Below are 72,089 nucleotides of genomic sequence, written 5' to 3' on the forward strand. Positions count from 1 at the left end.
CACTTGGGACCATAATTTATTGTCTAAGTTTGAGTAGAATTTGTGACTCCAAGGACGGGGGCTTAAAAAAATTGTTTTTGGAGATAGTTAATTGTTGTGCTGATGAGAAGCAGCTTTTTCTTTCATTCCGATATTTCATACGAGGTGTATTCCTACGTCATTAAAAAGTCTTCACACACACACCTGCTTGGATGTGCCTCAGATGCACACACCACAACATGCTAAGCCAGTCTTCCCTCCCCTCCAGCTCCCTCCCCTCTGGCCAGCTGCTCCCCTTGCCCCTGCCCAGTTCGTTTTGATGGTTACAGAGATGCCTTTCACCCCTAGCAGTTTTGAATTCTTGTTATTTTTAATTAATCTTTGCTGCCTTTCTGTACAAAACATAAGCCAAACAATACAATTAAGTGACAGGTCCCTGCTTATCTCAGAGGGTGTGTGTGTGGTTCTTTGGAGTTGGCACTCAGTTTGAAGCATGAGAAAAACAAGAGGAAGCAGCAAGACTTTTCACATCCTGAACTGGCTTCCGCTCCCGTCATCCCTGGATTTTCTCTCTCTCTCTGTTTTGCCTTAGTATTTCCTCTGTCCTCATAAAGAAAAGGAAAGAACAAAACAACCCACAGATTATCAACTCTAAAAAGTCGTTCTCAAACAGACTGGATGGTTGTCTGAAATAGGCACGTATTGACTTTGCACAGGTGGTGAAACGAGTGATCTGTGGCTTGTTTTCAGGCTTCCACGTGGAACCCTTCTGTGAGGCAGCCCTCATGAAGAGTGCTGATCCCAAAAATGCACTCGCGTACGAGCAGAGCCAGCGGGGCTAAGAGTGGAGAATACCAGTGTGTAAACACATTACAGGGATGGTGCCAGGAGTTGTGCTCCTTTCTCTTAAAAAAAAAAAAAAAAAAAAAAAGTAAAATAAATTCTGATGCTTTTTCCACTTTGGAATCTTTTTAGGATGTAAGAAGTAGAAGCAGTGTGCATCCCCCGTATAATTCTGCCCACTAGTCCACAGACAGCATGCCTCTTAAGTAACCTCTTTAGGGATTTCACTTGTGCAAAGCTTGCAGATCTTTTAAAGATCTATAATAATCTTTAAAAATAAAGCAAAATGCGGCGAGAGGCGATGGCTCATGCCTGTAATCCCAGGACTTTGTTGGACCAAGATGGGAGGATCACTTGAGGGCAGGAATTCGAGACCATCCTGGGCAACATAGTGAGACCCCTATCTCTACCAAAAAAAATGTGAAGCACGATGGATAAACCTTGAAGACATTTTGCTAAGTGAAATAAACCAGTCACACAAAAGGGCAAATTATTTATGATTCCGCTTACAGGCGGTACTTAGAGTGGTCAATTTCATAGAGACAGGAAGTAGAAGGGTAGTTGCTGGAGCTGGGGAGTGGAGGGAGTTATAGCTTACTGTGTACAGAGTTTCAGTGTGGGAGGATGAAAAGGTTCTGGTGGTGGATGGTGGTGACGATTGCACAAAAATGTAACTGTACTTACTGCCCCTTAACTGTAGACTTGAAAATGGTAAATTTTATGTTATGCATGTTTTATCACAATAAAAAAATGAAGCAAAGTAGGTAAGGAAATAAATTGAGGTAAAGAGAGTAGGATGGATATCTTCTCCTATCTGTTGGGGTCAGAATAAAGAAAGTAATAGGATTTTGGATTTTGGTTTCTTTTTGCTACATAAACTATGATTACTGCCTCTCTCCCACTTTTTAAAATTGTTGTTTGTTTTTGAGACAGGGTCTCACTCTGTCACCCAGGCTGGAGTGCAGTGGTGCAATCTCGGCTCATTGCAACCTCCGCCTCCCAGGATCAATCATTCTGTATGATTCTGCATACAAGAGGTACTTAGAGTGGTCAGATTCATAGAGACAGGAAGTAGAATGGTGGTTGCTGGAACTGGGGGCAGCGATTCTCCCCCCTTAGCCTCTTGAGTGCTGGTACTACGGGTGTGAGACACCATGCAAGGCTAATTTTTAATTTTTTTTTTTAATAGACATGTGGTTTCACCGTGTTGGCCAGGCTGGTCTCAAACTCCGGACCTCAAGTGACCCGCCTGCCTAGGCTTCCCAAAGTGCTGGGATTATAGGCGTCAGCCACCGTGCCCAGCTTTCCTTCCTCATGTTCTCTGGAAATAATGATAAGGGAAAAGGATCTTTAGCTCCAACTACAAAAAGGGCGGCAGGAATAATCTTGTCTCATTCCAAATAGATTTTCTCCCCTGCGCAACAATGTTGCCTGCTTCTCTTCTCACTCCCCTCTAAACAGGATGGCTGGATCTGACTGGGAGTCGCAGCAGAGCCCAGCATCTTTCACATATAGAAGTACTCAATGAATAATACTTGTGAAAATTGAATTTCTGCCTTTTTACAAAATATATATTTCATAAAGAAGCTTCTTTGTACCTGCTAAATGAGAATCTTCTAAGAGGGGAGGATCCCTCCTGCAATGCAGGGGTTCCTCTGGACTGTCTTTACAGATCAGTGCAAAATAGGCAAGAAGGACAAAATAATATTTTGAGATTAAATTATGTTTCCTCCTTTGCTGCTGCTTTATTCAAGCACTTAGCTGAGAGTGTTCCTTGTTGAACCAGAGGAAATTTGGGGGCAGAACACTATAAACAGTCCTTTGGAGAACTTGTTACCTGTAAGCTAAAGAAGGCCTCAGATAAGCTGGAGTTTGCCCCTGAAAATATTGATTTGTACAGTGTTTTGCTGAAATTTACATTTGTAGATGTTTAAAAATGAGATGTCACATAAAAATCTGGGTTCCTGGGTTTTATTTCAAAATGTGAAGATAGCTCAAGCAACTTCATTTGCCTACTTGGCAACAACCAGCTGGATCTGAACTTCAGCTGTTGCATTTAGGATGGCATATTAATTAGGATAAAATGAGTGCCATAACAAATCGCCTCTCATATTTCAGTGACATAGCACAAAAGAAGTCGATTTCTCACTTACATATGACAAGTCTGGTGCAGGTGATTCAGGGACCTGGGGCTCCCTCTTTGCTGTGTCTCCACTGTCCTTAGGGGCCAGGGAGTTTTTTGTTTTCAGCCTGTGGAATGGGAAAAAGGAAGTGGAGAAGCACACCCATTTCTTAACCGCACTGGCCTGAAAGTGACACACATCCACTTAGCCCACATTCCACTGGGGGGACCCAGTCATGTGGCTCACCTAGATGCAAGGGGAGCTGGGAAACATGAAGCCGGTCTGAGCAGCCACTTCCTGCCACCAACCCTATCCCACGGATGGGGGAATCACAAATGTGCAGTGGCCGCGTGCACCTGTGCTGCAAATGGACAAATGAACTCAATTTGCCACAGTTCCCACTACTTGTTTCACATCCCTGAGTGGCCCCTGAAGGCATTTGAGTTTGTGGCTCTGGTTTAATTTGTGTTTGGGGGCACAGTGTGAGGAAAAAACATGGAAAAGACAGATTTTCCCTAGACTGAAAAGGAGATTGCCCCGGGGCAGGAGGAAGACAAACAGAGATCAGTGGGTCCTGAGGCTGAGGGTATGTGTGACTTGTGTCCCTGAAATACCATCTTGGAAACTGCAGGACCCCTGGGAGGAACAGCTGCAGGGACTGTCTTAGCACATGAGGCAATAGCCACCGCCACCCCACCCCAAATTCCTGTGCCCCTAGTGGGATACAGAAGTAGCAGGGAGCTCATCAGCCCAAGCAGCCACATGAGCCTGGGCAGTGGAAACAACTCAGCCATATTTTTTGGGAACAGAGGACCAAATGGATGTGCCATCCCTTCTCCCAACCCACTACATGGGACTGTGTAAATCCCTGGTGTTAGGAACTAACTCCAGGAAGGATGAAGGCTGACTCCCTTACTCCCCAGTAGATTAGCTGCTAGGGGCAGCTACTAATATATAATGTAAAAATATTTTCTAATATATAATGTAAAAATAACTGAGTTATTTACATAAAAGAATGGATATGTGACGCTTCTTGCATGCCTGAGTTTCTGGGCCGAGACTTATTCTCCCTTCACTGTTGCGGTTTTCTTAATGAAGTTGCTGAGAAACGCAGGGGCCTTGTTCATTTTGCCTTTTTCTGGAAACTTTGTGCTCCAATTCCAGATCCAGAGCAGTGCCTCTGCTCTCAGCCCCATACTGCCCACATTCTCATCAGGAAAAGCAAACAAAAGCCAAAGCCCTGACCAATTACAAGGCTTCTCTAAACGGGGCAGTTGCACTGTGTATATTCCTGGCGCATCAATTTTACTCAGACTGGGAAAATATTTTTACATTAGAAGAAACTAGGTTAAATTATGGCACAGAATGCAAAATTCATAGTTTAAAAATGATGAAATTCCAGACTTCAAAGGAACTTCTCTCTTGCAGGGTAGGGGGAGGGTTTTGTGTTTCTGAACCCCATGGGGTCTCCACTGGAGTTCTTTTGAGAAGGTCACTTCTGTGGAAAAGTTTGAGCAGCTCTGGCCGTGCGCCTGGCCTGGCTAGGGGCCACCTTCCTCTGGTTTGGGCTGCAGCGCCCTAGGGGTATCGCGTTCTTGTTGTTATCTCCTCACGTTTCTCAACTCACAGCTTGTCAGCGCGGGCGCAACCTGAGAGCTGTCGCAGGGTTCCAGCTCACTCGTTTCACAAAGGAGGAAATGGAGAATCAGCGACTTTAAAGGGCTTGCCTGGCGGACATCCACGCTTCCCAGGCTATCGCTCCTCCCTGCGTCCTTGGCCACCTCTGTTCTTTAATCCTGCAGGAACTCGGGACCCACGTGCAAATACAAAGAACCTTATCCACCCACCCCCGGCCCTTCTTCATCCTGCGCTTCCAACCTTGGGGGGTCCTCTCTCTTCACTAGGGTATCTGACGCCCGTGGGGGTGCTTAGAAAAGTTCGGTAGATTAGTGACTTCTGGTTCTGGAACAAATACATCACAGTCCAAACTGGGGGCTGGTGGTGGAGAGGTGGGTGGATGGGGGCGACAAATCTGCTCGGCCAAGAGAGAGGAGCTGGAGTCCTTTGGGGTTGGAGGACTGAACCCTTGAGGCCTGATTGAGGGCTCAAGGGGCGAAGGCAGGTTGGCAGGGGCAGCCTCTTCCCGCCGCCCACAATCCTCGGGCGGGCGCGCAGCCGAGCCGGCTCTGCTGGCTGGCGCAATCTCGCGCGCTCCTTGCATTGATCAAAAATGGGGGTTGAAACAGTAAACGCGAGGAGGAGCAACTGTCGGACTCGGTTCAGAAGCACGACCAATGGGGATGCGAGCTCCTTCGCGCGAACCAATCAGCGCAGGGCCTGCGACAGCGCGGGCCAATGGGGCGCCGACTCGGCCCTGGAACAGGGCAGGGGTGCGGAGCCGGCTGCAGACTCTCACCGCGGCGGTCGTGAACGCTAGCCGTTCACGCGTTCGGTCCTCCTTGGCTGACTCGCCGCCCTAGCCGCCGCACCATGGACGCCCCAAGGCAGGTGGTCAACTTTGGGCCTGGTCCTGCCAAGCTGCCGCACTCAGTAAGTCCCCGCGAGCGGGCGCCGTGAGTGAGGTTCAGGCGGGAGCACGCGCGCGGGTGGGTTTGCATCCCTGCGTGTGGCACTCGGATTCTCGCTCCCCGCCTTGAGTCGCCTAGGCGCTTTGCATCAGCATGCACGGCGGGATCAGCAGCTCTGGCAGGCGGGCTTCGGCAAGAATGCAGTTGGTGAGGAAGCTCGGCGAGGCGTGCCGGTGCAGCTGCCCCTGGCCGTGACTGCTGTTGCGAGGCAGTGCACGACTCAGCTGGCCGGGGCCTGCTGCCCCGCCGGTGCCGCGCACCTGCAGACTCCCGGGCTGTGCCATCTCCCGGGCAGGGCCGGGCCGGGGGCTGGGGCGGGGCGGAAGAGAAAAAGCTCTGATCTCTGCGTTCGCCTCGCGCAGCTGTGCGGCGAGCCCGGGCAGTGTGATGCCCGAGCGGATGCATGAATGGACATAGTGTGAATGAGTGATGAATGGGAATGAACCGATGACAGGTTTTGCGTATTGCAGTGGATCACCTTAGCTGAAAGGGATTGCAAACTTAAAGGTCCGCGTGTGGGTGCCCCCCTACCCCCTACACCAGTGTTTGCTTTAGCCAGCACTTAGGAGCACTGCTTTTCAGAAATGTAAATTTGAAAACCTTCAGTCCAACTTTCCCCTCCTTGTCCCCCATAGAACCTACCCTTTCCTAAAGCCTTTCTCCCCACCCCTCTCCTTTTTTTTAACATGCTTGTCCCCTAAAGGCGTTCGAGTATTCGAACTCTGGTGGGCTTTGGGCTGCTTAACCCAATTATCTGTTCATTTGGTTCTGGAGTAAACCGAATGATTGAATTCTCCCCCGGGCCACAATCAGATCTTGCTAGTGGAACTCACTCTCTGCCTTCCCAGGCCCCAGCCTGGCTCCTCCCCTCCCCCGCCAAACCCACCGTCCCCAGCTCCACCCGCAGTGAAGAAGGCAAAGTCTCTGATGTGCCTTGAGCTCATTGTCAGGCGGCTGCCGCTGCTGTTAGATTTTTATTTTGCTAACCAGGGTAGAGCTGATAATATGTTGGAGCAGCATGGGGCATAGCCAAGTATTTTACAATTATCAATTGTTGAGCAGAGTAGAAATCTCCCTGGGACAGAGCCTCCTCTGTGTTGTGGTAAGAACAGAGAATCCAATTTTAAAGGGGAAAGGACGTCTTGCTTTTCTAGGGGCAGCGCTCACAGTAGCTGAGAGGACAGGGCTTATTTTTTCTCAGTGATTACAGTTCATTTTAGGCGAGATTCCCTGCTCCAGCTGTAGAAATGTTTCCTGTAGCCTCCTCCTTCAACCCTCCCCCCCATGCTTTGGAGTGTTCCCAGTATTTGTTCCGTAGGTAATTCGTTATTAATTTATTGCTATAATTGTAATGGCAGTTGTCATCAGTAATACAATTATTTATTATTAATTTTTCTGGGAGGATTTTTGTCCTTGGATTGCATGTAACCTGGGAGGTAGGAGGGCCAAGGGCGGGCAGATGTTGCTTTTTATGTGTTTCCTTGATTTAGTTGAATTGCAAAGATTAGAGAAGCTTTCAAACTTTTTTGACTGTAAACTACAGTGAAAAACGTGCTTACAAAATGACAAAGTATACACAAAATTGAATTGTAACAAAAATAAATGCCTTATGAGATGATGAGTAGCCTAATTACCTGTGACATACACTATTTTGTATTCTATTCTGCTCTAGTCTGTTCTGTTTCATTAAAAAAGTTAGTCGTGAGCTGAGTGTGGTGGCACACGCCTGTAATCCAAGCAACTCAGGAGGCTAAGGTGGGAGGATCTCTTGAGCCCAGGAGTTTGAGGCTGTAGTGAACTGTGATTGTCCCACTGCATTCCAGGCTGGGTGACAGAGCAAAACCCTGTCTCTTAACAACAGCAAAAGAAAAATTGGTTGTGATCCACAAGAGCAATGCATTCTTCAACTGGGAAAAAAAAAAACAAAGCAACGATTGGATTAGGAAGGTGTAATTTTTGAGTAGGAGTCTTTAAAACTCTTTGTAATTATTTTGGTTATAAACTTTTATAGAACTATTGTCAACGAATGCTGTCTATAAGAAAGATACAGCCTCAGAGCAAGTTCAGAGATTATTCACAGATGAATGTTTCTCTTTACTAAGAGAAAAGATTCACTCTGATTTATTTGATCAGCTAGTGTTAACAAGCATCCAGCATTTCAGAAAACAATAACACATTCTTAGACCCAGTCGTCAAGGCAGTCTTTTTTTAAATCTAACTCTTTTTTTTTTTTTTTTGGAGACAGAGTCTCGCTGTGTCATGAGGCTGGAGTGCAGTGGCGTGATCTCAGCTCACTGAAACCTCCACCTCCCAGGTTCCAGCGATTCTTCTGCCTCAGTAGTAGCTGGGATTACATGCGCCCACCACCATGCCCAGCTAATTTTTGTATTTTTAGTAGAGACGGGGTTTCACCATGTTGGCCAGGATGGTCTCAATCTCTTGACCTCGTGATCTGCCCGCCTTGGCCTCCCAAAGGGCTAGGATTACAGGTGTGAGCCACCACGCCCGGCCTTGTCTAATTCTTTATTGTTAAAATACTGTTTTTTGAGTCAAGTTGCAATCCAGTTTAAGTTATAGCTGTGTTTTAATGATGCCCTCTTTAGCAAGCATCTTAAAAAAAAAGTGCCTCCTATTTGTAGACCTTCTCTGTCTGGTTGCTTTTGCACTTATTTTATGTTCATTTTTAAAGCTTTTCTTTTTCTCTTTATTTTTTATTATGGGATTCCTCACATACACAAAGATAAAAGTAGTGTAATGAACCTCCAAGGACTCATCTCTGAGACTCAATGACTATCAACATTGTGCCAGTCTTGTTGCAGCACCCTGGGACAAATCTTATTCACAGCAGGCTCTTCCTTCTTCCTGCCTACCCCACGCTTCCCAGTCTAGCACCTTAGACCAAAAGACATCGGAAAATTGAGTTACCTGTATAATCTGGACATAATTGTTTTTATTGTTGTCCCTTTAACCCAGAACTTTATGCATTCTGTACTTTAGCTTTAGGAGAGTGGTGAATGAGATTTGCGAAGGGGACATTATCTAGGGGATTGGTAAATTCAGGACTTTGGAAAAAGTGTATCAACATCAGTCACATTGCCTAATTTCATGCTTACCTTGTGTGTAAGTTGCATCATCGCTGGCTTTGTGGACATGGGGAGGAAGGGGACTGGCTGTGGGTGGGGATGGATGCCTGGGGACCTCCCTGTAGACCCTTCCTCGTCCCCTTCTCAAGTTTGTATGTGTGGAGGGAAAGCCGTGTAGAGCATATTGAAATAACCTTATTTTCCTTTTTTTTTTCTAGGTGTTGTTAGAGATGCAAAAGGAGTTATTAGACTACAAAGGAATTGGCATTAGTGTTCTTGGTAAGATTTACTTTTGAATTATGTGAATGTCCAGGTTTCAAAGGAAACTTTTTTTTTTTTTTTTAAGAGGCATAGTCCTCCTCTGTCACCCAGGCTGGAGTACAATGGCGTGATCATAGTTCACTGCAGCCTTCAACTCCTGGGCTCAAGTGACCCTCCTGCCTCAGCTTCCTGAGTAGCTAGGACTATAGGTACATGTCACCATACCGGGCTAATTTTTAAAAAATGTTTAAGATATTTTTTAAAGATCCCATGAGATGGGATCTCACTTTGTGGCCCAGGCTGATCTCAAACTCATGGCCTCAAGCAATTCTCCCACATTGGCCTCCCAAAGTTTTGAAATTACAGGCTTGAGCCACTGAGCCCTGGCCCAAAGGGAACTAATTTAAATGCATCAAATATAGAATTACAGGGCCTATAGAGTCTTCCTATAGGCCTTTATAGATACATTTTTAAACTTTAATAGCTTGGGTTGCATGTTTGATAGAAACCATTTTGAAAATAGCATAAATGCTGGTGAGAGGCTCTGACATCTCAGTTTACCCTGTCATAATTGGTTTTTGCTAAATCATAGGATCTAGGATCAGAAGATACTGTATATTTGCATAATATTGCCTCCAAACATTTATAATATTGCTTTACATTCAATTTACAGTTTTTATTGTACTTAAATACAACCTCATTAAAGTTTAAAAGTACACAAGCCTTTTATGAGGACCTCGCACATTGATAATCTTATTAAGTTTCCCCTATATTTTTGGGGAAGAGGACTTCCGCATTCCAAAACTTATTTTCTTTTATTTTTGGTAGTTCTGAAGACTGCATGGTATTAAGAGACCATAGGGTTAACTGTATTGCTTATTTCTGTTAAATTTTGTTCCTGTTGGTTTGGGACATATACTTAGATTTCTGTGAAGTGAGATCACAGCGTGGAGTTTTGTGCTCTAGACCTAAAGGGCAACTGTTGGACGTGGATTCCTGTTTGTGAGAAAGAGATTGTAAGAAGAATCACAGACAGCATCATGGAGTGATGAATTAACAAATAGCTTGCTCAATGAATGTACCACTTGAAAAATCCTTCTGCCATGACGATGAAGCTAAATGTTTGCAATTTGAAAATCAGTGTGGATGGTCCCCTAAACTAAGTGAGCCTTGGCCCACAATTTGAATGCAGAATAACTGAAATTTCCCGGTATTGTTGTTTACTTGCAAATATCATAGGTATTTCTGTTCACTTGGTTTTAAACTGGCATTTTTGTTGTTGTTTATCTTTCCTTTCACAGAAATGAGTCACAGGTCATCAGATTTTGCCAAGATTATTAACAATACAGAGACTCTTGTGCGGGAATTGCTGTAAGTTTAAAAAAGACCAAATTCTGTTACTTTTGTTAGATACTTCCTAAACCCGGATGTCTTCCATTATCTTCTACACTCTATTGTTTGTACAGAATATTTCACAATTTAAAATAATCCTTTTAAGATTCTCTCCAACTCACTATTAGTACATAATGCTTTTTACTTGTTCCCCATCCTGTGTTTGTATGTTTTTGTTTTTATTTTATGTGATATTTCCAAAGATTTGAAGTCACTGTATCTAGGAAAGATTTTTCAGCACTGTGGCAGTTAAACTGGCATGAAAGAGATAAAAATGACGAAGAAATGGTCATCTTTGTCAGCATAATTGACTATAAACTAGTTCAGTTGTTCTCAAAGTTTGAGTTTCATACCATCTGTCAGAGTCACCTGGTTAGGGTGGAGTATTAAAAAATTCAAGTGGGGCCAGGCACAGTGGCTCACGCCTGTAATCCCAGCACTTTGGGAGGCTGAGGCGGGTGGATCACGAGGTCAGGAGACCAAGACCATCCTGGCTACCACGGTGAAACCCCATCTACTAAAAAAAAAAAAAAAACTAGCTGGGCATGGTGGCACACACGTGTAATCCCAGCTATTCAGGAGGCTGAGGCAGGAGAATTGCTTGAACCAGGGAGGCGGAGGTTGCAGTGAGCTGAGACCGCGTCACTGCCCTCCAGCTTAGGTGACAAAACAAGACTCCATCTCAAAAAAATAAATAAATAAATAAATAAATAAATCAAGTGATGGGCACCACTTAGTCCTGCCGAATCAGAATCTCCGGAGAGACTTTCTTTTTAACTTTTATTTTTAACTTTAATTTTAATTGTAAGAGTTCTGAACTCTAGGAACTGCTGCTTAGACGAAATCTCCCTGGGTTAGCTGCACTGCCTTTCCTATCCAGAGGACACCTTATTCTTAAATAGATTGCTATTTAAAGGAGAGATTTTTATATATTATATAAACATGTTCACATAAACCCACAAATATAGCAAGTTTGAAAGCATACCATTTTTTTTTCCTGTTCACAAAAATAATGAAAGTTTAGGAAAAACATTGTAGCTCACAACTCAACTGGAATAACTTTAACCCCAGCTAATCAGGGATAATCACTAATATGTTAGGACCCATTCTTGCATTATTACATTAACAAAATTTGAATTATGCTGATTATTTCAAGTTTTCAAATTGCTTGATAAAGAGATTCAGATAGGGCAGGCTGGGTGGGATTTCTGTGAGGAGGAGCAGACGCTGATTGCAGTGTGAATGTTCAGAGCTGGTAGCCATCTGCTTGGCCTCTCCCATCTGTTGGCCTGCTGAGTATCATGTCACATTCATAGGACAATCCTGTCCTTCATGGAGTGGGTATTTGGAACATTAGCCTGAAGAGAGATGGCATTTGACCACATGGCTACGAACTTCCTCTGACTGGGGTCCCAGTTCAATTTAAGGGCCTATCTTTTCTTCTCCTAACCTGGTTCCTACCTTGTACACCTGTACCTAGACCTCGGCCTGGTTTCCTTCCATCTAATTCTTGGCCTTGTTAACCGCCCTGCATCTGAATAATGTGAACCTGGATCTCTGTCTTGGGTTATCAGTCTTCCCAGCTGCTGAGAACCTCGTGGCTAGACTCTCCTAAGACCTGCTGGTTGCTTGCTATCCTACTAAGCCCTGAATGTAGGTCATGCATCTTTCAGGACAAGATATTTACGCACCTACCACCCCATTCCCCAAGACCCTACCACGTTGCCTTGCCCTTTATTAATTTACCTCTATATCTTTGCTGGAGCTCTGTTCCCTGGCCATCTGGCTTCTGTACACCTATTCCCAGGCTCTGACCTTACTCAAAGGCTTGGGTCCAGTTTCCATGGCCTTGTCCTTTTGGAGCTGGGCTTGTTTCTACTGCCTGTAGCCATTCTCATCGTTATCTTAATTTTTCATCCTGGAGTCAAAGAATTTTGCTTTTTATTTTGATGTGTAATAGATACATGATTTCATGGCCAGGCCTAAAACATTATCAAAACCTCCTGCCCAACATCTACCTAGTTCATAGCACGGTGCATGGCACAGGATTATTGGTTGTAAGTTACAGGACCCCCAACTCACTGGCTTAAGTAAAAAAGCAATGTATTATCTCACCTAACAGATAAATGCAGGAGGATTTAGGTGCTTCTAAATGATTGCAGGAAGCTGATTTTCCCACATCTTCTGGCTCTGCTTTCTTATGTGTTCTCTTCACTGCGTGGCCACCACTGGTTGCAGGATCAGCTCCTACAAGTTTCTTCTTTCCCTCAGTAGAAACAGCTTTCCTTACCAAGAAGTTTGAGTAAAGGTCTCAGTACCAAATTCCATTGGCCAGCCTGGGGCAGGTGCTCATCCCCTTGAGCCAGGGTTGACCACAGTTGAACCATGTGGACTGAGAGTGGCAGAGGGGTAATTTCCTAAAGGAACATCAGGCTGTTGTCACTAGGAAGAGGAGGAAGACCTGCAGGTCCAACAGTCACCCTAGGCTTTCAACACAGTCTCCAGTAAATAGTTGTTCAAGGATTGCATAAATAAATGAGTGAATTAGGGAAGACACAGTAGTATTGGAACATTACCATATTTCTTGTAGTAAATCCACCCAAGGTAAAGCACTTGGTAGAGCATCACTTGTTCTTAATCTTTGACCACATGAGTTTATGTATTTACTGTTACCTGTGCTTCTGCCCAGAGCCGTTCCAGACAACTATAAGGTGATTTTTTTGCAAGGAGGTGGGTCTGGCCAGTTTGGTGCTGTCCCCTTAAACCTGATTGGCTTGAAAGCAGGAAGATGTGCGGACTATGTGGTGACGGGAGCTTGGTCAGCTAAGGCCGCAGAAGAAGCCAAGAAGTTTGGGACTATAAATATCGTTCACCCTAAACTTGGGAGTTATACAAGTAAGTTCTGGGAGCTGAGCTGGGTGGTGAAATGCTGACTGGTGGGTTACCCCAACCCAGGGCAATCTGTAGTTTTCAGTTCTTTTCTGCCCTTGTCAGTTGTTAGTTCATTCCCATTTAGATTGGGTGGCTGTACTAGCTAAAACTAGAGCCTATGCATACTCTTACTTTATTTTTTTTTCTAGACAGAGTTTTGCTCTGTCACCCAGGCTAGAGTGCAGTGGCATAATCTCAGCTCACTGCAACCTCTGCCTCCCAGGTTCAGGCAATTCTCCTGCCTCAGCCTCCCGAGTACCTGGAATTACAGGTGCCCGCCACCATGCCTGGCTAATTTTTGTATTTTTAGTATAGACGGAGTTTAACCATGTTGGCCAGGCTGCTCTTGAACTCCTGACCTCAGGTGATCCGCCTGCCTCAGCCTCCCAAAGTGCTGGGATTACAGGCGTGAGCCACTGCGCCTGGCCTATGCATACTCTTATTGCAGAAGCCAGTGAGTAGTTAGTAGTAGCTTTTCAGCTAATTAGCTGAAAAAGTCCAGGGGCTGGTTTGGCTTTAGATGTGGCCTGATCAGGGGCCCCAACAATGTCTCCAGGACCTGGTGGCTCCACAGGCAGAAAAAGCTGTCACTTTCTTGAAAGGTGGCTGCAGCTGCTCCTGACCTTATATTCTCCCAAGTTTCAATGCCTTTGCAGAGCATTGCCAGTAACAGTCTCATGTCTCCTGTGCCCCATTCTGAATCAGTCCCTGTGGCCGTGCCTGAGTTGTATTCTACCTCTGGGCTGTGGGTTTCACTGGCTCCCCTGGAACTACATGGGCTGAGAGCGGGTGAGGGCTGGGGTCCCGATAAGAAGCTACTAGTCCATCAATGGATGTAGGGTAGATGGATACTGGGTGACAAGTAAAAACTCAGATATCTCCCAGGCCTTTTGAAAAAATTTACTTTATTTTGCTGAGACACAGTCTTTGTATGTTGCCCAGGTTGGAGTATAGTGGCTCTTCACAGGCATGGTCATAGCACACTGTAGCCTGCAGCTCCTGGGCTCAAGTGATCCTCCTGCCTTAGCCTCCTAAGTAGCCGGGACTATAGGCACATACTACCATGCCCACCCTTCCATGCCATTTTTGAAGATGATTTGTTCCCAGTAAAAGTCAAAAGGTTGGATCGCTCGTCCTCTCAGGATGTTGGTGACGATGGTAACAAAAGATGAGGCTGGGAGGGTGCTTTCACTTGTGCAGTGCTTTGAAGTCAGTTGATCTTTCCCTGCTAGGGGAGGCCTGTCAGTCTCCCGGTTGACTCCCATCTGTGTAAGAAAAGAGGAGAGTGAAAAGTGCAAAGTCTCAAACTTGTCTTCTATGATAGAAATTCCAGATCCAAGCACCTGGAACCTCAACCCGGATGCCTCCTATGTGTATTATTGTGCAAATGAGACAGTGCATGGTGTGGAGTTTGACTTTATACCCGATGTCAAGGGAGCAGTACTGGTTTGTGACATGTCCTCAAACTTCCTGTCCAAGCCAGTGGATGTTTCCAAGGTAGAGTATAAAAGGCAGGGTCGGGGGAACGCACTGACTCGGTTTCTGCAGGGACATTTTAATATACACAACAGCGGGAAGAACCATGGGTGTTTGGGGCCTGCAGAACCCCTGAGCTAGGGGCAGCTGCCAGTGAGCAGGCTGCCAGGTGTGAATCCCCAGCTGTTGCAGTGCCTGAGGCCTGCTGTTCCCAGCCTCATGATGATGATTGCCTCACAGGATCCCACTTGAGTCCTTGGGGAACTACCTGCTTTTGAGAGTGGTTCTTAGAAACTTGTTTGGTCAACAGACGGGGAGTGACTTGTCTTCAAGAGCAGATGCAGATTATCCCGAGCCCAGGGGACCTGTGTGAGAGAGCTTCCCCTTGCCCGGTACCCACCTCCAGAAGCGTCAACAGGATACCGTTTTCTGAGTGGCTCACCAAGGCAGGGCAGTGGGACCCGTGCTCTAGGTACATGCCCGAGGGGGCGATGCGGGTAAAGAATCTAAGAACAACCGTTGAACTGACTGAGTGGTATTCTGCCTTTTTACTTGGGAAAATATATACTTATAATAAATTTTACCATTTAATATAAAATGTACCATCTTAACCATTTTTAAGTGTACGGTTCAGTGGCAGTAAGAGCATTCACATTGTTGTGCAGACATCACCACCATCCGTCTCCAGAACTTTCATATCTTACCAAATGAAAGTCTATACGTTAAACACTAACCCCCTCTCTCCCTGCCCTCCAGCCCCTGGCAGCCTCCATTCTAGTTTCTGTCTCTGTAAATTTGACTACTGTAGGTACCTCCTAGAAGTGAATCATGTACTATTTGTCCTTTTGTGTCTGGCTTATTGCACTTAGCAGAATGTCTTCAAGGTTCATCCATGTTGTAGTGTGTGTCAGAACTTCCTTTCTTTTTTAAGGCTGAATAATAATTGTTTAGATATACTATATTTGGTTTATGGTCTGCTTTTCATTATCGCCAGGCACTGGCAATTTTAAATAACTATAAATTACTTTCCCCCACCCCCAACTTCCTGCCGACGCTCATTTTTCCTAAAGGTTTCATGGAGAGAGTCATGGGAGTGGGTTTTGTATCTTGCACAACAGAATGACCTAAAGTACCTTTAAACATCTGTTTTCTATAATTTCTTCTCCCTCAGGCAGCTTGTCCCATCCCTTCTCTTTGTCATAGCAGTCCCTTGTCCCTTTCTCAGCACCTTCTGACTGTCCTTTTATACAGATGTAAATAGATTAAAAAATCTGTTTCAGCCAGGCGCGGTGGCTCACGCCTGTAATCCCAACAATTTGAGAGACAGAGGAGGGTGGATCACGAGATCAGGAGTTCAAGACCACCCTGACCAATGTGGTAAAACCCTGTCTCTACTAAAAATACAAAAATTCGCTGGGCATGGTGGCACATGCTGTAATCCCAGCTACTTGGCAGGCTGAGGCAGGAGAATCGCTTGAACCCGGGAGGTGGAGGTTGCAGTGAGCTGAGATCGTGCCACTGCACTCCAGCCTGGGTGCCAGAGCAAGACTCTGTCTCAAAAAAAAAAAAAAAATCTGTTTCTTCTCTTGGTTACTAGGGAGGGTTAGAGGCCCCACTTTAAAGACTGATTTGGGGGTAGAAAGGAGGTATGCAGAGCAAATGTGAGTATGTGCCAGGACCTTGCAGTGGTGGGCTTGGGTTAGCCCCATCCAGGGGAGGACCAGACCGACAGATCATCCTCAGGCTTTGGAACCCTGAGTATGGGTTTGCCACCCAGATGGAGATTGCTTTAGAGCATCAACTCCTCCCTACACAGCATACAGTCATTTCCTTAAAGAAATTGTGCTTTGGGAAGAGTTGGGAGGTTTGCATACATGTATGAAAAATGGCCAAATCCTTCTTAAACAGCATGTCTTTCTCTTTTTAAGTTTGGTGTGATTTTTGCTGGTGCCCAGAAGAATGTTGGCTCTGCTGGGGTCACCGTGGTGATTGTCCGTGATGACCTGCTGGGGTTTGCCCTCCGAGAGTGCCCTTCGGTCCTGGAATACAAGGTGCAGGCTGGAAACAGCTCCTTGTACAACACGCCTCCATGTTTCAGGTAACTCTGGGAGTCAGTCTTGTGGACCCGGGGAGGGTCTCACTATTTTTCATCAAAGCAGAGGTTGTATTTTAAAGTAAAGCATGTAAGGCTGGGCGGGGTGGCTCACGCCTGTAATCCTAGCAATTTGGGAGGCCGAGACGGGTGGACCACTTGAGGTCAGGAGCTAGAGACCAGCCTGACCAACATGGTGAAACCCTGTTTCTACCAAAAATACAAAATTATCCAGGCGTGGTAGCACACACCTATAATCCCAGCTACTCAGGAGGCTGAGGCAGGAGAATCGCTTGAGCTGGGGAGGCACAGGTTGCGGTGAGCCGACATGGCACCATTGCACTCCAGCCTGGGTGACAGAGGGAGACTCCATCTCTAAATAAATAAGTAAAATAAAGTAAAGCATGATTCCAGGAGCCGGTGACCAAATGCCCCAGATATCTTATCAGATTCTCTGCCCAGCTCACCTCTCCCTCTGTACCCCCTCTTTACTATTTGATCAGCTTTTCCTCTTGCTCTTTTTTGGGGATGTTGGTTTTTGTTTGGTCTTGGTAATCCAGGACCTGGTGGTTCACCGTTAACCCAAAAGCTCTCTATACATGAGGTGCTGTGGCCTGCATCTCAAACAGCCAGTGCAGCTTTGGAGAAGAATTTTCAAAGGCTGTGCCTCCCCTGCTTTCATTTCTTTCTCTGCTGGGCCTGCGGGAAGCTGGCTGCCTGACAGAGAACATACTGGCTTAAATACCTTTCAGGGATTTTTGTTTTTGTTTTTTTTTGAGATGGAGTCTCGCTCTGTCGCCAGGCTGGAGTGCAGTGGCGTGATCTCGGCTCACTGCAACCTCTGCCTCCCAGGTTCAAGCGATTCTCCTGCCTCAGCCTCCCGAGTAGCTGGGATTACAGGTGCATGCCACCACGCCAAGCTAATTTTTGTACTTTTAGTAGAGACGGGGTTTCACCATGTTGGCCAGGCTGCTCTTGAACTCCTGACCTCAGGTGATCCGCTGGCTTTGACCTCCTAAACCATTGGGATTACAGGCGTGCACCACCGTGCCTGGCCAACATCTTTCTATTTTTCAGCCTAATCTGGAGGGATCCTCTTAGCCTGGCTCTCATTCGCTGAGTGGGGGCTGCGTTGCGGCACTTCAGGGAGAGCAAGGTTGCCCTGCCTCAGGATCCTGTAACTCCCAAACTTGGGTATTTTGAGACAATCTTCATGACTCTTAAGATTTACAATTGCCTAAGAGAGTCTAGTATTTACTAGCTGTGTGACCTTAGGCAAGTCACTTAACATGTCTGTGTAGTAGGTTCCAGAAGTAATAATAGTACCCCTTTCATTGGGTTGCTGTGAAGATTAAATGAGTTGGGATATACATATATTTTATTTATATATATACACACATTTATTTATATGCATGTGTGTGTGTATATATATACATATATATATATGGCCAACTGGGACACAAGAACTGGGCGGGCACTTGAGGTGCAGTTGGGAACCTCAAGTGCTGGCCTCCTGGAGAAGGGGCCGAGGTGCCAGGCTGCACATGGCAGGTGGAGGGAGAGGAGGCCGTCCTTACTTGTTTAGAGATGGGGCCAGGGCCTGCCTTGCAGCTAGAGGAGGCTTTCAGAGGAGCCCAAACCATCACCCATTTCAGAAGTGAGAAGGTGGGAGGGGGCAGGGAAAGAGTGCTGTCCCTGAACTGTCCCACAGCCTGTAGGCCAGCAAGTTGTGATCAGGGTACAGCTTGGGGCAGGGCAGACAGTCACCCCGTGGTACCTTCTCCAAGGGTTACCTTGAAGAGCATTTTTTAAAAAAGGAATGAACATGGCTGGGCGCGGTGGCTCACGCCTGTAATCCCAGCACTTTGGGAAACCGAGGCAGGTGGATCATGAGGTCAGGAGATCCAGACCATTCTGGCTAACACGGTAAAACCCCATCTCTACTAAAAGATACAAAAAGTTAGCCAGCTGTGGTGGTGGGCGCCTGTAGTCCCAGCTACTCGGGAGGCTGAGGCAGGAGAATGGCGTGAACCCGGGAGGTGGAGCTTGCAGTGAGCCGAGATCGCGCCACTGCACTCCAGCCTGGGCAACAGAGTGAGACTCCGTCTCAAAAAAAAAAAAAAAAGAAAGGAATGAGCACATTAGCACATGCTGTTTGTTAATATTAGGGGGAGAAACCATTAGTGGGAACAGTGGGAAAGCAGGCCAGTCTTTCTAATGGGAGTTGAAGATGGCTGGAGTCAGACCTGGAGACACAGAAAGTTGTCCTGGAAGAGAGTTTCTCATATGGTGACTCCCCTACCGCCCCCTGTGCTTGACCAGTGGTTGGGCTCCTCTGGCCCACTGTGGGTGGGGATGCGGGGTAGGGGGAGGGGAGGAACTCCCTTTCCAGAGCTTTCCTGCCGGAGGAAGGACAGAGGCAGAAACAAGGGCAGAAAAGGGGCCGAGTTTCTCCCCTAGACAGATCAGAACAGTGATCATTGAGACCATCTCAGGGCCAGTCAGGATTGTTAATAATATGATGAGAATTTGTAAATAGAGAAGATAAAAGATACTTAAGTAATGGATTCTGACTCCAAGATACTCCCTGGAAGTTGCTTTCTTTCTTTTTACCCCATAAGAAAAAAAAAAATATTCTGTCTAATTCTGTATGTTTGAAGATTAACCGTAAATCCATGACTTTAAATGGAGTTCATTTGCAGTACTTAAAAATGCAAGGTTAGGCCGGGCACGGTGGCTCATGCCTGTAATCCCAGCACTTTGGGAGGCCGAGGTGGGTGGATCATGAGGTCAGGAGTTCGAGACCAGCTGGAACAACATGGTGAAACCCCGTCTCTACCAAAAATACAAAAATTAGCTGGGCATGGTGACAGGCACCTGTAGTCCCAGCTACTCAGGAGGCTAAGGCAGGAGAATCCCTTGAACCCGGGAGGCAGAGGTTGCAGTGAACCGAGATCATGCCACTGCCCTCCAGCCTGGGTGACAGAGCGAGACTCCATCTCAAAACAACAACAACAAAACAAACAAACAAAAAAACATGCAAGTTAGAAAATCCTAGCTCACCCAATGAGAACAAGCTACAAATGGAGACATCAAGATGTGTGCAAAATGCCCTCCTCAGTCCGTGATGTGAGGCTGATGGGGTACCTGGAACCCTTCAGAACTTTGTATCACATAGTAGAGTTCTTGAAACGGCCTTACTTTTGAAAAGAAGCCATGTTTCCCCCCCCCCCCCTTGAGTCTAATGACCATAGGCCCTGGGAACTTTGATTTAATTGTGCTGGATAAAACTGCCTTCAAATCGTTGCTCTGTAGCCCTGAGCGATGAACTGGAGTGGAATAAAGAACACGCTGGTGTTCTCTTTAACCCTTCAGTAGAACACACTAACCCCAATTAGTGGATAGAAGAAAAGATCCCTAAACTTCCCTGCTGACCACACAAAATACTTTTTACTTACCATGACTAATTGAATACACAAGCGTACATTTGTTTTAGCTGCAATATGAGGTGAAGTAACTAATAAAAATACAAAACAAATAGACCATTAATTTTAGGCCACCTCTTAAAAGAATGGGAACAAGCCAGGCGCAGTGGCTCACCTCTGTAATCCCAGCACTTTGGGAAGCCGAGGCAGGTGGATCACCTGAGATCGGGAGTTCAAGATCACCCTGACCAACATGGACAAACCCCGTCTCTACTAAAAATACAAAAATTAGCCAGGCGTGGTGGCACATGCCTGTAATCCAAGCTACTCAGGACGCTGAGGCAGGAGAATAGCTTGAATCCAGGAGGCAGAAGTCGCGGTGAGCTGAGATTGTGCCATCGCACTCCAGCCTGGGCAACAAGAGCAAAACTCCATCTCAAAAATAATAATAATAAATAAATAAAAGAATGGGAGCATGCAAATTAAGTCTGTGAGCCTGTTTGGAGGACTTCACTGGTCCCAGATTACCTTCTCCTAGTGGGATGGAGACACCTGGAATCCTGGAATCCACAGTGGGGTGTGTAGTGGAGACAGCTTTGGGAGCTTTCCTCTGGGAAAAGTGCTCAACTCAGTGGTTACATTCACTGAATCCTGAGAAAACTGTGCCATAACATCAACTTCAGAAGCTCATCTGCAGAGCTGGAGTCTTAGAACAGCCAGGGAGAGTTTTCCGGGGGACTTTCTGGTGTCCTTTTCTAAGCCCTGGTGCACAGGGACTATTTCGTATTGCTTAAAAAAATTTATAACAGTAACATACTCTTAGGCTGGGTGCAGTGGCTCATGCCTGTAATCCCAGCACTTTAGGAGGCTGAGGTGGGCAGATTACCTGAGGTCAGGAGTTTGAGACCAGCCTGGCCAACATGGTGAAACCCTGTCTCTACTAAAAATACAAAAATTAGCCAGGGGTGGTGGTGTGCATCTGTAGTCCTAGCTATTCTGGAGGCTGAGGCAGGAGAATCGCTTGAACCTGGTAGGCGGAGGTTGTGTGAGCCGAGATCGTGTCACTGCACTCCGGCCCCGGTGACAACAAAACTCCGCCTCAAAAAACAAACAAACAAACAAACAAACAGTAACATACTCTCAGCAAAGAATTGCAAGTGGGCAGAGTCATCAGGGTAGCCACTATTCACTGCTTGCTTTGCATCCTAACAGACCCTTAACTGGGCATATGCAAATATGCAGTCATATATTTAATCATGCAAATGGAACTTGAACTTTACCATACAAATTGTTCTGTGAATTCTATTTTTCCACTCCACAATAGACATTGGCATTCTGCTATGTCAGCTGAAATGCCTATTTTTATTTTTTACTTTAAAATTTTATTTTTGTTAGAGACAGGGCCTTGCTCTGGTGCCCAGGCTGGAGTGCAGCAGTGTGATCATAGCTCTCATAACCACAAACTCCTGGGCTCAAGTGATCCTCCCACCTCAGCCTCCTGAGTAGCTAGGACTACAGGCAAGTGCCACCATGCCTGGCTACATTAAAAAAAAAACTTATGGTGACGGGGTCTCAATATGTTGTCCAGGCTGGTCTCAAACTCCTGGCCTCAAGCTATTTTCCCACACTGACCTCCCAAAGTGTTGGGATTACAGGCATGAGCCACCACACCTGGCCCTTTTTTTGTTTTAAAATATATATGGTGTCCTGTAGAATGGACATACCTCGATTTATTTAATCATTTAATAGGCAGAGTTAGGAACCCTATCCTGTGTATTTACAGGTGGCATTTTAGAAATGAAGGCATAAATCTGTTAAATATGTCACACTGGTAGTGAGAAGAATTGAGACCATGCTGTAAGCTGCATAAGCATTTTATTTTATTTTATTTTATTTTATTTTATTTTATTTATTTATTTTTTGAGATGGAGTCTTGCTCTGTCGCCCAGGCTGGAGTGCAGTGGCCAGATCTGAGCTCACTGCAAGCTCTGCCTCCCGGGTTTACGCCATTCTCCTGCCTCAGCCTCCCAAGTAGCTGGGACTACAGGCGCCCACCACCTTGCCCGGCTAGTTTTTTGTATTTTTTTTTTAGTAGAGACGGGGTTTCACCATGTTAGCCAGGATGGTCTCGATCTCCTGACCTCGTGATCCGCCCGTCTCAGCCTCCCAAAGTGCTGGGATTACAGGCTTGAGCCACCATGCCTGGCCTGTATAAGCATTTTAGAGCCCTTGTATTTTCAAGATTTTAGATTGTATGGGAGTTGAACATGGGTTAATAAAGAACTGGAAGCCACAAAGGTCTTGTGTTAAGTAGAGTCACAGGGGCTAGACATCAGTGCTGTGCAGAGGACTGGGTGGGAGAAGAGGGCAGGACCTCCTACCCCAGGGATGTCTTCAGTCTTCAGGGCAGCCTGCTTGCTTCTGAATTGTCTGCCTCTTGTTGAGGCTTCATAGAGCCAGGTTACGGGTACTGGCTCCAGGCAGCCCCTAAAAGTGGGTGAGCTTTCTGCTAGACTTGCCTGCTCAGATTCATTAAGAAAGCCAGAGAGCATGGGCGGCGAGTGTGAGCGCAGCAGCCAGCTAGGGGTTCAGGCGTCAGTACTGAGGTCTGGCTAGGACGGTGAACCTGACGTGGGCCCTTGCTGCACTTTGGATTAGAGAAACCAAATCCACAGTGCAGCATGTCAGCTCTGAAACCCTGGGATAACACAGAGCTGCAGGCAAAAGCGAAGCTTGGTCACCTGAAAGTATTGTTGGTGACGTGGCACAGGGTGACGCTGCTTGGATTCAGTCACATGGCAGGGTGTGTTTCTGTGCTTCTGTGTGGAGGTAGGGGGTGAGCAGGCTGCAGGTGTGGGAGAGGAGCAGTTGGAAGTGAAGTGGGAATTGTAGAGCATCTGCTGAACAGAGAGGGCTGGGCGGCCTCGTGTCGGGAATGCACACCCACATGCATGTGTGCTGTGTGCTGGACTTGGCCACTGTGACTGGTGCGTGGTGATAGCCCTGCAGTCCCACTTGCAGGGGAGCTAGCGGCTGGGGCCCTGCAGCCCCTGGCAAAGCAGAGGGCCTGGATACTTGTGGAAAGAGCTTGCACTCTTGGAGTCAGACAGCCTGGAGTTGGAGTCCTGGCTTTAAGCTGCTCGCCAGATGAGTTGAGGCCAAGTTAAGCTCTCTGAGCCTCAGTTTCCTCATCCGGAAAATGGGATGATGGTGTCTCTAACTGGAGGATTATTGTGATCAATGAAAATAGGCTGAGGCCACAGTAGACTTCAGGAAGTACTCATTCCCTTCTCTTATTTTCTCTCTTCTTTCTCTTTTGTCCCTCTGACTTCTTGGACGTTTAGCCAGAGAGCTAGCGCTGAGGCTGTGGATTTCTCAGGCGCTGTTTTCTCTTCCTCTCTGCCTTCCCTTTCTGCCAGCAGCCACTCCTGCTCTTTCTTCCCAGGGCTGTGGGGAGGTAGGCTGGGGAAGCTTCAGGAGAGGTTGTTGGATGTTTGTGGATGCTGTCTGCTCCCTGCCTAAGGCCCCTCTGGGCAGCCCGGTGTTGGCTTTTGCCAACATGAGCTGGCATGAGCCACCGCACCCAGGCCTTGGGTCCCACTTGAGACAGTGAATGAGCCAGTTGGTATAGGGGGCTTCCCTGTGACAAGCTGCTGGCTGTTAGAGCATTTTCCAGACCCCATCATCTCCCCTCCTGTTAATAAAGGAGGAAGCAGCTGGGTATCCCCACCCCAGATCTTAGCTGAGCATTGACTCCCAATACATTTTTGCACAATTCCCATAGAGGACCTTTGATTCACACCTCTGGAGAGGGCATGGTTGGCCACTGACCTCCAGACTCTCTGCTCAAGGGAGATGGTGTCTTCCCTGGGCAGCCTCTGCTCCTGTGCCCTCGGCTTTTACTGAGTACACGTGGAGCCTTTAGCACCTTCTCAAGGAGAGGGGCTTTCAGACTGTGGAAAACCACGCACCGCTCCTCAGTGTTTCATATTTTCAGCTTAAGTTTGAAGGGACTACTGACTACCATTTGTGTGGCCCACCTGCCACGTGCCAGGCCCTGTGCTAAGCACTGGTCTGGCAGGAAAAATTTGAAACACTTGGTTCAGAAAGGGACGGTCCTGAGCTGCGGGAAGGGCTGAGGTGCAGCTGGACTTCCTGGAACCAGGGACACGAATCCTCCTCCATCTGCTCTCCACTTCTGATCCTGGTTTCTCTCAGCGGGAATGTTGGTTTCATTTTCAGATGGGTCTTCTTCAGATGTTTCCTAGAAACATGATTCCCTAGGGCTCTCATATCCTGTCTCGCAGTTGCACTAATATTCTGCCTCTTTCTCTGCTCTCCCCACTCTTTCTCCCCACTCCCAATTGAGAAAATCTCAGGGAAGGCCCTGATTGGCCCAGTTAGGTCCCATGCCCAACTCTGAGACCAGGGAGTCAGGGGCCTTGCTGGACCTGCATACTGGCTGGAGGGTGGAGTTGGGAAGAGCAGGGTGGATAAAATGCCACGTGTCCACCACAGGTAGGTGAATCTCCTGGTTCCAGATGGGAAAGCTGAGGTGACTAATCCTGGGTAGTCTGTTAGTGAGTGGCTGCCCTGCGACGGGAGTCAGGACTGGGACGGGGAACCCATCCTTTTAACCACTCTGCCACAGTGGTCTCTGCTGGCTGGAAGGCACTGTGCTAAGGCTGTGGGTAGAAAAGATGAACAGTGTGGGCTTCTAGCCTTCCAAGACCACAGAGGCCAAACCACAGGCACACAGAAACTTAAAATAAAGGAGCAAGTGGAAAAACACGATGCAGGAAATATGGGCAAGGTGCTCTGGGAGTTCAGGAAGTGAAGAGCTTGCTCTGGGTCGGGGCAGGATTGGGGTCTGCTGATGCCTTCTGGTGGAGATAAGGAAGTGTGTTCTGGTGTCAAGAAGAGTTTACATTAGGGCTTGAGCTGGACAAGGAGGGATTGATATGACGTTTAGTGAAAAATCTCATTAAACCTTTTTCTGACTGGCCCTCAGGGGTCTAGAATTGGATTGACTCTAGTCCTTGCTTGATGACATGCTCTTGTTCACACAAGCCCTGCTTTTGTCTTGTGTATTTTCTTTATTTTTTTTTTTTGGAGACAGGGTCTCACTCTGTCACCCAGGCTAGAGTGCATTGGTGTGATCATAGCTCACTGCAACCTCGAGCCCCTGGGCTCAAGCATTCCTCCCTGCTCTGCCTCCCAAGTAGCTGGGACTATAGGCACATGCTATCACGCCCAAATAATTTTTCATTTTTTACGGAGATGGGTCTTGCTATGTTGCCTAGGCCGGTTTCCAACTCCTGGCTTCAAGCGATCCCTCCGCCTCAGTCTTCCAAAGTGCTGGGATTATGGGCGTGAGCCACTGCACCTGACTGTGTTGTCTGTTTCAAATAATGCCTTTAAGTCTGTTTTAATGGAACTTAAACAGCAGTTTGCTTGAATATACTTCTACTTTTGCAAAGATGAGCTAAACGGATTTTTAAAAAATCTTCATTTTAGCATCTACGTCATGGGCTTGGTCCTGGAGTGGATTAAAAACAATGGAGGTGCGGCGGCCATGGAGAAGCTTAGCTCCATCAAATCTCAAATGATTTATGAGATTATTGATAATTCTCAAGGATTCTACGTGTAAGTCAATGGATTTTATCTGCTATTTTCCCTCTTGTGAATTTAAAACCATATATATACTGTGTGCCTTTGAAAAGTGGACATATTCACCTTTCTCTGAGACATTAAAATGCTGGTGAGTGTGGGTGGTCCTGGGCTCCATGAACAAGGGAATGGGTGGTGAGTTCTTCCCTCCTGTGCCCCATCCCGGGGCTCTCAGGCTTTGGGACCTGTGTTCCAGTGGGTAGTGATGTTTCTCACACCAAAGACATCACCCTGGGGAAGAATCTCAGTTCACCCCCTGGGGTAGGTCCTGTCTACTCCCTGCTTGCTTCGTACATTTTCCGGGAAAAAACACGTGTACTTTCTGGAATGTGTCAATTGAAGGATTCCCGTTAGAGATCTTTGGGATAAATACTCACTCCTGGCCTCCTCTTCTGCGTTATTTCCCTTTTTAAGAAAGTTCACTCCTTTGCTTATTATAAGACAGATGCTGTTATCCCAGAGTCTGTGAATGGAATTGGCTTTGGCATGGGGTTGACTCCGGTTTAAATATTTCCATGACCAAATGATTAATGAGTATGTCTTACCCACTAGCCCTGCACCTGGGAATTCCGCAGAAAATGTGTGGGTCTTGTATTAGTGTCCTGGGGCTGGCGTAATAAAGTGCTACAGACTTAGTGGCTCAAAACATCAGAAGACTTATTCTCACTCTTCAGGGGCCAGAAGTTCAAAATCAAAGTGTCAGCAGAGTTTTGTTCCCTCCAGAGAGCCATGCCTCGCCTCCTTCAGCATCTAGTGGCTCCAGGTGGTCCTTGATTTGTGGCTGCATCACTCCAGCCTCCACATCTGTCTTCACATGGCCTTCTCCTTTCTGCCGTGTCTTCCCTTCTGTCTCTTAAAAAGAGAGGTCTTTGGATTTAGGGCCTATCCAGATAATCCAGGATCATCTCACGTCGAGATCCTTCACGTAATGACATCTGCAAAGGCCATTTTTTCCAAATAGGTCATATTCACAGATAGATTCTGGGGGTTCGGACATGGGCATACCTTTTCAGGGTCACCATTCAATCCACAGCATTAGGCCCTTCACCAAAATGCCAGATGGGAAGCACCTGGTGCAGTGCCTTGGATGCAGAGAAGTGTAACAGGTGGTATCTTCATTTGCTTTTCCCTTTCCCTTAAGGTGGGTACAGGTAAACAAAGACCAGACTTTCCGCTGTGTGCATGTATGTGCACCTACACATATACATAAATGCTTAAACCCACCAAACTGAGAACCCCCTTCTTAGTGGTCATTGCTCTTTGGGTTCAGTCTATTGTAACAAAAATATCTGCTTGATGGTAAGTTGGAAATTTGTCCTCTCTCAGATAATTCAGTGGCCACATGGGACAGACAAAATGATGCCTCAATCCTAACTTAGAATTGTACTTTTAAGCCAAGATTTAACTAACACATCTCCATAACCACCCATGGGTGGGCAGTGCTGGTGTACTTTTTGGATGGCATGCTGCTGCCACCTTTGTTCTTGCAATGCTTGTTGCCTGCTTTTGTGAGCTCTTGGCATGCAGTGGTCCTCCTCCAGCTGCAAGCCCAGGGGGAGATAGGCTTGGCAGGATGCCTTGGCCTTTGGGCTCCTCTCCCAGGTACCATCTTGGGGAAGGGATACACACTCTGCATTACTGCCTGTTCTCTGGTTCTGTGCAACTGAGAAGCAAGTGCAGGCTGGGGGCTCGGTGCTGGGGAAACTTCCACCCTGTACCTTGATGTGTGAGTCGGGAGGCCAGGATACCCTGCCTGTGCTCACTGAAGCCATTTAACGTGCACAATTAGCAGTAGGTATCCAAGGATTTCATAGCCAAGGGCTAAAGAATGTGGCGTGAGCCTGGAAAAGGGGATACTGTTTGGTTGGAGGTGAAGAGAGGGCTTTTGCATCAGCTTATTATGAGCCCTGGTCATGAGTAGAATTAGGCAGAGAAGAGGGCAGAAAGGTTTAGAGTTCTAACCTTTAGAGAGGTTAGAATCATCCCTGCAAAGGCACTGAGGGAAGAGTGTACAATGTGTTTGGGGAGCAGAGCATGGGCTGCTTGAAGGGGATGGCTTATGCTGGGATTGGAAGGAAGGTCTGTGGAAGCGTGTGAGGATGTGTTTAGTCCACCTATTTATTCATTCATTCATCTACTCACCCACCCATCCACCTACCTACCCATCTATCCATCCACTCATTCACTCATTCATTCATTCATTCATCCATCTGTTCACTCATTCACCTATACATTCATCCTGTCATCCACTCATCCTTCCACCACTGACCCACCTATCCATCTATTCATCCACCACCCACCTACCTATCCATCCATTCACCCACTCACTCATCCATCTACCATCCATTACCCATCCATCCTTCCACCTACCTATTCACCCATCTCCCCATTCACCCATCCACCCATCTATCCACCTGCCCATTCATTCACCCATCCACTCATCCATACATCCATCTGTCCACCCATTCATCTATCCATTCATTCATCCATCCACTCATCTACCCATTCACTCATCCATCAATCATCCATCCATCCATCCATCCATCCATCCATCCATCCATCCCTCCATCCCTCCATCCCTCCATCTGCCCACCCATCCATCCATTCACCTACCCATTCACCCACCCACCTATCCATCCATCTACCTACCCATCCACCCTTCCATCTATCCATCCACCCTTCCACTTATCTACCCGTCTATCTATCCATCCATCCATCCATCCATCCATCTACTCATTCATCCACCCATCTACCCACCCACTCATCTGTCCATTCACCCTTTTACCTATCCATCCGTCTACCCACTTGTCCATCCATCCATCCATCCATCCATCCATCCATCCATCCATCCACTCATCCATTCTCCCACCTACCCACCCATCCATCCGTCCATCCATCCATCCATCCATCCATCCATCCATCCATCCATCCATAAAATGACTCCTGAGCACCCACTCTGTAGACTAGTCTTGTTCTAGGCTCCTGGAAGACCGAGAAGAATAAATCATCTTCCCTGGCTCCCTAAAAAAAAAAAATCCCTGAATGTGAGTAAAAGCACTTGGTGGTTATAGTGGATGGGAGACCAGTTTTTCTATTAGCTTTTAGCTCTACATATTTCTCAGGAGATGTGTAGACATGATATTAGAGGACAGAAAGAACGGTGATACCACTGGGAAAAAAAATTAAGGGCATCAGGAACAAAATAAGAAAGCATAGAAGGAATTCTGGGAAGCTCCTGAATCCCCCCCGCCGCCCCTAGGTCCTTTAACTCCAAGCACTCAACCTGGGCCTCTCCCAGCAGGCAGGCTGCCAAACTAATGTTGCAGGCGGGTCATCTCCTGGGGAATCTGGTCACCCTTCACACCCAGAGCTCTTCACTCATTTATGAACTGCCTTGACCCAGGACTTCCGGTCCTTTTTCAGAATAAACCTCTTTCTGGGAACTCCCAGCACCCCCTCAGCTGCCTGCCTGGAAAGCGTCATCCCAGGCGCTTGGTGTCCTGTGGAACCTTGTTACTGGAGTAGAAAGGAGGCTCTACTCTGTCTCTCCTCTGTTTACAGCTGGAGACTCCCAGGCTGTGCCTGAACTCACTTAGGTTTTCAGGAAAGTCTTCTTTTCTTTGGAACTATGGAAATAGTGGAGCAACATGGCCCCATGAGAGGCGTGCATTTTAAAGAGGAATACCTAGAATTAGAATTTGCAATTTACCACCACCTTTGCTCCTCATTTTTGTCTCTGAGAAGATGCATCCCTCCCCACTTCCATGCCCCCTGACTCGTAAGCCAGCTCCTTTACTTAACATGGTTCCAGGTTGTTTGCTGGGTGTTTCACCGGCCCTGCTGGTGACCTTGGCAGGGAATTCTGGGACTAGATAAGACAACCTTCAAAGCCTCCGAGTTGATTCCATAGCCCAGTCACCCACACTGTGCTGACTGACTCCATATTGAGCCCACGTGGGCTGTTTAGCATCTTGGGCTTAGAAGCCTCACTTTGCCACTGCAGTGCATGTGACCTCGCGCAAGTGACCTAACTGCTCTAAGCCACAGTTTTCTCATCTGTACCATGGAGGTAATGATACGTACTTCTTAAAATTGTCAAGAGAATTAAAAGGAAATGCTTCTGAATCAAGAGTACATAATATAAGGATTGAGAGCATTTTTACATTAAGGATTGAGGACTCTTGTGCTGGTTAATTTGTATAAAGTGCTAGAAACAGTGCTTGGCACATAGGAAGCATTCCTTGCATGTTAGCTCTTAATAGCATTATTTGTGGTTATTGTTATGTAAAGCAATTATGATATTCCTGACACACAGTGCTTATATAATACAAGCTTTTGTAATATAATTAATTATATAAGTATATAATAGATATTTATTTTATTATGTAAGGATGTGCAAGTGACAGATTCCATGTCTGGATCTGAGGTCACCTTTATCACCTTATGTGGCTACCAGGCCTTAGGAAAGAGAAGGAGGCACGTGATGGGTCTAGTGAAGACCCTAAAATAAAATGAAGCAGGCAGAGTCCTAGGCACCTTACACTTGTGAATGCCTTTTGTTGTCATCACAACCCTGTGAAGTAGACACTGAGCCTATGCAGCAGAAGCACAGATAGGACAAGGATGCAGCTGGGAAGTGGGAGCAGCCAGGCTATGAACATGGGGTTGGAAGGCTCGTTCCAGAACCTCTGCTGCTATCTAAGTCCAGGAGTGCAGAAGGCCTTAAAGAGGCCATACAACTTAAGCCATAAAGTAAAAGAATGACATATTTAATGACATGAACATTTTAAAATTTTATATGGCTTAAGACATCATAAACAGACTTAAAAATGACAGAATGAGAAAGATTTTGCAGTATATAACACATAAAGGTTACTATCCTTAATATAGGCAAGAACCCACAGATGAATGAAAAAGGATAAGGAAATAAAAGTGGGGGTGTGGTGGTTGCTAACAGTATGAGGAAACAACTCAGAAGAAATGCAAGCTGCCTCATAGACAAATGGAAAGATGCCACCTTCATTAGTTCCTTAGGACATGCAGATTAAAACCGTGAGATATGTTTTGCCTTTGATCTGCAGACATTAAAAGGATTGATAACATCTGGTGCCAGTGAGGGGATGCACTTTTGCTGAGAGTATAAATCTGGACAAATTTGGAGTATAAATCTGGACAAATTTGAATTATAATGAGATTGCAGCACTCATTACAATTCAAAACTTACATGCGCTTTGACCAAGGATTTTTATGTCTACACATTTACCCTTCTGGCAGAATTCCTTCTATGCTTTCTTATTTTGTTCCTGATGCCCTTAATTATTTTCCCAGGCACTCTGCCTGGGTACAGTGGTGTGCACAAAATTAGGAACCAGCAAGTCCAATGTAGGATGTAATGGTGAAAATATGGAGACATGCCCATCAGTAGGGGTCTGATGAAATAAATTAGGATCTGTGGGTAATATGGAATAACTGCATTGAGAAGGATGAAGCGAGTCTCTTAACAGACATGGGAAGATGACTGTGTTATGTCATCAGACCAAAAGGAGCAAGAGCAAATATAGAAAAAGACAAATCTATGAGTCTTTAAAAACTACAACAAGGCCAGGTACAGTGGCTGATGCTTGTAATCCTAGCACTTTGGGAGTCCAAGGTGGGAAAATTGTTTGACCTCCAAGGAGTTCGAGACCAGCCTGGGCAACATAGTGAGATCTCGTCTCTACAAATAATAATAATAATAAAAAATCAGCCGGGTGTGGTGGTGCGTGCCTATAGTCCCAGCTACTTGGGAAGCTGAGGCGGGAGGATCGCTTGATCCCAGGAGGTCGAGGCTGCAGGAGGCTGAGATTGGACCACCACACTCCAACCTGGGTGACAGAGTGAGACCCTGTCTCAAACAAAAACAAAAACAAAAAATCTACAACAGTTATATATCAATACGTATATACACATAGACACACATAGATGTATACTCGCATATACACACAGATGTACATGTGTGTATCTAAAACGATCCTGAGGAATGCACAGCAGACCGTTAGGGTAGCCACCTCTGTGGGAAGAAGGGTGGCAGATCTTCATATTTTTATTCTAAATTTTCATAATCGTGTACAAATTTAAAATTAATTTTTTGTTGACAAAACCAGGCAGTAAGGAGAGGCCTACATAGGGTTACATTTGGTGGGCTTCTCTTCACGTACTCTTCTTTCGCATTGCCTGTGTATCTGACACATCCTTTCAGAGGGGCCTGACGGTGGAGTGATGTTTCTTCATCGCCTTCTCATCTCCTGTGACTTTCTTGCGTTCCCTTCTGAGCCTTGCCACCTTTGTGTACCTCCGCCATGGTGTACCTCCGCCATGTTCCCCTCCTCCAGTACCTTGGGAAGTCTCGGTGTGTCTCTGAGCAGCATGTCTCCTTGGGGACTGTCTGGAACTCTCATCCCCGCAATAGGAAGCGTTTTTCAGTCATGGGGGATCACTGCATTCCTGTCTGACCTCCTGGAGGTTCCTCATTTATGTGGTCGCTGAGCCCTTGAGAGGCTTCAGGAAGTCAGGAATGAGGAGGTCTGCCTAGCTCTGTGAATGCAGCTTTCCTAAGTTTCTCTGGCCATGAAACCGCTTTCCCAGAACGCCTGTTGACATCTTGTCTGTGCTCCACCTAGACGTTGGGAAGCGTGGCTCTTTCCTTGGCTCCCACTTGGACTTTCTCCTTAAATCTTTACAGCCCTGGGATTACCAGCTGGTTCCATGCCCATCCATAGCCCACATAGCCTCTCAGTCTACCTTGGCCCCTTCTCCTACCTCACCCCTCAACCCATTCAAACAACAGACTTGGTCACCTCTGAAATTTGGTGTAAACTCCCGGGACTGCTCACTGGGGAGCAGGAGCTAGATCCAGCCCACAGTGGTGCTTGACAGGGGTCACCCGTGTTTAAAAACACAATTGGAGCCAAGATTGGGCTCTTGGAAGATACTTAGAGATCTGGTTTCTTATTCCGTAATCCATGTGCCTCTGAAATGGGGAAAAAGAAACTTTGACAGAGACAGCCATATGTTTCAGGAAAAAAAAAGGGAGAGCCTCTTTTTCAGACTAGTCCTCCACGTTTAAAATGTGCGAGCTCGTTTGCACCTTCCACACCGGCCCGTCCTACTCATTCATGTGAGTAGTGTGGGGACCTGCTGGCTTTGAGTTTGCCGCCCATGCTTGAAGCTCCTCAGTGCTGGCACCTTGGTACAGGCCCTAGCTCTTTTGACCTAGAAAGTTTTTTTTTTTTTTTTTTTTTCCCAGCCATTTCCTTTTTTTAGTTTGCAGTTTGTGTTCAGTGCAAACCCATAACATGAGACATTACTATGAATCAAAGCGTAAATACACAAACACAATATACAATCCAAAATAGACGTGCAGCCTTCAGGAATGAAGCAGAAAACAGGTTCATTCACATGCACAGTAGCATCAGGGCTGTGTGATCTGGTTGTTCCCATGTAGCTTCCTAAAGGTGGAAAAAAATGACTTTGGTCATTTTAGACTACTGTGGCCATATTAGATATTGGAACCCTAGAAAGTTCTTCATAAAAGCTTTCCAGCAGCTCTGTGGGTTCCCAGTTTCTTCACCCCCCAGTCTCCCCTCTGTGTGCTATAATTGTTTTTCTAAAACACAGACCACATTTTGTTATACAAACTGGATTACTCCTCATTGCTGAAGGATCCAGTCCAGTTCCCAGCAGGGCACTCCACAGCCCTGGCCCTGTGGGTCTTCCCAGCCACCCCAGCCAGGAAGCCAGTGCTTCAGTTAAGTCAGCGGACTTGCTGGAAGCCTTTGTGCCTTTGCAGATGCAGCGGTCTGCCAGATGCCCTTCCTTCTCATCTGTTGTAACCATGCTGTGTCCCCTCCCCTGAAAGCTGTCAACCTTGCCTCTGCATAATTCCTTATCTGGCATCTCTGCCTTTGCAGCTCTTGGCTGTTACAGCACTTCTTACATATAATTGTGATTCCCTCCGGAGCTATCTGTCTGTAGATTGGGAGCAGTTAATTTCCTTTCATCTTTTTTTCTACCCCCAGCCCCATACTAGAGACATTCTCCCATGGGTAGTGCATAAATATTTGTTGCATGACAATTTAGTCTTTAATTTCTCGCTTTTATGACATTATTGCTTTGTGATATCTTCTACTTTCATGATAGGATGGGTAAGTTGGAGGGAGAGGAACTGTAAATACAGATGCTTAATTCTTCCTGCTTTCAATTTTTTTTTCTCTTAAGTTAAATGTGCTTTTTGTTGCTCCACCTCTCTGATTGGAGCCTCACATTGGGAGCCTGAGGCAGTGGAATATCAAAAGAGGGTAGCCGCTGAATGTTTAATTTCAACATCAGCCATGAAACCTACCACTTCGAATAGTGGGGCCTGGAATTCAGGCTCAAAATCTTTTCCACATATTTGGTTTCCCCTTTGGCCTCTCTTTTGCTCAAAGGTATGTTCTAGACTCTCATTAACTTTAATAAGAATTACGGATGTGCCCTTAGGGGGCCTCTCACACTGCCTTTATTTGCTGTAATTTTAATGAATTCTACCCGTAGAAGTGTAAGAATAAAATAGGATATACTTGAGCAAAGGGAAAGAGAGAAAGAGAGGATTATTACACATTGTGCCTTTTTTTTTTTTAATTGCAGAGTAATGTCAGCTACTCTTCCATTTGTCTCCTTTGGTTGCCAGTGAAAAATAATTTTGGCTGCTTATTTTCCAAAGCAGAAACTGAAGTCAAACACGAACCTTTCCTAGACAAAAATTCACTCATAATTATTTTTGAGAGTCGATATGTACCTTATGCAAGGTGCTGGGAATAAAAAGATGAATTTATTCCCATAAAGACATACACCTACTATGTACCCAGAAAAATTAAAAATAAAAAATTTTTAAAAGATAAATGTATTAACAGGTACTTATATAGCATTTAGTGTGTTGCAGACACAGTTTTAAATTGTGTCAGTTATTTATTTCTGCATCATAGAACACCTTAAAAACTTAAGTGACTGAAAACAACCACCATTCTCTTGCTTGTAGTTTTTTGGGTCAGCAGGTTGGGCTGAGCTCAGCTAGGGGGTTCTTCTGCTGGTCTTGGGATGTCTCATTCTACTGAAGTCATCATCTAGTTATTGGTTTGAGCCAGATGGTCTACAGTGGTTTCACATAATCTGGCAGTTGGTGCTGGCTGTTGGCTGGGACACTTATTTCCAGCACGCTAGCTCAGACATGCTTAAGTGACAGCAATACAGCAATACATATATATATATATATTTTTTTTTTTTTTTGAGACAGAGTCTTGCTCTGTCACCCAGGCTGGAGTACTCTGGCGCAATCTTGGCTCACAGCAATCTCTGCCTCCCGAGTTCAAGCAATTCTCCTGCCTTAGCCTCCTGAGGAGCTGGGATTACAGGCATGCGCCACCATGCCCAGCTAATTTTTTTTATTTTTTAATTTTTTTAGTAGAGACAGGGGTTTCACCATGTTGGTCAGGCTGGTCTCAGACTCCTGACCTCATGATCCACCCGCCTCGGCCTCCCAAAGTGCTGGGATTACAGGTGTGAGCCACCATGACAGTGATATTTTAAGAGAGTAGGAAGAGAGGCTGTAAGGTCTCTTGAGGCCTAAGCTTGGAAGTTGCAAAGAGTCTGTTGTAATCTCTTGGCCAAAGCCAGTCAAAAGGCCAGCTCAGATTCAAAAGATGGAAAACTAGATTCCACCTCTTCTTGTTTTTAAATGGGCCACAAAAATTCTCTATAAATACTGACTTATTTAATGCTTATGACAACTTGAGGTGGTTGAGATAGGTTCCTCTATTATTACGACTGTTCAGATGAGGAAAGTGAGGCATAGCAGAGAGGTTAAGTAACGTGCTCAAGGTCACACAGCTTGGGGCAATACCATGGTAAGTCCTTTAAAGTTGCTGCTCATTATTTTTGCCTTACAGCCACTATAGGACCAACTTATCATTTCTCTGCAGCCTTGCAGAGAAAGAGGTCAGTCACATTTGCCGTGTGGCTGCCATGTGTTGGAAGCTTCATATATGTAGTGCCACTAAACTGTCACAACTAGTCTGAAATGGAGATATTGTTATTCCCAGGTTTCAGGTGAGGAAACTGAGGCTGATGGAAATTAAGTATAAGTCATACAAGGGGATGATAACCCACTGTTCCATATGCAAGAGTTTGGTTTCCTTAAGTAAACAATAAATGTGCTGGGGCAGATTTTTTGTTTTTTGTTTTTAAAAAAATCTTCTGCTTGCATCTAGGAAGTGTTTTTAAAAATCTGTTGATTTGTTTATGACAACCCATACATTTCAGAAAAGTAGCTGGAATAAAGAACATGTTTTTCAGATGTCCAGTGGAGCCCCAAAATAGAAGCAAGATGAATATTCCATTCCGCATTGGCAATGCCAAAGGAGATGATGCTTTAGAAAAAAGATTTCTTGATAAAGCTCTTGAACTCAATATGTTGTCCTTGAAAGGGCATAGGTGAGTACATCTGCAATCCACAAGCTTGGCAAAGAATTAGCTTAGTTTTTCAAATGCAGAATAAAACAAATCTCTAGGAGCCTGCTTAGCTTGGAGTAGCAGTTATGTACTTTGTTGGGCCAACCCAGCTGTTATAAGGATGTGCCTTCTTCCTATTGTTTATGGAACCCTTTGTGTAATTCCCCAGCTGAGAGTATAATGGTGCTCCATCTTCCATGGGGGTTTTGGCAAAATTACCTTTGAAAAATCTCTTACACTGCTCGTATAGCACAGAGGTTGCCATTCCATCTCTGATGAGGCCAGCACCACTGTGTTCCGAAGGTAGAGCATCATTATTATTCCAACTGAACATCAAATTAGTAGCTAGTCTTGCATGCTCTATGAGAAATAAATGTCCTCACATGAGAAGAGCAGCAGGGAGATGCCTGGCCCCCATCTTGCTGGCACTGTCACGGCAGGCTCATGAATGGTGAACAGAATCGCTATCTTCTTCCAGCTTATCTTCTCTTCCTCCCATCTTGTTTTCTTTCTTTGCTAAGAGTGAATAGTTCGAACGACTCTCAGTTAAATGTGAGCATGGTGAACCTTCACAGCTTAAGGGAGAATTTTCTGATGACTGAGACGCGTGAAGCTCTGTGCCAGGTGTCGGGAGTTTTTAGGTCGGAGACTGGAAACGATGGTCTCAGGTGCTGCAACTCTCAGGAGATAGTGGCTAGAAAAAGTCGTTTTGGTGCTAAATTAGACGTTTTTGTTCTCAATGCCTGGATCTTTGGTCATTCTAGGTCCGTGGGAGGCATCCGGGCCTCTCTGTATAATGCTGTCACGATTGAAGATGTTCAGAAGCTGGCCGCCTTCATGAAAAATTTTTTGGAGATGCATCAGCTATGAACACATCCTAACCAGGATATACTCTGCTCCTGAACAACATACAAAGTTTAAAGTAACTTGCGGATGGCTACAAAGAGTTAACAAACACAGTATTTTTCTTAAATGAACATGTTTATTGTAGATTCTTCTTTTTTGAAAGAACAGCAAAACATCTACGGCTCTGTAAAGCTGGTGGGACCTAATGTTCACCTTAATTCTGACTTGAACTGGAAACATTTTAAGAAACCTTCTTGTTGCTTTTCTAACAAATTCCTGCTTATTTTGCCTTTGCTGCTACTTTTTCTAGTTAGCTTTCAAACTTGCCTGTGGACTTAATAATGCAAGTTGCAATTAATTATTTCTGGAGTCATGGGAACACACAGCATAGAGGGTAGGTGGGGCCTTCTAGGTGCTGAATCTAGACATCTGTGGGGTCTCCTGGGTTCAGCGGCTGTTGATTCAAGGTCAACATTGACCACTGAAGGAGCGGTTTAAGAGTACCAGGCAAAGGGCAAACTGTAGATCGATCTTTATACTGTTATCACAAGAGAAGTGACATACTTTATATATGTTTCTATTAGCAAGGTCTGTTTCTAATACCATATACTTTATATCTCTATACATTTATATTTCTAATAATATGGTTATCACTGATACATGTAGACACTTTTAGAATTTATTAAATCCTTGACCTTGTGCATTATTCCATTAGCAACAGTTGCACCCCCTCCTCAGCCCTCCCCTTCCTCTTTTTAAGCTGTTTTATGAAAAAGATCTAGAAGTTCTTGATTCATTTTTACTGTTCTTTCCAGAGGTAAAAGAGAAAGTTGATTGGTTGGTTGTTTTTCAATTATGCCATTAAACTAAACATTTCTGTTAAATTACCCTATCCTTTGTTCTCTTGACTGTTTTCTTTGTAATGTTTGATGACAAGAGTGATACTTTGCTGAAAAGTCTTTCCCCTATTGTTTATCTATTGTCAGTATTTTATGTTGAATATGTAAAGAACATTAAAATCCTAAAACATCTAAGCCCTTGTCAATGAATATCTCTACCTGCTTTTTAGACAAATCATTCTTTTTTAAACTTTATGATGGGAAAGCTTGAGGTCTGAAAATAGCACCTGCTAAGGGTAATTTAGTTCAACCAAAGATCTAAGATTTAACTCTTGCGCATCCATTTAAAAAAATTCAACACAGTGTGGGAGCTTTCCATTTGCTTTTGGAATGGGCGTTATCAGCAAACCACCTTCCATTGCAGCTGAAGGTGTAGAGTTCTATGAGCTCTGTCCCATTTGCCCCAGAAACATGCCACTAGGACTGTTTTGAGCTATCTTCCTGTTTCATTTGATTGTATGGTGAGGACTCCGCCAGGGTCCTGTCCCATCTCTGTTGGCTCCCCTGTTCAGGTCACAGCCTCCAAGGCTTGGTTCTGTTATCTGTAAAAGGAGGGTTGAAATAACTCCCCCACTTACCTTAAGGATGTTTAAAAGTTTAAAACAAGGGCTCGATGCAAGATGTGAATAATAACCACAATGAAGTCTTAAGTAGCAAAAACCAGGCAGTCCATGGATTGCAACTAAGTGTTCACACATAAAATTCACGCTCAGAGTCAGCCTCCCCTCCTTCCTCACCCTTTCATATGTGGTTGCACATCCCTGTCATCTGTACCAGACCTGTGCTTCTCAAATATCTGCTTATTTTCCTTCCATTGCCACGTTAGCTCTGCTGTGTCAGCCCTCAGTGGATCATTCAGCAGCCTCTTCTCCGCCCCCATATTCCCGTCCTACCAAAGCCAGTTGGACTATGACTTCCCCTTGTGCTCCTTGTTGATGCATACAAAGTCCAGTTCACCTAGCCTGGCAGTCAGTCAAGACTTTGTAGCATGGGACCTGGCCTCTTGCACCTCTCCTGTGTTTGTGATTGTTGGAAAGTGGCATGCATTTGCCCACACTATGACATAAGCCTGGAGTTTCTGTGCCCACTCGGGAAGACCAGATGACAACCGCCAACCTCTTCCTAAACTCATTTGTGTCCTTTCCATTGGGACTATGTCCTTTTCCTTTGTTCTCACCAGGGGGATCCTTTTCTCTCATCATACCATTTTGTTTTGTTCTTTACTGTGCCGAGGTGGCTGCATATGTGCCTTCTCCCATACAGCAGCATGGAAAGAACCATCGTTCTCTACCTCCGGCACCTAGTGTCCTGCCTTGCCCTTCAAGGTGCTCAGTAAAGCTTACTTACCCAGTGAAGTCTTTTTTCTTTTTTTTTTTTTTTTTTTTTTTTAGAGACAGGGTCTTGCTTTGTCACCTAGGCTGGAGTGCAGTGGCATGATACTAGCTCACTGCAGCTTCGACCTCCTAGGCTCAAGTGATCCTCCTGCCTCAGCCTCCCCAGTAGCTAGGACTACAGGTTTATGTCACTATGCCCGGCTAACTTTTTAAATTTTTTGTAGGACAGGGTCTCACTATGTTGCCCAGACTGGTCTTGAATTCCTGGCTGCAAGTGATCCTTTAGTCTTGGCCTCCCAAAGTGCTGGGATTACAGGCAAGAGCCACTGCGTCTGGCTGAATGAAAAATCTTAATGTAGGTCACGTTGGTCTTCCTAAGTACTGTAAACTGAACTTGGAGTAAAGGCAGAGAGGTATGATCTTTCACATAACACAGACATTTTTCTTTTTTTTTTAAAGATGGAGTCTGGCTCTGTTGCCCAGGCTAGAGTATAGTGGTGTGATCTTGGCTCACTGCAACCTCTGCTTCCTGGACTCAAGTGATTCTCCTGCCTCAGCCTCCAGAGTAGCTAGGAGTACAGGCACTTGCCACCACGTCTGGCTAACTTTTATATTTCTAGTAGAGACAGGGTTTTACCATGTTGGCCAGGTTGGTCTCAACCTCCTGACCTCAAGTGATCCACCTGCCTTGTCCTCCCAAAGTGCTGTGATTACAGGCATGAGCCATCACCACATACATGGACTTTTAATATATATATATTTTCAAGAGCTTAGTATCCAATTTCATTTTCTACTAAAGCGGTCAAATATGATTCTGTGGTTGAATGAGGAAATTTAGTATCTTGTGAGTTCCCCCAGAACCATCTTTATAAATCTGAAAGCTTTTGGAAAATGGTTAACTACCACATACGGACAAGGGGTAATCTCTGGTGTCTGGCCAAACAGGGAGGTTCTGGAATAGATATTGCTGGAAAATATTCATCAGAGCAAAAAACTTGACCTTTGTATGTCTCGAGGGAATGAACTGATGCCAACCTGCTGACCACGCAGAGAGGGATGAAAAGGGGAGATAAAGATAAAGGCCTCTGGGTCAGCAAGCTGCAGGAGCCAGAACTGGTTGGTCTTTCCTTGAAGATTAAAACGGAAAGCAAGGTAGATTGACAGGTGTCTTTGCAGCCTTGCAGAGGCTGGGAGAGGGGCTGCCTTGTGTTCCTTTGGAGCCTCTAGAGTATACTTCTTCCCCAAATGGAACTTGGAACTTTTTTTTTCTTTTAAAATTAGTTAAGACTGGGTGCAGTGGCCCACGTCTGTAATCCCAGCACTTTGGGAGGCTGAGGTGGGTGGATCACCTGAGGTCGGGAGTTCGAGACCAGCCTCACCAAAATGTGAAACCCCATCTCTACTAAAAATACAAAATTAGCTGGGCGTGGTGGCACATGCCTATAATCCCAGCTAGTCAGGAGGCTGAGACAGGAGAATCGCTTGAACTTGGGAGGCAGCGGTTGCAGTGAGCCAAGATTGTGCCATTGCACTCTAGCCTGGGCAACAAGAGTGAAACTCTGTCTCAAAAAATAAATAAATAAATAAATAAAATAAAATGATTTGCAACTTGTAATCATTCTAATGCCATACAACCAAGAAAAAACAATTTTTTTTCTTGTGTTCCTTGTGTTTACCTCTATGCACTGCTTTGTCTCCAATACTGCAGTTCTGTTCTTTGCACCAGAAACAAAATCGTGTTCTGTCCCTACGGTCTGAATCCCCTGCTAGAGCCTGTTGATTGAAATGCCTAATGCTGTCTCATCATAACTTACCTGAAGCTGGCAGGTTTGGCATGCACTTAAGTGAATTAGGTGAGGTAACAAAGAAGTAGTCCCTCCTCCCTCCTTTTAGAGCTGAAGGGGCTCTACAAGCTGAAGACACATAAAACATTAGATGTTGTCCAATTCTGCCAAAGGCATTACCAGGTCTGGCCTTGCCTTCCATGATTAATGTTTGTTGTATCACGTTCTTTGGAAGGAAAATAAAATGAGGAAGAATTTTTTCACATTTGAGGGGAATGAATATAATTAAAAAGTGAAATGCTACCGAGTCTGCAAAGAAATCAATCATTTTAATTGGAAGGAAGATTCCTGGTTTCTGTCAGTAATTGGACTCTTGGTAATTTAAAGATGGAATCCCTGACAGTTTGTGATAAATTGGTTTCTTTTGGACTAAAGAAGGTAAGAAGTTCTAATTACCCCTGGATTATTATTCCGGAGTGGACAGAATCTTGATCTTGATCCTGATCAAAGAGATTGGAAGAGAGAGAGAAAAGCTAGCAATGAGCAAAGGCTTATTGAATTTATTTTAAGCAGCTAAAGAATAAAATTGTTCATTTGATGTGACAGAAATAAGAGCTTGTAGTATCTGAAATCCTAGAGATGTTGATTGGATTTTCTAAGAAAATAGGAAATAGGGCATATTAGAAGAAGTTTATGTTTGTAAAAGTTAGGTTATGCAGAAAGCTCTGCTTATTTGTTAGCACACACAAGAATATTAACAAACTTAGACCTCACTTGGGGACAAGTATGGAATTTGTACTTTGAGTGTTTAAACATATAAGAAATCTGCATTAGGTTTAAGGGGGTGTAAAATGTTTTAGTCTAGTGAAACAATAAATTAATAGGAATATAGACAGGGCCCTGATTAATGTATCCACTGACCCTGTCTCTGTGGATAGCCTGCCTTTGTTTCTATTGCCTAAGAATACGTGAACCTGGGGGGTGTTTCAAGATGGACTAATAGGAACAGCTCTGGTCTGCAGCTCCCATGTTATTGATGCAGAAGACAGGTGATTTCTGCATTTCCAACTGAGGTACCTGGTTCATCTCATTGGGACTGGTTGGACAGTGGGTGCAGCCCATGGAGGGCAAGCTGAAGCAGGGCAGGGCATTGCCTCACTGGGGAAGTGCAAGAGGTTGGGGGATTTCCATTTCCTTAGCCAAGGGAAGCCGTGACAGACTACCTGGGAAAACGAGACACTCTGCACCCAAATACTGCACTTTTCCCAAGGTCTTAGCAACCAGCAGACAAGGCAATTCTCTCCCATGCCTGGCTCGGTGGGTCCCACGCCCACAGAGCCTTGCTCACCACTAGCACAGCAGTCTGAGATCAATCTGCGAGGCAGCAGCCTGGTTAGGGGAGGGGCGTCTGCCATTGCTGAGGCTTGAGTAGGTAAACAAAGTGGCCAGGAACCTCGAACTGGTCAGAGCCCACCACAGCTCAACAAGGCCTACTGCCTCTAGACTCCACCTCTGTGGTCAAAGTATAGCTGAACAAAAGGCAGCAGACAACTTCTGCAGACTTAAACATCCCTGTCTGACAGCTCTGAAGAGAGCAGTGGTTCTCCCAGCATGGCGTTTGAGCTCTGGGAATGGACGGACTGCCTCAAGTGGGTCCCTGACCCCTGTGTAGCCTAACTGGGAGACACTTCCCAGTAAGGGCTGACAGATACCTCACATAGGCGGCTGCCCCTCTGGGACGAAGCTTCCAGAGGAAGGATCAGGCAGCAATATTTGCTGTTCTGCAATATTTGCTGTTCTGCAGCCTCTGCTGGTCCAGGCAAACAGGGTCTGGAGTGGACTCGAGCAAACTCCAACAGACCTGCAGCTGAGGGACCTGACTGTTAGAAGGAAAACTAACAAACAGAAAGGAACAGCATCAACATCAACAAAAAGGTCATCTACACCAAAAACCCATCTGTAGGTTATCAACATCAAAGACCAAAGGTAGATAAAATCACAAAGATGGGGAGAAATAGAGCAGAAAAGCTGAAAATTCTAAAAATCAGAGTGCCTCTTCTCCTCCAAAGGATTACAGCTCCTCGCCAGCAATGGAATGAAGCTGGATGGAGAATGACTTTGACAAGTTGACAGAAGTAGGCTTCAGAAGGTCGGTAATTACAAACTTCTCTGAGCTAAGGGAGGATGTTTGAACCCATCGCAAGGAAGCTAAAGACCTTGAAGAAAGATTAGATGAATGTCTAACTAGAATAAACAGTGTAGAGAAGACCTTAAATGATCTGATGGAGCTGAAAACCATGGCACGAGAACTTTGTGACACAAGCACAATAGCTGATTGGATCAGGTGGAAGAAAGGATATCAGTGATTGAAGATCAAATTAATGAAATAAAGCAAGAAGACAAGGTTAGAGAAAAAAGAGTAAAAAGAAATGAACAAAGCCTCCAAGAAATATGGGACTATGTGAAAAGACCAAATCTATGTTTGATTGGTGTACCTGAAATTGATGGGGAGAATGGAACCAAGTTGGAAAACACTCCTCAGGATATTATCCAGGAGAACTTCCCCAACCTAGCAAGGCAGGCCAGCATTGAAATTCAGGAAATACAGAGATCACCACAAAGATACTCCTCAAGAAGAGCAACCCCAAGACACATAATTGTCAGATTCACCAAGGTTGAAATGAAGGAAAAAGTGTCAAGGGCAGCCAGAGAGAAAGGTCGAGTTGAGTTACCCACAAAGGGAAGCCCATCAGACTAACAGCAGATCTCTCAGGAGAAACCTACCAGCCAGAAGAGAGTGGGTACCAATATTCAACATTTTTTTTTTTGAGACAGAGTCTCGCTCTGTTGCCCAGGCTGGAGTGTGGTGGCACGATCTCTGCTCGCTGCAAGCTCTGCCTCCTGGGTTCACACCATTCTCCTGCCTCAGCCTCCCAAGTAGCTGGGACTACAGGCACCTGCTACCATGCCCAGCTAATTTTTTTTTTTTTTTGTATTTTTTAGTAGAGACGGGGTTTCATTGTGTTTGCCAGGATGGTTTCGATCTCCTGACCTTGTGATCTGCCCGCCTCGGCCTCCCAAAGTGCTGGGATTACAGGCGTGAGCCACCGTGCCCAGCTCAACATTCTTAAAGAAAATAATTTTCAACCCAGAATTTCATATCCAGCCAAACTAAGCTGGAGAAATAAAACCCTTTATAGACAAGCAAATGTTGAGAGATTCTGTCACCACTAGGCTTGCCTTACAAGAGCTCCTGGAGGAAGCACTAAACATGGAAAGAAACAACCGGTACCAGCCACTGCAAAACCATGCCAAATTGTAAAGACCATCAATGCTAGGAAGAAACCTCATCAATTAATGGGCAAAATAACCAGCGAACATCATAATGACAGGATCAAATTCACAAATAAAAATATTAACTTTAAATGTAAATGGGCTAAATGTCCCAGTTAAAAGACACAGACTGGCAAATTGGATAGAGTCAAGACCCATCAGTGTGCTGTATTCAGGAGACCCATCTCATGTGCAAAGATGCACATAGGCTCAAAATAAAGGGATGGAGGAAGATGTACCAAGCAAATGGAAAGCAAAAAGAAGCAGGGGTTGTAATCCTAGTCTCTGATAAAACAGACTTTAAACCAACAAAGATCAAACGAGGCAAAGAAGGCCATTACATAATGGTAAAGGGATCAATTCAACAAGAAGAGCTAACTATCCTAAATATATATGCACCCAATACAGGAGCACCCAGATTCACAAAGCAAGTCCTTAGAGAACTATACAAAGACTTAGACTCCCACACAATGATAATGGGAGACTTTAACACCTCACTGTCAATATTAGACAAATCAATGAGACAGAAGGTTAACAAAGATATTCAGGACCTGAACTCAGCTCTGCAACAAGGAGACCTGATAGACATCTACAGAGCTCTCCACTCCAAATCAATAGAATATACATTCTTCTCAGCACCACATTGCACTTATTCTAAAATTGACCCCATAATTGTAAGTAAAGCACTCATCAACAAATGTAAAAGAACAGAAATTACAACAATCTGTCTCTCAGACCACAGTGCAATCAAATTAGAACTCAGGATTAAGAAACTCACTCAAAACCACACAACTACATGGAAACTGAACAACTTGCTCCTGAATGACTACTGAGTACATAATGAAATGAAGGCAGAAATAAAGATGTTCTTTGAAACCAGTGAGAACCAAGACACAATGTACCAGAATCTCTGGGACACATTTAAAGCAGTGTGTAGAGGGAAGTTTATAGCACTAAATGCCCACAAGAGAAAGCAGGAAAGATCTAAAATCAACACCCTAACATCACAATTAAAAGAACTAGAGAAGCAAGAGAAAACACATTCAAAAGCCAGCAGAAGGCAAGAAATAACTAAGATCAGAGCAGAACTGAAGGAGATAGAGACACAAAAAAACCCTTCAAAAAATCAGTGAATCCAGGAGCTGGTTTTTTGAAAAGATCAACAAAATTGATAGACAACTAGCAAGATTAATAAAGAAGAAAAGAAAGAAGAATCAAATGGATGCAATAAAAAAATGATAAAGGGGATATCACCACCGACTCCACAGAAATACAAACCACCATCAGAGAATACTATAAACATCTCTATGCAAATAAACTAGAAAATCTAGAAGAAATGGATAAATTCCTGGACACATATACTCTCCCAAGACTAAACCAGGAAGAAGTTGATCTCTGAATAGATCAATAACAGGCTCTGAAATGGAGGCAATAATTAATAGCCTACCAACCAAAACAAGTCCAAGACCAGATGGATTCACAACCGAATTCTACCAGAGGTACAAGGAGGAGCTGGAACCATTCCTTCTGAAACTATTCCAATCAATAGTAAAAGAGGGAATCCTCCCTAACTAATTTTATGAGGCCAACATCATCCTGATATCAAAGCCTACCTAGAGACATAACCCAAAAAAAAAAAAAAAAAAAAAGAGAGAGAGAGAGAGAGAGAATTTTAGACCAATATCCCTGATGAACATCGATGCAAAAATCCTCAATAAAATACTGGTAAACTGCTTCCAGCAGCACATCAAAAAGCTTATCCACCACGATCAAGTCAGCTTCATCCCTGGGATGCAAGGCTGGTTCAACATATGCAAATCAATAAATGTAATCAATCACATAAACAGAACCAATGACAAAAACCACATGATTATCTCACTAGAGTCGAAAAAGGCCTTTGCCAAAATTCAACAGCCTTTCATGCTAAAAACTCTCAATAAACTAGGTATTGATGGAACGTATCTCAAAATAATAAGAGCTGTTTATGACAAGCCCACAGCCAATACCATACTGAATGGGCAAAAACTGGAAGCATTCCCTTTGAAAACTGGCACAAGACAAGTATGCGCTCTCTCACCACTCTTATTCAATATAGTGTTGGAAGTTCTGGCCAGGGCAATCAGGCAAGAGAAAGAAATAAAGGATATTCAATTAGGAAATGAAGAAGTCAAATTGTCCCTGTTTGCAGATGACATGATTGTATATTTAGAAAACCTCATCATCTCAGCCCCAAATCTCCTTAAGCTGATAAGCAACTTCAGCAGTCTCAGGATATAAAATCAATGTGCAAAAATCACAAGCACCTATACACCAGTAACAGACAGAGAGCCAAATCGTGAGTGAACTCCCATTCACAATTACTACAAAGAGAATAAAATACCTAGGAATCTAACTTACAAAGGATATGAAGGACCTCTTCAAGGAGAACTACAAACCACTGCTCAATGAAATAAAAGAGGGCACAAACATATGGAAGAATATTCCATGCTCATGGATAGGAAGAATCAATATCGTGAAAATGGCCATACCGCCCAAAGTAATTTATAGATTCAATGCCATCGCCATCAAGCTGCCAATGACTTTCTTCACAGAATTGGAAAAAACTACTTTAAAGTTCATATGGAATGCAAAAAGAGCTCGCATTGCCAAGACAATCCTAAGCAAAAAGAACAAAGCTGGAGGCATCACACCACCTGACTTCAAACTATACTACAAGGCTACAGTAACCAAAACAGTATGGTACTGGTACCAAAACAGATATATAGACCGATGGAACAGAACAGAGGTCTCAGAAATAATGCCACACATCTACAATCATCTGATCTTTGACAAACCTGACAAAAACAAGAAATGGGGAAAGGATTCCATATTTAATAAATGGTGCTGGGAAAACTGGCTAGCCATATATAGAAAGCTGAAACTGGATCCCTTCCTTACACCTTATACAAAAATTAATTCAAGATGGATTAAAGACTTAAATGTTAGATCTAAAACCATAAAAACCCTAGAAGAAAACCTAGGAAATACCATTCAGGACATAGGCTTGGGCAAGGACTTCATGACTAAAACACCAAAAGCAATGGTAACAAAAACCAAAATAGACAAATGGGATCTAATTAAACTAAAGAGCTTCTGCACAGCAAAAGAAACTACCATCACAGTGAACAGGCAACCTACAGAATGGGAGAAAATTTTTGCAATATACCCATCTGACAAAAGGCTAATATCCAGAATCTACAAAGAACCCAGACAAATTTACAAGAAAAAAGTGAAACAACCCCATCCAAAATAGGCAAAGGATATGAACAGACAGTTTTCAAAAGAAGACATCTATGCAGCCAACAGACTCATGAAAAAATGCTCATCATCACTGGTCATCAGAGAAATGCAAATTAAAACCACAATGAGATACCATCTCACAACAGTTAGAATGGCAATCATTAAAAAGTCAGGAAACAACAGATGTTGGAGAGGATGGAGAAATAAGAACGCTTTTACACTATTGGTGGGCGTGTAAACTAGTTCAACCATTGTGGAAGACAGTGTGGCAATTCCTCAGGGATCTAGAACTAGAATTACCATTTGACCCAGCCATCCCATTACTGGGTATATACCCAAAGGATTATAAATCATGCTACTATAAAGACACATGCACATGTATCTTTATTGCAGCACTATTCACAATAGCAAAGACTTGGAACCAACCCAAATGTCCATCAATGGTAGACTGGATAAAGAAAATGTGACACTTATACACCATGGAATACTATGCAGCCATAAAAAAGGATGAGTTCATGTCCTTTGCAGGGACGTGGATGAAGCTGGAAACCATCATTCTCAGCAAACTATCACAAGGACAGAAAACCAAACACCACATGTTCTCACTCATAGGTGGGAATTGAACAATGAGATCACTTGGACACAGGGTGGGGAACATCACACACCAGGGCCTGTGGTGGAGTGGGGGGCTGGGGGAGGGATAGCATTAGGAGAAATACCTAATGGCAATGATGAGTTGATGGGTGCAGCAAACCAACATGGCACATGTGTACCTATGTATCAAACCTGCACGTTGTGCACATGTACCCTAGAACTTAAAGTATAATAATTTAAAAAAAAAATTTAAAAAAAAAGAATACCTGAACCTGAGGAATAGTTTGGATTTTAGGTTGATGCACTGGATTATCAACTTATTTTGAATGGTGTATATATTATATATTTGCAGCTATCTATCTATATCTCTATATTATATAGATATCGTTTCAAACTTAGAGAAAATTTGCAAGGTTAGTATACATACCTCTTATTCTTTACTTCACCCATATTCACCAATTATTAACATTTAGCTTCATTGCATTTGGCATTTACCCTTTTCGTATATACATATTATTCTCCTGAACTGTTTAAGGATAAATTGAAGACATTGTGCCCTTTTGTCTGTAAATCATGTTTATTTCCTAAGAACAAGGACATTCTCCTACATAATTACAGCACAATTATCTAAATCAGAAATTTAACAATGATACATTTAACTAATCTATAGTCCATATTCAAAATTTGCCAATTATCCCAGTAACATCTTTTGTACCTATTTTTTTCAGCTCAGTATGCAGTTCACAGTCATGCATTGCACTTACCTCATGTCTCTTAGTCTAAATATGAATTAGTTCATCAGCTTCTTCACTCTTCATTTAATTGATGATTTTTGAAAAGTATAGGCCAGGCTGGGCACAGTGACTCATGCCTGTAATCCCAGCACTTTGGGAGGCCATGGTGGGAGGATTCCTTGAGCCCAGGAGTTTGAGACTGGCTTGGGCAACATAATGAGATCCCATCTCTCCAAAAAAAAAAAAAAAAAATTAACTGGGCTTAGGGGTGCCGTGTGCCCATAGTCCCAGCTACTTTGGAAGCTGAGGTTGGAGGATCACTTGAACCCAGGAGGTTGGAGCTGCATATTGGTCTGCTGCACTCCAGCCTGGGTAACAGAGTAGGACTCTGTAAAAGAAAAAAAAAAGAAAGAAAGAAAGAAAGAAAAGGAAAGGAAAGGAGAGGAGAGGAGAGGAGAGGAGAGGAGAGGAGAGGAAAGGAAAGGAAGTATAGGCAAGTTTTGGCATCTCTCAGTTTAGTTTTGTTCAAATTTAGTTCTTCATGACTGTTTCAGGGTAAGCATTTTTGGCAAGGTTACCACGGAATCGATACTGTGTCCTCCTCAGTGCATCCTGGCAGGAGGCACCTGATGTTGGTTCATCTTATTGGTGATATAATTGCTGGTGTCTTCGATCATGTGGTGTCCATGAGGTTTCTCCACTGTCAAGCTATTACTTGTCTCTTTGTAATTAATAAGTGACTATAAGGAGATGTTTTAAGACTCTAAATATCCTGATATTCACCAAAGAAATTGTATAAATGTTCCCTGAAAAGGATAATACAAGAGGAATTATTTGACGGGAAAGGTGAAGTGATTTATTACTGCTTTTCTACCAGTATTTTTTGCAACCTATTCTTCCTTCTCCCCCTCCAAGAAAAACCACCCTAAAATATAAGCAAAAGTGTGCAAAAAATACATTGGGAAGTCAAAAATCAGTAGTTGTAGGATATATATTCCAGAATATATATATTCTCAGTTACTCTGAGAGTAACAAATACATTTTGAGAATGTAAGTAGTCTGGGAAAGTGTGCTTTTTGGTGAACCAGGAAAGGAGGAAAAGAATTTCCTGATCAAAATATAGGTACTCAACTTGTAGAATTTTCATTCCCTGTCTGGTCAAGTTTGTTTATCTCTCAGTATTTTCAGAAGGGCAGCCCTTTGGCAACACATTCCTTTAATCGAATAGCCAGATCATGAACCACACAACCGGATTATACTTTGAAAGATATCATATAACAACCTAAAGTTAAAGTTGCCTCTGATGGCTCTAGCTTAGCAGAATAGTCCCCAAGAGAATAATAAAATCTTGGCTTCCATCTAGCTCGGTAAAAAGCCTAAGGCATCTTAAATGCCTGAGAAATGAGACTTGAAGTTGAAATCTAAGAAATTACAGGTCATTTGGGGGGAGAAAAAAAAAAAGATTACCTTATCCAGCAGAGTGAATGGCAGCTAGAACTGAATCATTCCTTTCTGCTCCCTTCTCCCAGTTTAAAACCCTGTTTTTTTGAGATTGAAAGTCCGGGGTTGAAGCAGAAATATTCAGGAGTTACTGGGAAATGACAGGTGAGCAGGTTAATAATCTCAGGTAGCAAACATTCTGCTATAGAGTACACAGGGAAACACTTTAGATTTCAGATGCATTTAAATCTAGGGCAATGTTACACATTTTATAAGGAAATAGGTTCAAATTAAGGCTTCAGCTGTCACCTCCTCTATTAAGCCACCCCAAATTCTCCCGGCTGCACATTATACAACAGATATGGTAGTTACTCAGCATCTTCCATGAGCAGGGTTCTTGTGGATACAGGGACAAGCAAAACAATGAAGGTTTTGTAACAATTAGGATTTGATGTTCACAATAAATAGAAAACTTGATCCAAACTACCTAAAGCCAAAAAAAGAAGAAGAAAAATTGTTGATTGACATAATCTGCTCTTGCAGTCAACGATCCAGTCCCACAAGAGCAAGAACGCACTCTCTCTGGAGAGACTGAATTAATCCCTCATGACGGTGGATCCTTCAACACTCAAACACCTCTTTTCCAGTTTGTCCCTGGATCTAAACAAACAAACAAACAAACAAACCAAAAACATCCCACCACCTCTCAACACATTTACACTGGCAATTAAATTTCAACAAGAATTTTGCAAAGACACACCATATCTAAATCAGAACTCAGGGCCAGCTCCAGGTCTGGTTTGCTCCAAAGGGCCCGCCTTTTTAGGGCTCACTGACTTTTCCCTTCTTAATGTCTTGTTTTGTTCTAACCACAGGGCACAGACATTCCTGACATTGCCTCTTCATATGAGGTTGCCCAGGTGATAAAAACGGGTATCTCAGCCTCCCCAATGATGGTGTTGAGGCTCGTTCCAACTGGACCAGCTTAGGTCAAGTTCTCATTCCTAAACCAATGAGGAAGGGCTATACTAATTGGCAGGAATAAAAATCAGGGCCCACCTTGGAGCTGGGTGTGGAGTCAAGTACACCTAAGCCATGTGGAAGCCTGGGTAGTTTGCCAAGTAAACTCTGCTTCATTTTACCCTCTTGGAGCTTACAGCCTAGTTGGGGAGCCAGACATTAACAAGTAAACAATTGGATGTAAAATATGAAGTAGATAACACAGAGCTGTGAGACTATATGTCAGCGGGGCACCATCCAAACTGGGAGGTGGGAGGTAACATTTGAGCTAAGATCTGAACGGTAGAGCAGGAGTTAATTTTTTTGAAAAATGATTACCGAGAGACGAGCAATTTGGGCATCTTTGAAGGGACATTTTTCATTTGGCTTTCTCTTAAGAGAGTTCATATGTGATACTCAAAATATACAAGCGATATGGTACCCTCCAGAGGCTGCCATTCTTACAAGTGGCCACAGGAACAAGCACCCTCATATATTGTTGATGGGAATACAAAAAGGTATAACTGATGAAAGGCAATTTGGCCATATATTAACAAATATATGTGTATTTAACATTTGACCTGGCAACCCCATGTCTAGGAATTTATCCTGAAGACATAATTCTAACAATATGAAAATACATATGCACAAAAAGTTATTTGATTGCAGCATTATTTATAGTTGCCACACATTAGAAACTACCCAAAACGCTCGAACAGAGGAAATGGGTTCAACAAGCTATGGTACATTCACAAAATGAGATAACACCATGCAACTGTAAGATGGTCCATTCACGGGGATAGGGGACAAAGGAAGAAGTGGGTATTGTACATCATTCACCTGTTTGATTCAGATGCGCTCCCTGGCTTTCCACTGCTCTGCTCAGTGTCACAGGGAGCTGACCCTGAAAATGCCACCTCCCAGAGCTCTTTGTTAACTCTTCCAGGTAGGTTCCACCAATGGAAAGCATTGGCAGGAGGCTGGAGCACGGGAGCAAGAGAGAAGCCAGCGTGTTACTTCCTCTCTGTCTACTCAGGCTGTTCCAGCAGCTGCAGCTGTGGCAGGGCTACTGGCTGCTCTGTCTCCGGAGTCCCCACCCTCACCGGGCAGCTCTGTGCTAGGGCTGTGGCCACACCATCTCCTTCATTCCCCGCGAGCCATGGGATGGCTGTGGCTTCCAGCTGTTGTGACTCTTTGGGCTGTCTTAACCTCCCATTTGGCCTTTTGAGTTTTCCATCATCAGATGAAATATGCTTCGTTGAATGACCTTTCATGGGCTGTTTTTCTGACCAAACATCGACTAATATGGGTGAGTTGAGTTTCAAGTGTCCATATGAGACATCTAAAGGGAGATATTTCACAGGACGTCATATATAGAGATCTAAAGCTGTGGAGAGTGTTCTTGGAGCGAGACAGATTTCAGCCAGGGGAGTGGAGGAGATCCTCCAGGGAGACAGCTGAGGAAGAGAGCAGTCAGAGGACCTGACACAGAACCTGAGAAACACCAACAGGAAAGAGAAGCTCAGAAGACTGAGAGGGCATCATGGTGTGAGGGAGAAAACCATCAGGAGGGTGGCAGCACAGAAACCCAGGAAAGAGCTGTTTTCAAGCTAGAGACATCATTTAAGAGGTTCAACTCTGCTTGGAGGTCACAAAAGATAAGGATTGAGACATGGTGCTTTGGATATGTCAACAAACAAATCATCATGGGCTTCAAGGAGAGCAGTTCCTGTAGAATACTGGAGCAGAAACCAGACTGCAGTGGACTGAAGAGGAGGGGAGAGGAGCAACAGGAGGCAGGTGGAGAAACCCAGTGGTGGAGGGAAATACTAGAGGACTGGACAGAGGGACACCAAAGACAGAGGAGAGGGAGGGCGTTTTCCTCTGGAGAGAGCCTGTGGCTATTTCAACATGGGCGGGAAGGAGTCGGCAGACGAGGAAATTGTAGGATGTAGGAAGAGAAGATGGCCTGCTGAGTCCACAGGACACTGGGCTCATGTCTTCTCTAGGATGTCACTAACTAGATGGTCCCTTTCTGAAGCTTTCCACAGACTCTCTGGAGGGTGCTCCTTGACTCCTTGGGTTGGCAGTCCTTGATTCATTTGCCTTTCTTTCTCTTCTCTTTCAGTACATCTAAGTCATATGCTATGGGAAGGTTAGATTCTTTTGCAAAAAATTGATTAGTAGTATTATATTTTTTCAGAAACAGGGTCTTGCTATATTGTCCAAGCTGGTCTTGAACTTGTGAGCTCAAGAGACCCTCTTGCTTTGGCTTCCAGAGTAGCTGGGACTATAGGCACGTGCCACAGTGCCCAGTGATGAATTTTAGTTTTTTAATAGACAAATAATAATTGTACATATTCATGGGGTACATGGTGATATTTTGGTACATATAATGTACAGTGATCAGATCAGGGTAATTAGCATATCCATCATCTCAAACATTTATCATTTCTTTGTGTTGGGACCGTTCAATATTCTTCTGGCTATTTGAAACTATATATCATCGTTAACTATAGTCATCCTACAGTAGTATTGAACATTAGGACTTATGTTTCCCATCTAGCTGTAATTTTGTAGCCTTTAACAAATCTCTCCCTATCCTTCCCTTCCCACTATGGGAAGGTTAGGCTCTTGAATCAGTACATCAGACCAAAAAAAATTCCATTGATGATGGTTAATTATTTTTGAAAAATTCCCTAGGCCTATACCATTTGGGAGATATACATGATTGTTTCTCAAAGAGCCGAAGAAGTCCATTTTTTCCCTAGCATTAGGAGAGATTGCTGTTTCTTTGAGAACTAGACGAAGGGGTTGCTTGCCCTTAGGAATAATTTTGCTTGTGTAGAGCAGGCAAAACTCTACCTGTACCCTCTTAGGGTCATGGCTGGGCTTGAGAACTAAATTGACGTAAGATAGATGAACAGGAGAAAAGCATTTCAGTTTTTTTGTGACATGGGAGCCCTTACAAAGAAATGAGGCCCCAAAGAAGTGGCAAAACCCACATGCTTTTATATTATGTTGAACAAAGGGAGGCAGTTGTGGAAAAGTAACTAAATTATATGGGGAGGCCTAAAGAAGATAAGAATTATTTGAACAAGGTCTGTGTGTACAGAAATCTCCTAGCCATGGCTCCCCATCGAAGAATGTTTCTTTTCCCCTGGCGAATCTTTCATGTGGGAGTTTTTATCTTCTGCTTTTAGGAAGAAACGGGAAGATTAGGATGTTCTTCTTGCATCTGCTATTTTTAAAGTGCCCTTTGCTCAAAATAATTCTTATACCAAAGTGGCATATTTTGGGATGCATATGCTGTCAACTTTCACTTGAAAAATGCAAAAAGCAAGATGCTTCTGGAATGAGAGGCTTCTGAGGATTGGGACTTCTTGAGTGAACAGCAGATTGACACTTCCCATTTCCCTCTGACTCTAGGCTCTGAGCTCATTGAGCGGATGGGTGAGTGAAATCACGGGCATGGTTTCAATGATCATTTTTTCTCTTTGTAATTCAGAACAAATTTAATTGAGTTTATATAAGATACATAAATTAAATAACAGTATTATGGGGCTTGGCTGTATCCTCATGATCGCCTTTCCCTTGTTCTTTTCCTACATCCGCCTCCTTTGGGCCTTCAGAACTCAACCCCATGTCATCAGTCCACCCAGCTGCTCCACTGAACATGTCTTCCTCCTTCTCATCTGGTTGTTGGTGACAACCTGTGTTTCTCACCGACTTGTGGTGGTCTCATCCCTCACTGGTGGCTGTAAGCCCAGGGAGATGGACTTACTTTGAGCAAGTGGCTATCAACTCCATGGATAGGTGGAAGTGATGAGGCCACCCGAGTGAGCCAACCCTGAGTTATTTATAGTGATGGGCATCACGGAGGATGGAGGAAATAGCAGCCACACAGAGCCTCAGAAGTGTAGAGACACACCTGCTGGGATCCACATGTTACACACCTAGCCTTGCCCTTTGCAGTTCTCTGTTTTGACTCCAGTCAGGTTTCTGTCCTTTTCGTTTCTTCGGAAGGTGAGTACCAGCCCCGGATAGTCCCCTGATTCTTCCTACTGCCAAGTCCTAATTCAGCTTCATATCCACCTCCTTGGGTTGCCTTGTCAATCATTTTAACATGGGGAGTGACTTCCTGCCCTAGGCTACCTTTCTGGCATCCTTCTTTATTGATTATCTTAATGCTTTGTTTTCTTCCCTATACGTACAACTCATACAATGCATTTGTAATCAAAATTATACGAAGAACCAAACATATACTTCCCATTATACCCTAGAGGCACCAGTTGGTGTTAAATTCACTTTTTCTTCCCTGCTCTTATTCTTTGGACTGTTTTTTCATCCAAGTCTGTTTTTCTTCAGATGATTGCCTGAAGAAAATTTATATATATTTATATAAAAACATATATTTATATATATATATATATAAAACATTTTGTGAGTTTGGGTAGATGATTATATTTTACCCTCAAATTCGATTTATATCATTTACTCTCTAATAATCATTGAAGTGCTATTTCGATATGTTCACACAGGGATTCATAATAACAAAAATGCTTTTGAAAAATAATATGTTTGCAGAGGAGCTCATACAGCATATTCACATACAAGAGTGAATTCTTAATTCTTTCCCAAAACGTAGCTGGAATTGCTTCTGCACCTGTGGGGTCAGTTAGGGGTTGGCTGTCAGCGCAGCTCATAGGGCTGATGAGCCACATGTCTCTCATCATCCAGCAGGTCGCAGGCGCTGGTGCTTGTGGCTGCAGCAGGGCTCCAGGGGGGAGAGTAGAAGATGCAAGTCTTTCAGAGGCCTGGGCTCCCAAGTGGCCCACCATCATTTCTGCTACATTCTTTTTTTTTTTTTTTTTTTTTTGAGACAGGATCTCACTATCACCCAGGCTAGAGTGAACTGGTGTGATCTCAGCTCACTGCAGCCTCAACCTCCCTGGCTCAAGTGATCCTTCCACCTCAGCATCCCAAGTAGCTGGGACTACAGGTGTGTGCCACCATGCCCTGTTATTTATTTATTTATTTTTTGTATTTTTTCTAGATATGGGGTTTTGTCATGTTGCCCAGGCTGGTCTTGGACTCTCGAGCTCAAGCCAGCTGCCCGCCTCAGCCTCCCAAAATGCTGGGACTACAGGTGTAAGCCATTGTGCCTAGCCATTTCTGCTGCATTATATTGGCCAAAGCAAGTCAGAGTCAACCCAGATTCACAGGATGGGGAAACAGACTCCATCTCTTGATGGGAGAAGCTGTGAAGTCACATTGCTAAAGGGGAGGATATAAAGAGGAGACTAGTTGTAACCATTTTTGCAATTTTGGAAGATAACTGCTATCTTATTCAAGGAGGTCACACAACCTCTCACTTTTCAAACATCCCAGATTTCTATAAATCTTCATCTCTGGCTTGGTGGTCCCTAAGAATTCTCAATCCATTTTGGTGAGGGGACATTTAGTGATGAGTGTTGTCTTGTTACATGAGTAGTTCTATTATTGGCATTCCCTTGCTACTCATCCATTATTTATAATGCTTTCCTGTATGTATGTGCAATTATATTTCTGTGTACATTTTGGGAAATAAATTGCACAGGTTGCCTTTCTTTCTTACCCCCTAGAGATGTTATAGAGGCAGTAAAAGTGTCCAAATTTGTGAGAAATTGGAATAATCAAGAGTTACCTGGATGGAATGCTATTAATGATAGCAATTCATGCTAGAGTCCCTTTCATCTGAGACACTCAGGGTCTGTTAACAGATTAAAAGTACTAAAAGACACCGATCTAGAGAATTTTCATTATCTTGTGCTCTGAAAACTCAGAATTTCATTGGTTTGAATGGGCCTGAAAATACATTTTTATTACTAGGGGCATAGAAGCCTCTAGCAGCATTCTTAATAAAGCAAGGTGAGTTATAAGCAATCCTTGGATGAAGGGTAAATGTACCATACTCCATTTTAAGAAAAATACAATATAAAAGCCTTAGCATGGAAGAAAATCTTTACATGATCTTTTAGGAAAACTCAAGAAAAATAAAGACATGACACAATATTAAATTTAAAGCCAGGGACTTAGAAGCAAAGAAAAGCAAAGACAGTCTGATTAAGGTTGTTGCATTGTTCTGGCATTTTTTTTTTATGTCTCCCCTGTTTCTCTGGCCTTTTTAGATCATAAGCTTTTAGGGCACATAGAACAACTCCATCTTGATGTAATACTGAGCAAATGCACCAAGAGGTTCTCAATAAATGGGCATTAAATCCTAAGTCCAGAAGGGACCTTGAGATGCCCTCTGTTCACTCCCTACTACACCTGGTGGTACTGTTTTAAGCAACCCAGAAAAACAGATTCCTTTTTCTTTAAGTCTCCAAATTCAGAGACTCCACAATATGAATTTGATTCTCACCTTTGCCTTGTGCTTTTTTTCAATGTCAGTGTTTTGTATTGTGTTAAAAAATACATAACAAAATTTACCATCTTAACTATTTTTAAGTGTCTAGAATAGTAGGTTAACCATACACACAGTGCTGTACTACAGATCTCTAGAACTTTTTCATCTTGCTAAACTGAAACTCTATGCCCATTGAACAACCACCATCCTCCTTCCCTTCCCTCCCAATCCCTAGCAACCACCACCTTACTTCCTGTTTCTAAGAGTTTGACTGTGTTAGATACTTGATATGCGGTATTTGTTTTTTTATGATCTGCGTATTTCACTTAGCAAAATGTCCTCAAGGTTCATCCATGTTGTTGCATGTGATAGAATTTTCTTCCTTTTAAAGGCAAAATAATATTCCATTGTATGTATAGACCCCATTTTGTTTATCCATTCATCCATCAATAACATTTGGGGTGCTTCCACCTCTTGGCTATTATGAATAATGCTGCTGTGAACATGGGTGTACAATGTCTCTTCGAAACCCTGTTTTTAACTCTTTTGGATATATTCCAGAAGTGGGATTGTTGGATCATATAGTAATTCTATTTTTAATTTTTTGAAGGAACGTTCATCCTGTTTTCTTTATCAGCTGCACCATTTTACATTCCCACTAATGGTTCACAAGGGTTCCAGTTTTTGTACATCCTCTCCAACACTTGTTATTTTCTGTTTTTTGTTTTTTTTTGTTTTTTCTTGTAGTGGTTTTCCTAATTGGTGTGAAGTTATATCTCATTGTGGTTTAGATTTGCATTTCCTGGATGGTTAGGGATATTTAGCATTTTTTCATATGCTTGCTGTTCATTCGTATATCTTATTTGGAAAAGTATCTATGTAAGTTGTTTGTTCGTTGTTAAATTGGTTTATTTTTATTTTTATTTTTGAGACAGAGTTTCATTCTTGTCACCCAGGCTGGAGTGCGGTGGCATGATCTCAGCTCACTGCAACATCCGCCTCCCAGGTTCAAGCAATTCTCCTGCCTCAGCTTCCCGAGCAGCTGGGATTAGAGGCATGTGCCACCATGCCCAGCTAAGTTTTGTGTTTTTAGTAGACATGGGGTTTCACCGTGTTGGCCAGGCTGGTCTCGAACTCCTGACCTCAGGTGATCTGCCCGCCTTGGCCTCCCAAAGCGTTGGGATTACAGGCGTGAGCCACCACACCCGGCCAGGTTATTTTTGTTGTTGTTGCTCAGTTATAGTTTAAATAATCTGGTTATTAATCCAGTTATTTACCACATTATATCGTTTGCAAATATTTCTTACCATTCTGTACTGCCTTTTTGCTGACTGTTTATTTTGATGAGCAGAAGGTTTAAAGCTTATGTAATCACATTTATCTATTTTGCTTTTGTTGCCTGTGCTTTTGGTGCTATATACAAAAAATTATGCCAAACCAAATCCAATGTCATGAATCCTTTCCCCTGTTTTCTTCTAGAAGCTTTATAGTCTCACATCTTATACTTAGGACTTTAATTTTTTTTTGTTTTTTGAGATGGAGTCTTATTCTGTCACCCAGGCTGGAGTGCAGTGGCATGATCTCAGCTCGCTGCAACTTCTGCCTCCCACGTTCAAGTGATTCTCCTGCCTCATCCTCCTGAGTAGCTGGGATTACAGGTACTCGCCACCGTGCCTGGCTAATTTTTATATTTTTAGTAGAGACAGGGTTTCACCATATTGGCCAGGCTGGTCTCGAACTCCTGACCTTGTGATCTGCCTGCTTCGACATACCAAAGTGCTAGGATTACAGGCGTGAGCCACCGTGCCCGGTCAGGACTTTAATTTTGAGTTAATTTTTGCATATGGTATAAGATAAGGGTCCACTTTCATTCTTTTGCATGGGAATATTCCATTTTTACAACACCATTTGTTAAAGAGACTATCCTTTCTGCATTATGTAATTTGGCACCATTGTGGAAGATCATTTCACCATATATGTGAGGGCTTATTTTTGGATTCTTTATTCTGTTCCATTGGTCTATGTGTTTGTCCTTATTCCAGTACAATATTGTTTTGATTACTGTAGATTTGTAATACGTTTTGAAATCATGAAATGTCTGGCCTCTAGGTTGTTTTTCTTTCTCAAGATTGTTTTGGTAATTCAGGGTTCTTTGGGATTCCATACGAATTTTTAAAATATCCCCATTTCTGCCAAAAAAAAAATGCCATTGAGGTTTTCATAGGAGTTGTGTTAGATCTATAGATTGCTTTGGGTAATATGGATATTTTAACAATATTAAGTCTTTCAATCCATGAGCATGGGATGTCTTTCCACTTATTTGTGTCTTCTTTAATTTCTTTCAGCTTTGTTTTGTAGTTTTTAGAATACAAGTGTTTTGTCTCCTTGGTTAATCCTAGGTATTTTGTTCCTTTGGATGTAATTATAGATGGCTTTATTTTCTAAATTTCCTGTTTCAGATTGTTCATTGTTAGTGTGTAGAAATGCAATGGATTTTTATGTGTTGATTTTGCATTCTGACCCCAGGAGTAGAAAATGTCTGCAATGTGAATACTATAATCCACTTGCTTCATGAGTGTTGGCCTGTACCACAAAGTCAAAGTGAGCAGAAGAGCCCTGTAGGCCTTGACTCCAGCTCCAGGCTGCCAGAATTAGAGGTAGATGATCTGGGTTGGGATTCTCCCAATTGCTAGCTGTGTGATCTTGGGTAAGTTATTTAACCTCTCTGTGCCTTTCTCTCCATCAGCAGCATGGGCATAATAATAGACCTTCCCATAGGAGGCTGGGTTGTTGGAATTAAGTGAGATAATAGATGCATGCCCATAGCAGCACTAGAACAAAGTAAGCATCCAGTGTATGTTATCTCAGCTCTTATTTTTATTAGGAGACAGGTATTGTTAGAAGATACAGTGTAAACAGGACTAAATACACTCTAAAACAAAAGCTCCTACAAAAATGTCAGTCTCCTTTCTTCCGGAAGCTTGCACAAACAGGAAGGGAATGGCTGGAGTAAATAACCCCACACTGGGGACCTCTTGCCTCCAGCAAAGAATAGCTACAAGGGCAGGTATGTCAGTCCCTGTCACCCCAGGCCTACCCTTTGATTTCTCTCCCTTATCCTCTGAGGGTGGATTTCCCTTTTATTGCAGGAAGAGAGAAGGAACTTGCATTAAAACTAAATCTATGCTTACTTGGAAACTTCATGACTTTTTAAATTGAAAAAATTCCTGACCAAGAGAAAGAAGCCAATTCAGGATAGGCTTTAATTGGCTATTAGAGTACTTACTGGGTGGTGGAAATTGCTCGGCCTTTGGCTTCAGGCCGTGTGGGGCACCCATGGCAGGCATTAATAGCCCATTAACACACACCCTGTCACTGCTTTATTTCCTAATTAATACTGCCTGCTTTAGGGATAGCAGAACATAGCTATAAAATTATTTTATCTATTGCTTCAGCAATGAGGCAGAAAAAAATGTTATTAGCATCTCATGCCTGTCACACATTTGTGGCTGGACTAGAAAATCAGAAGGATCAGTATGGGATTTATTTTCTGAATCTTCACCCCAGGGTGCAGAAAGGTCAATCCCAAACCAAACCCCATGGAGGCTTGAATTTTGATGGTATTGTCAGCTCTTGGGTTTCCTTTAGCATCTTAGAAATTTGTGAAGTAGAAAGAAATGATCAAAGGCAGGGCAGATTAGCCTCATTCTCCTTTCAGGCTTGAGGAGAGAGAGAAGGGGAGGAGGACTGCCACGTACAATTGGGCAGGTTGTGCACTGTGCGAGGGCTGGGGGGCGAGGGGTGCCTCTAAGACAGCCCAGTTTATACCATAGATGTAGAATGTTTACACAGCTTGCCAGGAGTGGTGGTTCATGCCTATAATCCCAGCACTTTGGGAGGCCAAGGCAGGTGAATTGCTTGAGCTCAGGAGTTTGAGACCAGCCTGGGCAACATGAAGAAACCCTGTCTCTACAAAAAATACAAAAATTGGACAGGCATGGTGGTGTGTGCCTGTGGTCCCAGCTACTCTAGAGGCTGAGGTGGGAGGATTGCTTGAACCTGGGATGCAGAGGTTGCAATGAGTGGAGATCGTGCCACTGCACTCCAGCCTGGGTGACAGAACAAGACCCTGTCTCAAAAAAACAACAAGCAATGTTTACAAATCTTATAACTTTCTGACAGATGGAAATAAATATCTTAAAGTAGTATTTTTCTTCTGTTTCTCTTATAATGTAGAAGAGTGTTTCTCAACAGAAGTTATTTTTTCCTCAGGGGATATTTGGCCATGTCTAGAGACATTTTTGGTGTCACAAGTAGGCAATGTGCTTCTTGCATCTAGTTGGTAGAGGCTGGGGATGCTACGAAACATCCTACAGTGTGCACGGCAACCTCCCACGACAAAGAATTACCCAGCTCACAATGACACTAGTGCTGAGGTGGAGAAGCTCTGGTCCAGAGGATAAAGGCAAGGTTCTCTGTGTCTCAGTCTGACATCTCTTCTCTGCTCGTTCTGGATAAATGACTGCTGGAGAGGATGTGAACCATTTCTGACATTATGCCCTAGCAGCCCATGGCGCACCCTAAGTGCCTGCAGGGGCCAACACACCCAGAGGAACATAAGGCCACCTGACGGCAGGCCCATGTCCCTGGCAGAGCGGAGGATCAGGGTGGCAGCCATCCTGAGAAAAGCCTTCCTGGCCTGGGGACCGCAGTTCATCAGGCTCAGGTGTCTCTTCTTTTCATCCTGTGGCCTCTGAGATGAACCAGCTTTCCTCCTATCTCCAAAGCTTCCCAACTTGTGATTCCTTGACTCTGAAGAGCGGGACAGAGTATTCTCAGATTTGCCTTCCACGCTGCCCCCAAGCACCATTTTGGAAGGTTTTGTGGATGATCAACTGGGGGATAGGGGCAGTAATTTTGAGACAGAACAGAGAATTCTCTGGCTGGTGATTGGGTTTCAATCCCAGCTTTTCCACTTGCCAGATGCACGGTCTGTTCACTGAACCTCTCTGTGCCTCAGTTTTCTCATCTGTAAAATGGGGTTGATAACAATAGTGCCCCATGTCGTTGGGTTTTGGTGGGGATTGAGTTAATACATGTGATGTATCTAGAGCAGCTTTTGGCATGTAGTAAACACTACATAGGTGTTAGCTAATTTCGGCCTCCTTTTACATTCATATTTTGGGTACTGTTGATGGCAGTGGCAAGCCATCCAGAGCGGCCACTACCATCACGCTGACTGCAGCAGGAGGCACGGGCAGTGACGGCAGGAGTGGCTGTGGAAGCAGCGTGATCAAGCATGGAGAGGTGGGCAGAGAGGGGCCCCGAGGTGGAGGTGGGCCCGGGGCAGTCCCGCACTCCACCCAGTCGGTAGGAGCCAGGAGCAGGCAGGAGTCCCACCCTCCCAGGTGCAGCTGCAGCTACCCAAGTCGCGGCTGTGGACCCAGGCATCTCTGCACTCTCAAGGGTCTGGAAACGGCCCCCGCTTCCCCCAACAGGCTCGGAGTTGTCTGCTCCCCTGCCAGGCCCCTCCCCACTCCTGGTGCCTGCTCCAATCTCAGAGCAACTCTGGGGCCAAGACTGGGCACGTTGCAGCCTGGCCGGGTGTGCAAAGGATTGGGGCAGCGCTGACACTCCAGCCCCCTGCCACCTTGGCCCCCTCCAGACTTTGCGCACCAACTAGCATGGGAGGGAGGCCTAGCAAGGGCTGAGGGCAGTTTGGTGTGGGCCTGCGGGCACCCCTTGGCACGAAGAGCCTGGGCGCCATGAACGGTGGCAGGAGGCAGATGGCTCCTGGGTGGAAGGGAGCGGGTCCCAGGGAAGTCCCACCTTCAAGCTGGGGAGTGCATGAAACCTGGAAGCCTGGTTGCTGGTCCCTCAGACAAGAGCGGGAACTTGTGGTGCTTTTCCCAGGCACGCCCATGGCCTCCCATGGACCAATCAGCACACACTTCCTCCCCTCTGAGGCCCATAAAAAGCCCCAGATTCAGTCAGACCGGAAGAGACGCTGGGGCAGCCAGCTGCAGAGAGAACTATCCACCCCAGGGTCTTCTCTCTGTTGGGAGCTGAAGAGATGATGGGATGACCTGCCTGCAGTGAGGAGCTACCCTCTCTGCTGAGAGCTGAATACTTGTCTGGACACCCTGGCTACAGAGAGGAACCACCCACTGCAGGTCTCCTCTGAGCTTTTCTATCATTCAATAAAGCTCCTCTTCGTCTTGCTCACTCCTACTTGTCTGTGTACCTCATTCTTCTTGGACGCAGGACAAGAACTGGGGACCCGCCGAATGGCAGGGATAAAAGAGCTGTGACACAAACAAGGCTGAAATACACCCCTTGTTCACCACATTGAGGGTGACAAGGAGAGAAGACAGAAGGAGAGAAGAGCTGCAACTTTTCAAGGAGCGCAGACCTAGGAGCTCCTTGAACCAGGGCCGTGACACCCTCTTTAAGGCTCTGCGGTTCCTGGAATCTCCAAGCTTCTGGGGGCCACTGGATTTCCTGGTGTCAGCTGTGGAAGCTGCTTGTGGTACACCTGGTCCAGTGGCAGCTTCACAGGGAGCTGGCGTGTGTGCCGATGCCTGGAGCTGCCCACTCTGCTGCAGCCGGTGTGCCTGGTTGTGCACAGTTGCCTGGACCCCACGCATGCTCACACACCCCTTGGCACTTTGCGTCTGGCTTACCCTTGGCAGGCATGGGATCCAGGCCAGTAACGTGAGCTGTGTGCAACCTGCCAGGCTGAGTGGGTGGAAGAAGCTCAGCAGGTCAGAGCAAAACTTGGGCAAAGGCACCACTGGCCACAGAGGTTTCCAGCTGGCAAAGCGACACACCCAAGGATCCCATAACAATGTTATTAGTGAGCTGTGAGTGCCATAACAAAATATGGCAGAGCCCAGCAACCAGAGAGCTTAAACAACAGAAATTGATTTTCTCATGGTCGGGGGCTGAAGTCCAAGATCAAGGTGCCAGCAGGTTTGCTTTCTTCTGAGGCCCCCCTTCTTGGCTTGCAGATGCCACCTTCTCACTGTGTGGATATCGTCGTCCCTCTGTGTGTGTCTGTGTCTGGTGTCTCTTCATGTTTCCAAATTTCCTCTTCTTTTAAGGACACCAGTCAAATTGGATTAGGGCCCACCCTAGTGTGCTTGTTTTAACTTAATCACCTCTTTAAACACACTCACTTTCTAAGGTAGTGGGAGTTAGGCCTTCAACAGATGAATTTTTGCAATGGGCAGGGTTGGGGCAGAGCTACAGTGGAGCCCATAACAGGCACCTACCACTAGGAGTGTCCAATCTTTTTCTTCCTTGGGTCGCATTGGAAGAAGAATTGTCTTGAGCCACACATAAAATACACTAACACTAACAATAACTGATGTGCTAAAAAAAATCGCTAACAAATCTCATAATGTTTTAAGAAAGTTGGCTGGGCGCGGTGGCTCACACCTGTAATCCTAGCACTTTCGGAGACCGAGGTGGGCAGATCACCTGAGGTCAGGAGTTTGAGACCAGCCTGGCCAACATGGTGAAACCCCGTCTCTACTAAAAATACAAAAATAGCCAGGCGTGGTGGCGCATGCCTGTAGTCCCAGCTACTTGGGAGGCTGAAGCAGGAGCATCACTTGAACCCAGGAGGCAGAGGTTGCAGTGAGCTGAGATCATGCCATTATACTCCAGCCTGTACAACAAGAGAAAACTCTGTCTCAAAAAAAAGAGAAAGTTGACAAATTTGTGTTGGGATACATTCAAAGCCATCTTGGGCCACATGTGGTCCATGGGCCGCTGGTTGGAGAAACCCACTCTAGTCCCTGGACCATACAGCAGGAAAATGTTGAACAATACAAGCCTGATCTGCAAAAGCTTAGAGTCAGGGGAGGGCAAGAGACAAATATATAATTCTATCTTTGTACTTCTATGAGTAAGGCAGTGCCTGATGTTTGTGCTTCTCAAAGTGTGGTCCAGCATGAAGCAGCAGCAGGAGACTTACCTACAGTCTTATTAGACATGCACATTCTCAGGCCACATCCCTGATCCATTGAATCTAAAAGTCTGAGGCTGGGGAAGGGTCTGCAATTGCGTTTTTTTTTTTTTTTCTTCCTGAGACGGAGTCTTGCTCTGTCACCCAGGCTGGAGTGCAGTGGCACGATCTCGGCTCACTGCCAGCTTCGCCTCCCAGATTCACACCATTCTCCTGCCTCAGCCTCCCAAGTAGCTGGGACTACAGGTGCCCACCACCACACCCGGCTAATTTTTTTTTTTTATACTTTTAATAGAGACGGGGTTTCACTGTGTTAGCCAGGATCGTCTCGATCTCTTGACCTTGTGATCTGCCCGCCTCGGCCTACCTAAGTGCTGGGATTACAGGTGTGAGCCACCGTGGCCGGCCTGCAGTCGTGTTTTAAGAAGCAGTGTAGGCTGTTCTGATGCTTGATGGAGTTTAAGAATGATTGCTGGAGATGAGAATGGGTTGGATGCGGTGTCTGGCGGGTAACAGATGGGTATGTGGGCTCAAGAGTTAGACAATTGTAGATTCCTATCTCAAGCCAGAGAGACCTGAGTTCCAATCCCTGCTCTGTTCCTGATACCAACCTAAATAACAGGGAGAGCCTGTCTAAAAGAAAATGATGTCTATATGGGAATAGAAAAATTAATTACAATGAGAAATTCCAGAGGCTGGTAGTCCAAGATCAAAGTCCAAGAAATTCCAGAGGCTGGAAGTTCAAGATCTAATTACAATTAGAAGTTCCAGAGGCTGGAAGTCCAAGATCAAAGTTTTGGCAAGTTTGGTTTCTTCTGGGGCCTCTCCTTGGCTTGCAGATACCACCTTCTTACTGTGTCCCCACGTGGCTTTTTCTCTGTGCTCACACATCCCTGGTGTCTCCTCTTCTTCTTTATAAGGACACTGGTCGGATTGGTTTAAGACCCACATTTTTGGCCTTATTTTCTCCTAATGACCTCTTTAAAGGGGTCCTATCACCAATACAGTCACACTCTGAGATGCTGGGAGTTAGGGCTTCAACAGATGAATTTTTTTTTTTTTTTTTTTTGAGACAGAGTCTCGCTCTGTCGCCTAGGCTGGAGTGCAGTGGCCGGATCTCAGCTCACTGCAAGCTCCGCCTCCCGGGTTTACCTCATTCTCCTGCCTCAGCCTCCCTAGTAGCTGGGACTACAGGCGCCCGCCACTTCGCCCAGCTAGTTTTTTGTATTTTTTAGTAGAGACGGGGTTTCACCGTGTTAGCCAGGATGGTCTCGATCTCCTGACCTCGTGATCTGCCCGTCTCGGCCTCCCAAAGTGCTGGGATTACAGGCTTGAGCCACCGCGCCCGGCCAACAGATGAATTTTTTTAGGGGGACACAATTCAATTCATAACACTGGGAAAGAACCTAACATAGGCTGGGCGTGGTGGCTCACGCCTGTAATCCCAGCACTTCGGGAGGCTGAGGCAGGTGGGTCACCTGAGGTTGGGAGTTCGAGACCAGCCTGGTCAACATGGCAAAAATCCCTCTCTAGAAAAAAATATAAAAATTAGCCAGGCGTGGTGGTGTGTGCCTATAATTCCAGCTACTTGGGAGGCTGAGGCAGGAGAATAGCTTGAACCCAAGAGGCAGAGGTTGCAGTGAGCCAAGTTTGCGCCATTTCATTCTAGCCTGGATGGCAGAGTGAGACTGTCTCAAAAAAAAAAAAAAAAAAAAAAAACCTAACATAGACTGTTTAACTGTGATACCAGGTGAAATGAGAACCACAATGTCAGGCATAAAGCTGCTTCCCTTCTCCCTCCCCATCAGATTCAAGGTAAGAGCTCAGGCCCAGTTTTGCATCTACCTTAATGATGTTCCCATGTCAGTAAACAGTAGGTGTTTCCCTTCCTTCACTTTCCTTTTCTAGCTATTTAGGGAAAGGTTAGCGCCACACTCTGACAGTGACCACATATCTTAGATTTTTGTGGACAATCATGATTTTAAACATTTTTGTCTGGTGGTCCACCTAAGAACATGTCATTTTCATACAACAGGCTCCCAAATTTGGTTTAGAAATTATGGCCACAGTACCTACTGCACTTAAGATGCAACTGGGAGGGGTGGGGAGGGAGTGGCAGGTGACAGGAGGCAAAGCCAGCAGCCAGAGAAGGAGCAGAGAAAATCTGTAACTCTAGAACAAGTCCTGGGATAATGATAGTTTACTGTAGCAGCAAGCACTAGTCTCTAGTTTACCGATAACTCTGTTCCTCAAAGAGTCTACCAGAAGGAACACTGAATTCACAATTTTTCAGCTGTAAAATGGACATTTTAATACCTGTTTGTTTTCTTTGAAGGTTATTTCAAGAACTAATGCTAATATCAATAAAGCCCTTTAACAATGAACGAGAGTAACTTGGAAAGTATTACTTTTGCTCTCAACCACTCTTCATAGCTACCAAGCAGCAGCTCTGTTTACACTGAATCCGGGAGTGTCCCTGATTCCTGGAAGTATAAAATCATCCTCTTTATACCTGCGAAATATTCTTGTGCAATGTGTGCAAATGATTAGGGTCCAGCGCTCAGGCCTCGTCTGGGAGCCACTGCATGACAGGCTCAAATCGATACACATTACAGCATCCTCAAGGGTCTTTGGCAAAAGCCTATAGATTCCTTTGCTGAAGGCATTTGTTAATTGCACAGCAGACCCTGAGTGGCAGGAACAATGCACTTGTCAGCTGGGAAAAGCCCCTCCGAAAATTAACAGATGCAAGCAAGCCAGTCTCTACCGTGAGGGCCGATTAGGATGTGGCTTGTATTTTGGACAATAAACTCTATTTGTGATAGCCTCCCGGTCATTAAAAATCTCTGCTGTAAGAGAAAACTGAGGTTACTAACTTTTTCAGAAAAAACGGGGGGGAAGAGTGATCATTTCTTTTATAAGCAGAAGGGAAGGTTCTGCTCAATAAAGATCAATTAAACATCTCTGTTAAAAGGCTGCTTGGGAGCCGGTGCCAATAGAAATTCCTCCATATTGGCCGGGCGCGGTGGCTCAAGCCTGTAATCCCAGCACTTTGGGAGGCCGAGGCGGGCGGATCACAAGGTCAGGAGATCGAGACCACGGTGAAACCCCGTCGCTACTAAAAATACAAAAAATTAGCCGGGCGCGGTGGCGGGCGCCTGTAGTCCCAGCTACTCAGGAGGCTGAGGCAGGAGAATGGCGGGAACCCGGGAGGCGGAGCTTGCAGTGAGCCGAGATCGCGCCACTGCACTCCAGCCTGGGCGACAGAGGGAGACTCCGTCTCAAAAAAAAAAAAAAAAAAAAAAAGAAATTCCTCCATAATAAGCCCATGTTCCTTCATTCCTCCAGCCTTCCCCATCTCTGTGCTTTGCTCTGGGGAAAATTTTAAGGGGACACTGGCTATTTTAATTATGTAAGGTGACAGTGGCTCTCACATCTATGGCTGAATGATCTTTGATGTTGAATGACTTCTCATGCATTCAGTAGGGGCATTCCCAGACAGCAAGAGGCAAATCAAATGCTTCTCTGGACTCAACTGAACATCAGCCATCTTCATAAGGGAGTTAAAAAAAAAAGCAGCCGGGCGTGGTGGCTCACACTTGTAAACCCAGCACTTTGGGAGGCCAAGGCGGGCAGATCACGAAGTCAGGAGATCAAGACCATCCTGGCTAACGCGGTGAAACCCCGTCTCTAATAAAAAATGCAAAAAGTTAGCTGGGTGTGGTGGCGGGCACCTGTAGTCCCAGCTACTCAGGAGGCTGAGGCAGGAGAATGGCGTGAACCTGGGAGGCAGAGGTTGCAGTGAGCCGAGATGGCACCACTGCACTCCGGCCTGGGCGACAGAGTGAGACTCCGTCTCAAAACAAACAAACAAACAAACAAACAAACAAAAACACACATGCAATAATAGGTACCCCAAAAGATGGTCAGAGCTACTAAATCCTGGGATGCAAGAAGAGCTTGAGGGGCCCTCGGCGGTTCATTGTGTAAAGAACGTAGTTCAAAGCTCTCTGTAATCCCCACCATTTTCCACTTGAAGGCTCATCCTAGTCCCTTAAAATAGTGTATGTGTCTATTCTTATGTTTATACTGTGTCCTTATCATGTAACCTCTAACTCTTGTTCAGAATTAACTGCCCTGTTTTCTGAGCTCTGGTACAGTCTTCTTATACTTCAATTATCATACTTGCCTAAAAGTTAATTTTTTAAATATCTGTATCTTGTCCAAGATGTAAACTCCTTTTTTATCTTTTCATACCCTCTCATCCATTCATCCCGAGATTTGGTTTGAGGCTTTGTGTATCACACGTGTATTGAAATAAGCTTGCAGGTATCACAGTCTTCATCTTGACAGTCACATACCTAAGAGGAGGGCTTGCACTCTGGCTGGAGTTACGTGAGAATCCATGTGCAATGAATGGATATGGCTTTAAGGGGGACACTTCCATTTTCATTTAAAACCAGAAGTTGTTGGACTTAATTATCACCAGCAGTAATTCAGACATCAAAGCTCTAGGCCTCTCTGTATTCGTTTTCCATTGCTGTGGGTCAGGTTACTAGAAATGTAGCAGTTCACTATAAGAACAATGTATGAGCTCACAGTTTTTATAGGTCAGAAGAATAGGCATGGTGTGGCTGAATGCTCTCTCTGCTCAGTGACTCACTGGGCTGATGTGAAGGGATTGGCCAGGGCTCTGGATCTCATCTGGGACTTGGAATCCTCTTCCAAGCTCAGTAGTTGTTGGCAGAATTCATTTCCTCATGGTTGCAGGACTAGAAGCCCTTTCTTGCTGGCTGTCAGCTGGGGTACTCTCAGCTCCTGGAAGCCACTCACCTTCCTTGCCCCACAGCCCCCTTCATCTCTAAGCCAGCAATGGACACTCTCCCCTCTACTTCGAATCCTCCTTCCACTGTGATTCTCTCTGGCCTGTCTCTGACCCCTAACTCAGGTTTCAAGGGCTCCGTTGATTCCATCAAGCCTATCAGGATAATTGTTCCACCTTAAGGTCAACTGATTTGGGACCTTAATTTACAGCTGTAAAATCCTTTCAGAGTAGCACCTAAATCAGTGTGGTTAAATAATTGGAAGAAGTGTGTCTACACCGGGATACGCCAATCTTGGAGGCCATCTTAGAATTCGGCCTAACACACTCACCAATATAACAAGTTGCAAGCTTTGCTTATCTATCTGTGCTGGACCTACCGAGGCTTCTCACTACATCATGTAATTATGTAGACAGAGGAGATCAGCAACCTCCATCTGACATTAAAAGTGCTGCTTCTTGTAGAGGGAGGGAAGATCTAGCCCTGACTTTACCCTTCAATGTAGGTGATGTTTCATGGCTTTTGGAAGATGCCCTTATAAATCAGTTGCCTGTTAAGACACAACCTTAGTGAGATGGCCACTAGCAAGCATTAAAGTCTTTTTAGAAATGGTGTTGGCCGGGCGCGGTGGCTCAAGCCTGTAATCCCAGCACTTTGGGAGGCCGAGACGGGCGGATCACGAGGTCAGGAGATCGAGACCATCCTGGCTAACACCGTGAAACCCCGTCTCTACTAAAAATACAAAAAACTAGCCGGGCGAGGTGGCGGGCGCCTGTAGTCCCAGCTACTCCGGAGGCTGAGGCAGGAGAATGGCGTAAACTCGGGAGGCGGAGCTTGCAGTGAGCTGAGATCCGGCCACTGCACTCCAGCCCGGGCTGCAGAGCAAGACTCCGTCTCAAAAAAAAAAAAAAAAAAAAAAAAAAAAAAAAGAAATGGTGTTATGGGCTGGGCGCGGTGGCTCACGCCTGTAATCCCAGCACCTTGGAAGGCCGAGGCGGTTGGGTCACTTGAAGTCGGGAGTTTGAAACCAGCCCAGCCAACATGGTGAAACACCTCCTTTACTAAATAAATATATATAAAATTAGCCAGGTGTGGTGGTGGGCGCCTATAATCCCAGCTACTTGGGAGGCTGAGACCAGGAGAATCACTAGAATCCAGGAGGCGAAGGTTGCAGTGAGCTGAGATCGCACCACTGCACTTCAGCCTGGGCAACACAAGCAAAACTCTGTCTCAAAAAAAAAAAAAAAAAAAAAAAAGGTATTATGAATGGTCTA

General features: G+C 44.7%; 1 protein-coding gene across 2 annotated transcripts; it reads left to right on the top strand.

Annotated features, from left to right (window-relative positions):
- Positions 1-5,349: 5,349 nt before the first annotated feature.
- On the top strand, positions 5,350-38,267 carry PSAT1 (phosphoserine aminotransferase 1). 2 transcript variants are annotated; one of them, XM_001101767.5, is made up of 9 exons: positions 5,350-5,495; positions 8,835-8,895; positions 10,179-10,248; positions 12,959-13,164; positions 14,525-14,697; positions 16,605-16,774; positions 25,711-25,839; positions 36,232-36,369; positions 37,152-38,267. In XM_001101767.5, exons 1-9 carry the CDS (start codon positions 5,436-5,438, stop codon positions 37,255-37,257), a joined length of 1,113 nt encoding a protein of 370 aa, XP_001101767.3. In that variant the 5' UTR covers positions 5,350-5,435; the 3' UTR covers positions 37,258-38,267. The 2 variants fall into 2 exon arrangements, with proteins under 2 accessions (XP_001101767.3, XP_028691102.1); XM_028835269.2 differs by lacking the exon at positions 5,350-5,495 and adding an exon at positions 5,686-6,851.
- Positions 38,268-72,089: the final 33,822 nt, after the last annotated feature.

Source organism: Macaca mulatta, chromosome 15, assembly GCF_049350105.2.
Source record: "Macaca mulatta isolate MMU2019108-1 chromosome 15, T2T-MMU8v2.0, whole genome shotgun sequence".
Classification (NCBI taxonomy): domain Eukaryota; kingdom Metazoa; phylum Chordata; class Mammalia; order Primates; family Cercopithecidae; genus Macaca; species Macaca mulatta.

Excerpts from the sequence above, each read along its gene's own strand:
- PSAT1 (XM_001101767.5), top strand. The coding sequence starts at position 5,436 with ATGGACGCCCCAAGGCAGGTGGTCAACTTTGGGCCTGGTCCTGCCAAG. Across the intron at positions 10,249-12,958 it reads ACTCTTGTGCGGGAATTGCT|AGCCGTTCCAGACAACTATA; the intron begins GTAAGTTTAAAA and ends GCTTCTGCCCAG. Across the intron at positions 13,165-14,524 it reads TAAACTTGGGAGTTATACAA|AAATTCCAGATCCAAGCACC; the intron begins GTAAGTTCTGGG and ends CTTCTATGATAG.